Source organism: Dipodomys merriami, unplaced genomic scaffold (genome assembly GCF_024711535.1).
Source record: "Dipodomys merriami isolate MVZ:Mamm:240054 unplaced genomic scaffold, mDipMer1.0.p SCAF_2, whole genome shotgun sequence".
NCBI lineage: Eukaryota > Metazoa > Chordata > Mammalia > Rodentia > Heteromyidae > Dipodomys > Dipodomys merriami.
The window spans coordinates 94,577,007-94,649,095 of NW_027203381.1; the positions used below are offsets into that span (position 1 = coordinate 94,577,007).

The 72,089-nt window shown below is 35.3% G+C and overlaps 2 protein-coding genes and 1 long non-coding RNA gene across 3 annotated transcripts; 1 reads left to right on the forward strand and 2 right to left on the reverse strand.

The window, feature by feature from the left end:
- Nucleotides 1-8,215: 8,215 nt before the first annotated feature.
- On the reverse strand, nucleotides 8,216-23,136 carry LOC138831728 (uncharacterized). Its single transcript, XR_011373436.1, has 3 exons — nucleotides 23,056-23,136; nucleotides 10,069-10,169; nucleotides 8,216-9,077 (listed from the first exon to the last, which is right to left on the reverse strand). It is a non-coding gene; the product is annotated as an uncharacterized lncRNA (long non-coding RNA).
- Nucleotides 15,587-29,945, forward strand: Pou1f1 (POU class 1 homeobox 1). The gene is made up of 6 exons (XM_070028775.1): nucleotides 15,587-15,728; nucleotides 19,289-19,438; nucleotides 24,123-24,347; nucleotides 27,226-27,390; nucleotides 28,500-28,560; nucleotides 29,722-29,945. Exons 1-6 carry the CDS (start codon nucleotides 15,587-15,589, stop codon nucleotides 29,930-29,932), a joined length of 954 nt encoding a protein of 317 aa, XP_069884876.1. The 3' UTR covers nucleotides 29,933-29,945.
- A 4,771-nt stretch (nucleotides 29,946-34,716) lies between these two features.
- Nucleotides 34,717-55,684, reverse strand: Chmp2b (charged multivesicular body protein 2B). The gene is made up of 6 exons (XM_070030445.1): nucleotides 55,420-55,684; nucleotides 43,579-43,670; nucleotides 41,674-41,868; nucleotides 39,955-40,057; nucleotides 35,996-36,102; nucleotides 34,717-35,803 (listed from the first exon to the last, which is right to left on the reverse strand). The coding sequence occupies exons 1-6, from the start codon at nucleotides 55,451-55,453 to the stop codon at nucleotides 35,693-35,695; spliced, it is 642 nt and encodes a 213-aa protein (XP_069886546.1). The 5' UTR covers nucleotides 55,454-55,684; the 3' UTR covers nucleotides 34,717-35,692.
- Between the last annotated feature and the right edge of the window lie 16,405 nt (nucleotides 55,685-72,089).

Consider the following 72,089-nt stretch of genomic DNA (forward strand, 5'->3'; position numbering starts at 1 on the left):
GACCGGACCCCCCCCAAAAAAAAATTTTTTTTAAAGAGATATATAATGTATGTATCTGTATCTAGTATTTCTCTGCCTAGAAGTACACAAAACACATTATGTGTTAGGTCATAGCCCAAGCAGCTAGGTAAAACCTTAATGCAGCACTCTCAGATTTTTACTGAGAATGAGGAAAAGGGAGTTCAAATCCCTGAGATCCAACTAGATATTTCACATGTAGAGACAGTTGTTTTGCATGAGAAGCATGAACAGAAACAAAAACTTTGGACAACTGAGGTCTTCTAAGTTCAATGTTTCTAATGCTAATGTCAAATAAATGCTATGGCCAGTCATGTCATGTCAGAAAAGGTAGATTTTTGTTATCATTCAGTCTAGGAAACACCCAGTAACTTGAACAGGAGACACTACATGTACCGTAGCAAAATAAAAGGGTTAGAAATATCTAAGAAGTGTGGACTGAAACAAACCAGGAAGAAACCAAATTTCAATTCACAGCTGCAAGTATGTTTTTTGGGGGTTTATATCTTGCCCCATGGAATCATTCTTTCTCTTCCCAATTAAACTTTCCAGGAAATCTCTGACATTATAGTTTAATTGGAAAATGTCAATTGTTTTGCAAAACTTAGTCATTGACCAATGACTCAAAATTGATCTAAACAGTTTTGTTGTTGGGTAGAATTTTTTTTATTAATTATACACTTCAATAAATGTCACTTCCAGGAATGTTTGGCACAGCTATCTACTTCCATGCCATTCCTCCAGGAAACACACAAGTAATACATTCTTTGTGCTTCTTTTATGTGACTCAAAATTTTCTGAAGAAGCAATTATCTGCCTTTAACCATGGCCATATAACTAATAAAAATATAGAGAAAATAAACTTTGACTTTTTTATTTACAAGTGCTATTAAAGAAATGAAATAAAACTAGACTTGTTTTGAAAAAAGACAAGTTTACATATCTGCTGCTTTAGGTGTGTGATACTGCCACCTACTGGTGTCTACTACACATGCCAGAAGCATAATTAAAAAGCAAAATATGCATCTTGAAGTCCTTATTTTTTTCGGAAAAATGATCAGTCTGACCAATGTGAATTCCTGGTTAAAGCTTTATATGGCTTATCCTTTTCAAAACTCTACTTAGAACAAAAATGGGTGATACAAGTACAAACATTTTATCTACCAGACATTTTCATGCTAAATTATGAAAAATGTTTAAGATCTGCTGTACCATAAATAGCTTTTTTTTTCTTTTTAATTTAAATTTTATTGTAAAGGTGTTGTATGGAGTGGTTACAGTTACATAAGTCAGGTAGTTAGTACATTTCTTTTTGAACAGTATTATCCCTCCTCATTTTCTCCCACTTTTTTCCTCCATTGCCCCCAAGTTGTAAAGTTCATTTCCAACATAGTGTCTAGTGAGTATCACTGTTGAGTTGATTCACCCTTTGCCACCATTTCTGTGATTCCTCTTCCTGTCCCCAAATCAGATAAACTTATATGTAAGACAAAGGGTACATAAACCAAAAACAGCAACAAAGGGGGAGGAAACAAAGGAAAAAACCACAAACAGTACAGTAAAACACCTCTAGTTTCGATTTCTCGGAGTTCTTTTTGATAAGCATCATTTTATATGGTCATATGCACATAGCAATTGAGTCATTGTTATCCTCTCCTAAGAATATCCTCCTTTGTTCTCACTGGGCAAATGCTTAGAATTCTGTTTAATTAATCATGTCCAAGTATAGTTATTTGTTTTTTACTATCCATTGAATTAACTTGTAGATTTATAGAAATATTTTAGTTATTAAATGAAAGAAACCATGAACCTATGTTTCTTTGGGTCTGGCTTATTCTTTTAATATAATTTTTCCCAAGTCTTTCTGTTTTCTCATGAATGGGGCAATGACTACACATCATTTTTAATGCTTTTGTAGCCCAAATCAGAATTGACCTGTGGGAATTCAACAGAGATGTTTCCAGGACAACACATCAAAGCTGCTGTTTGCATTCACAGCCCAGACCGAAATACACATTTCTAACATTTCTGTAGGACTTGCTGATTTCTGCAGTAAAAATATTTAATACCTCATTATTGCTGAATGTTCTACAAAAAATGTAGTATTATCTGCTTCTAGAAAGAGTTGTCATACTAGTGTATTCTATATTGATTCAAAGCACTAATTTTTTGAGAAGACAAATGTTGTTCTGTGTCGCTTTATCATTAAGTGATGATTAGTGCTGGCCATCTGTTGAATAAGCAACAGGAAATGGACTATTCTATTTGGTGCTAAGCTGTTGAGGATTTGAGTCGGCCTAACATGGAGGAAGTCAACACCTGTTTCTTAAAACGGGTTGTCTCTTTATGAACTTTCTAAGTTTACTTATTTTATATTCAAAGAACTGTTGTTAGAGGTTATTTTGATCTAAATTTTAAAAATATGGACCAAAAGAATCACAATGAACGTTCTTAAGTCTATATTTGAAGATAGCTTATTCCATACATGCTACTCCACAATGCAGAATTTCTTAGTGAATAACTGACTCATGCTTTCAGGATTAGTATCTTTAGACGATGTCAAAATTACCAAATGGTAAGAGAATGAGATTTAACAAAAAATGCAAACTAATTAAGTGAAAAGTATCTCACATAACATGATATTATTTCCTACAAATAAATAACCACACACATTTTTCTGGTGTGTTATTAATACATATTGTGGTCATAGACTAATTTAAAAAAAAACTTATACCTCATTAGATTTAGAAATGTGATCACGTTTGTTGAAAAACCAATAAAATGCATTTTATACATAGATTTATTCTCTGACATCTTCTGCAGCCACAAATTAGACATTTCCTGACTTTCATTTGACATATAGCAATGCTTTGCAATAGTTGCAACCTGAGAGGAAGTGACAAAAAGAAAAACCATTTCAAGCAAACAAAGACAGCTTGAATTCCAGCTTATGAAAGAAGTATTAAGAACCACTTGACTTGAGAATGCTTCATGAAGGTGCTAGATTCAGTGGATCAGGTTTTAGGAATACTATGATTAACATTGCTGGCCTGGTATTTTTACATCAAATCTTTTTTCCACAGTAATCTTTCTGCTTAAGCTTAAGCTTTGGTGCTTATGAGTTTGGAAATTGTTTTATTCATTGTAGTATTGCAGTTCTTCAGATGTAAAGGCTATAGATTACTGTGATAACAATAGAAGTAATTACATATCTTGATTATTTGGCATATATGATAGTCCATGATAATGAATGGATGCTGAAGCCATTTGTGGACAGGTTGTAGACAAGTTTTTATCTTCAATACAATAAAATTTTTGCTTTATTTAATTACTCAGTAAGCTCTGCTTTGTTTACACATCACTGATTTGCTAGTTATTCTTCAAAATCTGCTTTAACCTCTTAAATTTTAAAGTACAAAATAATAGTATACTATGTGGTAAACATTTTCTACTCATTTCTCATCTTTTTGTCTTAGTTCATCTTAATTTCATGTTTTAAATTATTTCAACAGCATTCAGTATATTTTACATGTTTATGAAACAACTCTTGAAAAAAATTAGTGCTTATTCATATTTTTTCAATATTTTTTTCTGAGAACTGATTTTGAAGAAATCACAGGTTATTAAATTAATTGAAAAATATAATCAGAATACCTTTGGGATACATTTTGTAAAAGTGTGTGGTAAAACTAATTATACTCATATGAATATTTTCATAAGAATACACTTTACAAATGAGATTCCTGAATTCATAGGGCATTTATTAACACTGGTTCATTTAAAACTTTTGTTATTATTGTTATTCTTTGAATATGAAATGTTCCCCATAAAAGGTTCAAGTACTAGAGATTGGTCTTCAGCTATTGGTGCTATTTTGGGAACCTTCTGAAAGGTTTAGGAGGTGGGAACCAGCTGGAGGAAGTAACTCATACTTCTACTTCCTGTCTGCCATTAGGTTAAGAGATCTCCTCTGCCAAACATTTCTGCTACCTTGATGCTCTTCCCCAAACGATGACTTGTTTGTCCTGACCATTATTGCAGTGGTTAGTTACAACATCTTTAGAATCTCCATAAACAATAATCAAGTCATCTTTTAACAAGGCATATTTAATAATTATGCATAATTATTTTTATCCTTCTCTCAATTCTGTGTCTATTTCTTTTTTCTTATGTGGTGCTGAGGAATCGAACCCAGGGCCTCATGCGTGCAAGGCAAGTGCTCTACCACTGAGCCACTTTCCCAGCTCAATTCTGTGTCTATTTAAGCCTAAAACTCATGTCTTGACCTGAAAGTTGGACGGATATGGGCTGTTTACTTTGCCTTTTTTGCAGGGCTACTTGTGCCAACTAATAAATCTCTTTCCAACTACCCTTCACCATTATTCACCTCTTTGGCATGTTGGGCTAGTAGTTGGATATTCCGTGTGGGATTCTGACCTTCTACAAGGTTCGATAGATCCCAGGGTGAAGGGAGAGTAGTTTTGGGTACAATTTTCCCATCATCCATGGTCCTTTCCCAGATAGAGTGGAATTTTCTTATAGTGTGTATTATCTGCACATAATGATGTTTCTGGGTTGTTGCTCCTCCAAGACTAAATATTAGAGGTATGGAGAAATAAAACATTAAAAAAATAGTCAAGCTGGTGTCTTGTTCCCTGTCCTTCTCTTTCTCCCTCATTCTCTCTGTCTTCCTTCCTCCCTCTCTCCCTTCTTCCCTCCCTCTCTTCCATCCTCCCTCCCTCTCTCCCTCTCCCCCCTCTCTCTTTCTTCCCCCCTTCCTAAAGGTGCCACTCACCCCTGCTTCCTCAGTCCAAAAGAAATGAGTCCTACCCACCTTAAACTGTAATATGAAACCATAGGCCAAAATACATAATTCTTCCATTTAAATTGTTTTCTCAGACGATTGTCACAGTGACACACATAGTCCAGAACACATTCACAAAAAAAAACGTAACTCCAGTGTCACAGTGTTGTTTATTTTTTTTTAATTGGTCGTGGGTATTGAACTCTGGGCCTGGGCGCTGTCCCTCAGCTCTTCAGCTCTTGAGCCATAGCACCACTTCCGGTTTTCTGGTGGTTAATTGGAGATAAGAGTCTCACGGACTTTCCTGCCTGGGCTGGCCTTGAACTGTGATCCTCAGATCTCAGCGTCCTGAATAGCTAGGATTACAAGCGTGAGCCACCGGCACTTGGCACAGTGTTATTTATTAAAACTTTTAACCTAAATTTAATAACACATAAAAACAAATAAATTAATAAATAAACCTTTAAACGTACTGATTCTAAAAGCACATCCTTCAAAACATGCTCATAATGAAACTTCTACAGGCAGTTTTGAAATTAGTAGTAGAATTTGACAATTTTTGTAAATATGATATACTAAACATTACATTTTTATTTGAAAAACTAATCTTCACTGTAATGTTTTTAGATTAAAATCTAGTTGAACTGTGTGTTACATCTCAGTGTATTATGTGACCTTTAATGGATGCTGGGTATTGATTTGAATATGTTGATGAAATCACTTGGCTTGCAAGATATTTGATAGAAAAATGAAACCTTAAACTTCTAACTGTTTGAACAGATGATGTTTTTCTGCCTAATCTATCAATATTCATTAAATACAGGTATGTTCTCAAAGTTCAGGTATGAATAAAAATGAAATGAATTTTCCGAGTGCTTACATGCTAATCTCCATTTGGTCATCGTTTCTTGACACTATTATGATTGCACTCTGTTCTTTGGTATAAAGAAGTAATTAAAATATTACAAAGTCTCCTTGAACTCTAAAGAACTTTTGTTCTCATTGCTAGTCATGTTTCAACTAGAATTCTGCTGCTGGCTTTACAAACTTGCGTAATTGGCTAATTCTAGGAACCTGTTGTACTCCTATTTTCATTTTCTGTATCTCTTTAATTTTTCTCTTATTTTTTTTCTCTTTAGATTATGGATGTCAAGTATAAATTGAAGAGATGCTAGGAAAATAAGCTGAGAAATTCTTTATAATGTTTTATTTCATTCTTCCATATATTTTTCTTTTATAAAAGTCACAAAAGAAACTCAAACAACATCCACTCCTGTTTTGTCTGTGCAGCTAGGTTTTACCTACAATAGATATTTTAGACTCAAGTTATGTGCTTAATCCTCTCCTGTTTCTCCAGTTCCTTTTCCCTAATCTCCCTTTCCTTACTTCTTATGCTTTCCTCTCAACCTCTTCAATCTCTTCAATCCTGTGAAAGTATATAGAGTCAAAATAAGACAAATAAGGTACATGAAATGTCACTGTTTGATGACTGTCAGTTAATACATGTGCTGATTAAAAGAAAACATTTTATAAAGTAATTCTATACATTTTATATTTTATAAATAATATTCCATCAAAATTTAACTATCAATATTTTAATTATCATTTGAAACCTCCGATTCAAATTGTCATAAAAAAAATAAATGTCTTACCACGTGGCTCATGCCTATAATCCTAGCTGCTTGGGAGGCCAATATCTGGGGATTGCAGTTCAAAGCCAACCCAGGCAGAAAGTAATCTCCAATGAGTTACCAAAAAGTCAGAATTGACTGAGGCTCAATTAATAGAGCATTAGTCTTGAATAAGAAAGCTCAAGAGATAGTACCTACATCCTGAGTTCAAGCCCCACTGGCATGCACGCATACATATGCATATGGACCTATATACACACATGCAGCACACACACACACACACACACACACACTGCAAAACAAAAAGTAAATACATGTCATAATGATATTAGTATAATATACAATGTATTCTAAAATTACTTTACTTCATAAAGTGAAGTAACTAGGTGATTCTGGTTAAATTCAGTTGTACAACTTATTTCTCAACTCCATAAAAATTCACTTCTGGGGGTATGTAGCTAGGATATCCTCATTGATAGAATACTTGCTAGAAATCACTAGAAATAATAATCATAATATTCAATCATCTCTACTATATTAAATATATCAGCATCATTAACATTATTTATGCACTTAATTATATTACTTAAAATTTTTCAGGTCAGCTAATTTTCTTTCTCACATTAACATCCATTTAAAATTAAGAATTTAGCTAACCTAGTTTTAAAACCTTCTTTCAAGGCAGTGTGTTTATACCCTGCATGTTCTCTGAGAACCGTGGGAAGAAGATATTTAGCTCTAGAGATATTTCTTTAAGTGTTCAACACAGTGGTTTTATTTGTAGAATCAATCTAGTACCAGGCAGGTGTCTCAGTGAGAGAAATTCTAATTTTATTTACCTTTCATTGAATCCTTCAAATTTTCTTAATTAAATGTTCAGGCTCTTGACAAAAATAATGTAATTATATGTTTTATTCAGAGCTTTAAAATCTAGAAAGTAATTAATCTCATATACATGAACATACATACACACATACAAATGCATACACATATATCTATATATTCTTTTGCTATTGTTTGGGGCATGATAAAGTACTTTCTTATAAATTGTTTTAGTCTACTGGCTCTATTTTCTTTGTATGTAAACAAATACATCCAACCTGCTAAGCATGGCACTGAATTAAACTTTAGTTAACATCTATCAACTTGTTTCATTACTACACTGAAATAATTCTAATATGTAGACAGATTATGATTTTAAAATTAATTACAAATTATGTTTCTGTGAGAGTAATAATGTATACAAGGAACATCTTATTTTATATACCAAATAAATGAAAACCACAAACATCTTTTAATAATCAGTATATGTAAAAATGTTTTTAAAATACAGGGTAGAGATTATCATGGCACTTGGCAGCCATTATAATTAAATTCAAGATTTATTTATTTTTTTGTCTGTCTGTTCGTTTTGTCTGTCACAGGACTTAACTCAGGGCCGGGGCGCTGTATCTGAGCACTTATGTTTAACGCCAGAACTCTACCACTTTGAAGTGGCCACAGGGCCACTTCCGGTTTTCTGGTAATTAATTGGACAGAAGTCTCTGGGACTTCACTGCTCGGGCCGATTTTGAGCCACAATGCTCAGATCTCAGCCTCCTGGGTAGCTAGAATTACAAGTGTGAGTTACCAGCACCTGGCTATATTTATATTTTAAATAATATATTTCAAAACACTTCACAGAAATGAATCACAAAGTAGACGTTTAATAAACAGTTCATTAGTTAATTGGTTTTTTAGTACACAAGTTCCAGAGGAAAACAACTTAAATGGAACAATGACCTATTTGCCTCATGGTTGAGGAGGAGCGGCGTTCAGTTAAAGTCATTTGGTCCATGCACTCAAGCGGAACATCATGTTGGGGGGAGTGTGGTACAGGAGTTTCTTTACCTCAACTGGACATTAAAAACAACGGTGGGGAGGGAGGGAGGGAGGGAGGGAGGGAGAGAGAGAGAGAGAGAGAGAGAGAGAGAGAGAGAGAGAGAGAGAGAGAGAGAGAGAGAGAGAGAGAGAGAGAGAGAGAGAGGAGAGAGAGAGAGGAGAGAGAGAGCAAGGTGAAATGGCTACATCCCTATTCACATACTTTTTTTTTTTAACCTACTTTCTATTTTTTACCACCTCCTAATAATGCTGTCATATTGTGACTCCACGGAGGGATTAATCCTTTAAGTTGGAACACTCAGGTTTCAGTCACTTCCCAAAGCCCATTGACTAGCTACTGAAGCCATAGGGGATATTTCATATCATACTCAAACCATAACAAATGCAAAATATATCTGATTTTGAGCTCAGAACAAACATCTTATAATAGAAAAAAATAGGCAGTGAAGAGTCCTGCCTACCTACATTTTGCAGACTGCCTTCAGCAATATGTTTTTACAATGTGCCCTTGGGATTTTTCTCAATACATTGAGCTATGCCACCATTGATTTCTACCATTCATCAAAGCAATCTTTTTGTTTTTCTCCTGTTTGAGCTATGGATTTGATTATTACTTAGCAGTGTCTTTTTTCTCATTGTGGTTCTCAAGAATACTAATTCATAAAGTTCAATCTTTTTCAGTTAGGAAACTGACTAGGAAATTACTTATAGATACTTCCTTTTTTCAGGACAATTCCATGTGCCTAGGAAAGAAAGAAAAAGAACGCATTATACTTTTAAACATGACATTAAAAATATTATAAAACACGAACAAACAATGACAAGAAATGTGATTAACTATGTTAGGATAGATAGCCCTTACAGAATATGGTATGAAACTGTCTTTGAAAAGTCTAATTATTCTTTGTGATTTACACTTTTGAGAAGCCTTTCATTTGTATAAATGGTTAACCAAACATTGTATTTTACACATTTTTGAATATCTTTCCCACTTCAACATTGCTGACAATTGCTTACCCACCCCAAAACAACCCAAAGGAGCAATTCCAAATAATCTGTGTATCCTTTGATCTCCGTCAGAGGAAATGAAACACCTTTTTTCCTCCCACTTTGCACCCTGTTTACCTTATCTCCTTTCTTCAACCTCTGTGTTAGATTATCCTGTGTCATGAACTAAGCCCTAGGCAGATGATCATAATTAAATCATCTCAGTGCAGTAACTAGGAAAGCATTCTGCTTCTTTCATCTTTAGAGATACCTAAATGAAAAAAGAGGCACACTCTGCCCAGTACCAATTAATCTGCTGCGTTCTCTTCATTTCTTGTTAAACCATACGATATCCTTGTGTTACCCTGTAAGACTACTAAAGAGCTAATCACTTTTCCTTTCTTTTTTTTTTTTACGTCACCAGTATAAAGAATGAACACCTTAGTTCTCATCCAACCTAAGCATTAAACATATCTCCTTTGAAAGATTTATACACTGTATTACGCACTTGTATGCATCATCAACTAACAACATATAATGAAACAGAACAAAGAGGTTTTCCAATTAAATTAACTTGGGCACAGCAATATATTGTTTGGACAAGACTTGTTCTATTTAAGTGAGTGAGACAAATGATACATCTACCCATGAGCTATGGCACCACAGGGATATGGCCCATATGGGTTAGCATCATTGCTAAGTCAGTGTCTCACCTTGACGTTTATTTTCCCTAAGTTACAAGCTTACCCTTTAGACAGCATTATGAGAACATCCATCTTCAGCGAGATAGCAAGCCTTTGACATTATCTCTTCCTTGGGCAATAAAAAAAACCCCTTCATTTCTGGATCTGAAAGAATGTAAGCAAGAATGAGCCACTGAATGCAAGTGCTTGCTGCTGCTCTTACAATGAATAAATACCCAGACATGACAGGCATGACTGAGAGCTGGCTTCAATAATGTGTGCCTCTAATGTGATCAAGTCCCTTTTTCAGCCATATGGCTGTATAATCTTTCCTTTAAAAAAGTGCTCTGAGTAAAATACATCATGTTTTCAAAAGTTATGAGTTGTGGGAATACCACATTTTATTGCCTCTTAGGCTAACTGAATAAATTATTTTAAATTCATATTCACTTTCTTATCCAAACGAGAGTTCTCTGTCTCAATTCCTTCCTCTTCATAATTTTTTATATCTAAAATGTCCACGACCTGTGATTAGTTCAAAGGGATTTGAATTGCAAGTTGGAGAAGAGAAATTATTAACATTAAGAGATCATATTATTGAACAAGATTGAATTATTCAGAAATAACTGTCCGTTGCCCCATAAGAAATAATATCCATATCATTCAGGCAATAAAACAGGGCCCTAATACAAGATCCCACAAAGAAGCAGGTATTAAGAAGACATAAGAATAAGACAAGGAAGGAAGGAAGTTAGGAGGGAAGGAAAGAAGGAAGGAAGGATGGAAGGAAGGAAGGAAAGAAGGAAGGAAGGAAGGAAGGAAGGAAGGAAGGAAGGAAGGAAGGAAGGAAGGAAGGAAGGAAAGGAGGGAGGGAGGGAAAGAAGGGAGGAAGGAAAGATAAAAACACGAATATAGGGGGGAGTTGGGTGGGGAGGATTGGGTGGGGGATTGGGGGAGGATGGGAAGGGATGGGAAGGGGAAACAAAGGAGGAGGCTACAATGCTTGATAAGAAATGTACTCATTATCTTGCCCATGTAATTGTAACCCCTCTGTACAGTATTTTCACAATAAAAAAAGAAAACACGAATATAATAACTTTTAAAGTGTTTAACTTTATTACCAATAAAGCAATAGATCAGTTCAGTACTGTACCCAACCTCGCCCCCCCCCCAAAATGAAAATTAACATTGTATTTTTGGAACCATGCAGACCTAGGGATGTAGCTAGGTGGAAGAACAGTGCCAAGTATGTGCTAGGCTGAGTGTTTCACCCAGCAAAATAAAAACACACTGATGGATAATAAAGCTATCTAAATGGCATTAAATAAAAGGGCAAAATACAGAAGCAGTGAATTAACAAAATGATAAATGTGAATAGCTAGCATAAATATAAAACAACATTGAAAAAGCAAAGAAAACACACTAAAATACTGGAATACACTGATCGTTTCAGATTAATCAAGCATGATAACTGTGTAGACAAACATTGAAAGTATGTGAAAATCCTCAGCTTTGCACTCATGGTGCTTTCATTGGATGATAAAACAGCACCAATTATATTTGAAGTGCTTCTTCCTAGAGGATGGATGATTGGTTCCTCCTTATCTAGGAATGCCTCCATACCTGCAGGACACACCCACTCATTCATTAGTGCAGGTGATTGGAAGCCATGAGTTTCCTTCTAAACATACAAATAACCATGCAGACTGAAAATCTACAGGTAGTCTTTTTTTATTATATACATATATGCATATATATTTGTACAAATACTGTACAGAGAGTTACGGTTACATAGTAAGGTAATGAGTAGATTTCCTATCCAGCGTTGTTAGCTCCTCCTTTGTTTGTCCCCTATCATCCCTTCCCTCCCCACCTGCCCAACTCCTCTCCCAGTCCTCCAAGTTGTAAAGTTCGATTTCAACTTAGTGTCTTGTACATCTTATTGTTACAATGGGTCAACCTGTATCCTTATTTCGGCATTTTGTTATTTCCTTTCCCCTCTCCAAATTATAAAAATGTATATACAAGAAGCAGGGAACTGGAACCAAATACAGTGAAAACAGAGGTTATACCATGGGGGAAGAACATACAAAAGAAACAAAAAAATCACAAAGTACATTATAATTACATTAAAAACAATATCAAGAAAGAGAAAACCACAGGTGTCCTGCTTGAAAGCATGAAGCCTGATTTAGAGACTAATGAGGTGGCCATTGATGCAGATAAGTAAGTAGACAGCATTGGCAAATGGCTTCCAACTTCCCTCTGTTTTGTCCTATGACCTGATTTCCTTTACCAGTGTGTAGGTTTAATAAACCCCTGTGTGGGGTGAGGGCTGGTGGCTCAAGCCTGTAATACTACTTAGGAGATTGAGGCGTGATGAAAGTCTGGTTTGATGCTAGACTGAGTACACAAATTCAAGGAACATTTTTCTCTAATTAACCAGTAAAAAGCCTTTAGTGGAGGTATGACTCGAATGGTGGAGTGCTAGCTTTGAGTGAAAAAGCTAGATAAAAAGATAGAAAAAGCTTGACAGATAACCCAAGCTCACAAGTTCAAGCCCCAATAGCGGCACCAAGTAACTTAAACAAACAACAATGTGGGGCTGGAAAGGTGGTTCAGTGATAGAGTGCATGTTTTGCATGCATGAGGCCCTGGGTTTGATTCCTCAGCACCACATAAGCAGACAAAGCTGCAAGTGGTGCTGTGGCTCAAGTGGTAGAGCACTAGCTTTGAGCTGAAGGGCTGAGGAACAGCGTCCGGGCCCATGACCGACAAAAAACAAACAGTGATAATAATAAACCCAAACCCTGTATCTCCTGATAATAAGAATTTATTTAAAATTATTTTTTTGTTCAACTTGTTCATACAACTTCTTTTGAAAATAAAACCAGGACAGAAAAAGTTGGTTTTTCCTTAATGATTATTTTTCAAAGTTAAAATTCTTGACTTAAATTCAGTAATCCCATTCTCAGGATGTAGCTTAAATGAAGTCATTCAAAATTTTTTACAGATTTAGCATTAAATGCATTTAAGGATATTTTGCATAAAATAAATTTTAATGACATTATAATCCTCAATGCTTTGGAAACATTAAAATCATTTACAAAATAACAAAATCAGTAAATAAGGAGGTTATACAATTGAGAAGACTATAACAAAAGTATCTCTTAGTTTTATAGCAATTACCAGTTTGGTTTATACTTCACAGAAGAAATATTTTCATTTGTAAGATAACTTTATCAACATGTGTAGAGATGTAATAATAAAATCCACACTCCTGTATAACTTTTATAAGCAAATAAAAAATCAAAAAGTTTATTTTATCAAAGAAATTCTAAGATGATAGTTTTATAATTTTAAATATCATGGTAAATGACTAGTAAGGAATATATTATTTGCTTGATAGCACTTATGGTAGTCTTCTAATATTCAGTTGATATACATTACAAACATTCTTCATTATCACACAACAATAACCATATTATTAAGGATAGTTTCCAATTTTGCTTCTGTAGATATCATTTAGCTTAATCTTGTAAGTAAAATCTTACAAATAAAATTACTAGATTTCCTTAGCATAATACTTAACAGAATATTGAAAGTCCACTTTTAAAAATATGTGTGTGTGGGCTGGGAAGGTGGCTCAGTGGTAGAGCGCTTGCCTTGCATGCATGAGGCCCTGGGTTCGATTCCTCAGCACCACATAAGCAAAAAGAAAAAAGCCGGAAGTGGCATTGTGGCTCAAGTGGTAGAGCGCTAGCCTTGAGCTGAAGAGCTGAGGGACAGCGCCCAGGCCCAGAGTTCAGGCCCCACAACCGGACCCCCCCCCCAAAAAAAAAGTGTGTGTGTGTGTGTGTGTGTGTGTGTGTGTGTGTGTGTGTGTGAAGACTGGTAGTTAGTAGAACTGTATAAAACTGAAGTAAATACTTTTGATTAAATAAAACTTTCATTAAGTGGGACTTCAAATTCATAACAAAGTAAGTGATTTTTAGAGTATGTATGTTTAGGCAGTATCTAATGATTTACACAATTATTATACAAAATTTAGCCAATTGCTTACATAGCTGGTTATGTAGGGTTACTTAGATGGTTCAAGTTTCTTTGGGATGCACTCATGTCAATATTAATAAATACAACACAAAGCAATCAGGTCAAAGTTATCTTGACACATTTCCTAATTTAAATTTTTTTTCAGAACATAATAAAGCATGACCCTCTCAAACTTTGGTAATGTCTGATGTAAATCAGTTTGCTTCTATGTGTTTTGCTATTCTCTATGAGTAATACTGCATTCACTCGTTACTGTTTGAATGTAAGAAGTCCTCCATAGGCTCACTTTGTGTGGCTTTAATATTCAGGTGGAGGTACTATGTATACAGCTTAGTCAGAGGAAACACTGCATGCATCTACAAGATACTTTGTTTTTAACCCTCCTGGTCTGTAGACCTGGCTGCCTGGAAGTAAACAGCCTCCTCCATCCATTCTACCTTCCATAATGGTCTGCCTCAAAGCAATGGGTCCAGATGACCATGGACTAAAAACTGAAACTGAGTTAGTGTGAATGATTCCTTCTTAATGCTGATGTCTATGTTTGAATTAACAGTAGTGTATGTACATTTTGTTCCCATGTAATGTCAATAAATTCAATTTAACAAGGTTGTATCCATTGCTACCATAATTATCCCAGGCTCTCTTGAATTAGTCAAGTCTAGTCTCTGGCACAGTCTCGATTAATGACAGTGGTAGGGTACAATACTCACAGAGGTTTTTCAAGATATACATGACATAAGTGTAGAGAGTTCTATTACCAGAATCTATTAAGCACTTCCTAATGGTTAGTTTTTGATGAGTAAATTGAAATCAAAGGAAAGATGCTATCACTTATATTCATCTTTTTATGTTATCTCATATTAAATATTCTTCCATTTCCATTTATAATATGTTAAAATTGATTTGTTGTCACATAAAATTGTTCTGCTGAGCTCAAAGTAGTAATTAACAATATTCATTTGCATATCTAATTTCACTCTTTTTCAATGCTAAATAAAATATTTTCCTAAAAGTATGTTGTTCCCATTGTGTAGTTTCTCTGATTTTTTGTTATCTTGAAGATTTACTAAGAAGAAAAGACAAGCATCTCATATTTATAACTTTATTATTAGTTTAGCAACCAAAATAAAAGTAAGTTTTTAAATCAATTATTTCTTTGAGACACTTGTTAAAGTTCTTGATGCCTTTCTAAAAGTTTTGATTACCAGAGATGAATAAAGTTTCAAGTTTCTCCTTTCCCCTCAAATCTATCTATATTCCAGAACCAGCTTCCTTTTGGGGTATGGATATGTTCAGGTAAGTAAGGAAGGCAGTTCAGATTGATAAAGCAATACTCCTGGGAAAACACTATTAACATGTATAAAGGGATTTTCTGGCAGTATAAATACTAGCAGGCGCCCTCCTGGAGCCTCAGAGCCTTCTGATGTATATATGCAGGTAGGAGAATTGAATCAGCCCTTTGAGACAGTAATATAATAAAACTGTTTGGGGGACTGCCGTTCTCCTACTTTTTCTACTTTCTTGTGGGAATGAGTTGCCAATCTTTTACTTCAGCTGACAGTTTTATACCTCTGAATTCTGACACTTCTGCAACCTTGCCTCTGATAATGCATCACAGTGCTGCTGAATGTCTACCAGTCTCCAACCATGCCACCAACGTGATGTCCACAGGTACTGATTCTCATGGGAGCTTCCCTATTGCTGGCCTAGAGATTTCAGGATGGATGTTTTGAATCTTGTTAGAGAATAAGCTCTTTGTGTGTTTTATATTTTTCCCCTTCAGCTTAATTTATTTTAGTTACATATTAAGGATATTTAAAAAGCTGAGTTACCTAAGACATCTTTAAAGAAATATTACCTTGGGGAGTCATTTATATTATTATTAGCTTTATTATAATAAAGAAGAGCTATTTTATACATAGTAAATAGTAAGGCTGGATAATTTTAATTTGTAAACTAATAGAAATACTTATGGAAAAGGGGCACAATAAAATAAATATTCTAAAATAATATTTTAAAAGTGCTACTTCTCAATATTAAAGATTTGTTTGGTTTATAGATTTATCTAAAAACAGCCATATGTATTATAATAAATACAACTAAATAATTCTCAATTTCATTTATCTTTTAACAATAAAATAATAAAAAATAATAAAGTTATATTTTAGCATAATATTAAACTTAGAAAAGCTATAAGAAATAAAACATAAACTGAGATAAGTTTTCTGGAAGACTGAGTTCAGTAGCAACTAAGCTCTAAATACATTTTATATTTGTTTCAATCCTAACATTATTAAATAAAAATTAAATTTGTTAATTAAAATATATGGTCCCAAAACAACTAAATCATTTTTCTACTGCATTTGCTTTTTGTGCAAAAGCAAAGTGTTTCACAATTGACTTACAAAAAACAAAGTCTTGAATTTACTAAGTCCCTTCCATTGGGTAACAATATATTATTTATTTTCCATTAAAGAATTTAATATACCTCAAAGTTAGAAATTTAAAAAGGCAATACATGCAGAAATCAAAATTTGAGTTGACACATTTATATTATAGTTTATAAATTTAAGTTTATTTTTCCTTAAATGAAGAAGTTTCCAAACATATACACAAATTTGAAAGGCTGGGAGGTGTGGCTCAAGTGCTAGAACACATGTCAAACATATACACAAAGTCGATAAAAATTTTCCATTAAATTTTAAAGAATCCAGAGATTAGATATTTAGAATTTAGTAAGGTAATTCATTAAAGAAATTTGTTATTATATAGTAATAATAAGCAATTTAGAAAGATAATTTTGTTTGATACTAGAACATCTTTTAAAAATATAAAGTATTTTAGCTCAAATAAATAAAAGTTGAATATAAAATTATAACCTAAGCATATGTTTAAGTGATAGATTATTTTCTATGTTACAGATGAGGAAAATTACATGTTATTTCTTTAATCTATACATATGAAAACATGTAGCCAGCAAAAAAAACCAGAAAATATAAATTAAGTTTATGATCTAGCAAAATGATATGATTCTGATCTCAAAATTCAGATTATTTATTTTAAAAATGCATTGATTAAATTAGCCTATCATTTATTAACCTCCTAAAATTGAAGAAACAAAAATAATTTAAATCTTGGAAGTTAGAAAATTTATATCAAGTAAAAGTTCTCATAACACCTAAAAACTGATTTATAACTTTTCTATTCACTTATAATTACATACACCTAACCTTTAAGTAAAGAACTAGAAATACTAGTTTTAACAAAAACATTTAAGCACACTAAAATGTGCTGCAGGTTCACTTTTTTAAGGTTAAGGTTTTTAGTGCATTGTAAGATTTTTATGGATAATCATTATATTGAAAAATGACTAGATCTTTCTCAACTATTGGTTATAAAGTAGGAATTTATGCAGATAATTTAAAATTAGAGAGTGCTTTATATACCAACAATGTTTTGCTTTGCTTCCTGTCTTTATTTATGAGATTAAATTTCAATATTTTCAAGAATCCCAATTTAATACTATATGTCAAATCTATTCAAGAAGGTATGCTTATGTTCATGAAAATCCACCAAAACATTCAGCTTTAGAGAAAGTTTAAAAAATAATATATGTGAGAAAATAATGACAGGAAGTTTATTGTCAGTAGTCTTTGTGACTAGTGTGGCAATTTGCATTTGAACCCATAAAAATTCCATGAAGCATCTAACTATGAGTTTATATCTATACAACACATTTCTATGCATATGGTCTTTCAATAAATGATGAACTTTAAAAAATGATCCAGTTGGGCTGGGAAGGTCGCTCAGTGGTAAAGCGCTTGCCTTGCATGTTTGAGGCCCTGGGTTCGCTTCCTCAGGACCACATAAACAGAAAAAAAAAAAAAAAAAGCAGGAAGTTGCGCTGAGGCTCAAGTAGTTGAGTGCTAGCCTTGAGCTGAAGAGCTGAGGGACAGCGCCCAGGCCCAGAGTTCAGGCCCACGACCGGACACCCCCCCAAAAAAAAATGATCCAACTCCTTTAAACAATTAACTGAAAATGAATACCTAGAAACTGATATATTCATATTGTTTATTTATATTTGATATATATCAAATATATAATTTGGTTTGATGGTGGTAGGGATTAAAGCAGACAAATGGAGAGAGGAAGGTGGATGAATAGTTACAATATTCAATGTACATATGTAAAAATGGGACCATGTAAACTAAGAGGAGGGATGGGTTTAGGATAAATCAGGAGGAGAATGATGGAAGGGATGACACTGATCAAGTTGCACTGTACTCATAAACTGACATGTTGAATTAAAACCTCCTTGTACAACTACTTAAAGATAATTAAAAAACACAGAAATGTACGGGAAAAGGTAAATAAATAGAGCAAGGGTACTCAATGGACACTATGTTGAAAGTGAACTGTATAACTTGTGGGTGGGATGGGAGGAAAATACTCAGAGATTGAGGAACTGGGTGACACAATCTGAAAGGAAATGTACTCTTTGTCTGACTTATGTCAGACCCCTCTGGGTTTTTTTTTTTTGTAACATTTTCAAATAAAAAAAAAGAAATCCCTTTATTATTAGAATTTTTGAATCAATCCTGTGCATGCAAAGAATCCTGCAAACCTCCTGGTTTCAAAGTCAACATAAACCTATTGGTCAGAGACCCAAGGTTTTTTTTTTTTTGTTTTTTTGTTTTGTTTTTTTTTCAATGCTCTGAATACAGTAGGATTGTTATGAGTGCAAATAACAAGAGAATAGGGGCTCTCTCATTTTCTTTTCAGTGAAGAGAATTTCTGGGGGAAATAAGCAAAAGTACTCTATTCACAAGTCCATTTTGGTGTACAATTTTCCAGAGGAAACTTTATATAAAATGATGTTGCACAATGAGAGTTTTACTGTATAGTCAATTTATTGCAATATCTCTAGCAGATGGAATCTACAAGAATTTTGCATCTCTCAAAGAGCCAAGATTAAAACTAATTATTCACCTATTTCAGGAAGGGTACGCCCTACCACAAGACACAATATAGTTAATAAAGGTGACAGTCTATTTTGTGGACTTGTGATTTTGTTGAGACAAACCTTGGTCCCTCCCAAGATTTATCTATACATTAGAAATCTTCTCCAAATGAGAAAAAAAAGAATTGGAATCTAATGTTAACAAATACATGAATGTGTACTTTTAAAATGAGTTGAATGTGTCTTGAATCCTCATACATTTTCTTACCAGTCCCATCTATTTTGTCTTTGATCCAAACTCCTAAATATCTGTACACGTATTTCTCGGTGACAATGATGGGAAATGCAGCGACGGGACTTCATTATTCTGTTCCTTCCTGTCATTATGGAAACCAACCATCAACTTACGGTGTGATGGCAGGTAAGAAACATCATCTATATACACAATATGGATTTTTCCTAGGTTTGCTAGAGTGATGACCAGGATAACATGAAATTCTGATCTTTCATTCTTGGAAACTGTAGCCTAGGTAACAGGTACCACTTAATGTGATATTCTCTGATGTGTGATGCCCTCAGATACCAGAGAGCTTGTACCTTATTGCCCTAGTTTATACACCCTTGAAATGTGTGTTTCTTTACAATGGTGCTTATCTAATATTACTTTTATATGAATTTCTTACTTTAAGCTACTGGAGGCCACTAGATGGTATAGTGGGCTTGAATAATGATGGAATAGCTACTAGACTTATATAGATATTTAAAGTTAAGTAGCTAAAATGAAATAAGTTTTAGCTATATACTAACTGCTCAACATTTCCGTGTGTCCAGTAGCTACCATATTAGATGTCAGAGATGTAGAAGGCATTCCTTTCTCACAGTGCCTCTTTAGGATTCTTGGTCCATGAAGACAAATTTAAGACACTGACTAAAAGCTAAGTGGTTTTCAGGGACTTTTAGATAGCTATTCTAAGAATTGGCAGCCCCTTTTAATTACTTCTGAGTCTAGACTAAGATTTAAATAAATGAAATTATATACTTTTATGGATTGTAAAGCATGATTATTTCAAGTATAACTACCAATTTTCTGATAGTGATTTGAATGTATTGATGGTAGAATATTTAAGGAATGAAAATTTCTGACCTGCAATACCACAGTGAGAAAAATGCATTACTTCATTTGAGGGCTTGGCCACATAAAAGATTTTAATGTTTTAATAAAGTATACAATTAGTTTTACAGGAACCTCTTACTTCTTAATTTGTTTTAAAGAAGTACTTTGATCTTATCAATTACTATAGCAGAAAGAGATTTGTTATTAGAAATATTAAACTAAGACTGTATGCAAATGTGTGTACATGTGGATAATGAAAACTAGCTGATAAAGGAATTATATTAGCAAAATCTTTTCTAATTCATATTACAGTGGTATGTAGATAAGAAATGAAACCAAGAACAGCAATCTGCCTATAATTTTAAGATAACATGGAATGAATCATTTAATTCACTAGCCTTGCTTTTTAAAAAATTTCTTAGTTTGGGTCATTAAAACATTAACATAAAAGGCTTCAGGAAAATAATCACTTCTATATTTTTCCAAGCAGCCTTTTGAATAAACTAGCATCCTCACTTTTATAGGAAAATGGAGACTGATATTCCTATTGGCTATGTGTATGTTAATCACTATTTTTACTTTTAGCTATTAAGAAATAAAGAAAAACAAAGATATTTTTATCTTGATCCTCACTTATTATCTATCTACTTGAGAACAGTCCACCTCAGTGAAGAATTACATTCATTATAAGATAGTAAAATATATTGATTTAGCTACCGGAGATGATTTCCTTAACTTTTACAGCATGTTGACTTTGTAGTTAAGAAATGACAAGTACATGGCCAGTTGGTTCTCTTTCATGGAAAAAAACAAAACAAAACAAAAAACAAAAAACAATCTTCACTCATGGTAACTCCAAGAAACCCAAGAATACCTTTAGCTTCTCTCTAACCCACCATGGAAGACGTCCTTACTACTGATTGAGGCAATGTAAAGATAAAACCAGTCACAGATAGGCAACAAATAATCTCTTGCCCTGTTATATTCAGATGGTGTTTGCTACTACTTCCTTTCTTACCAAATCAGAGGCCTACTACCTTAATGAGCAAGCATCTAGCCTCAAGATTCAACCATCCATCTTGCCCCAGGACTAGAACCAACAAGCCATGCTTACACTGAGAGTCAACAGGCAGCTCAGGCTTTCCTGGTATAAGGTTTTGAAAGCAGACATTCAATAAACCCTTTCTCATTAAAAAATAAAGTAAAATAAAAAAGGCTAGACACCTATAATCCTAGCTCCTCAGGAAGTTGATATATGAGGATGAGGGTTTGAAGTTAGCCCTGGCAGACAAATCCTCCAGGTTCTTATTTCCAATTAACCAGAAAAAATCTAGAGGTAGAGAAATGGTTCAAGAGGCAGAGTTCCAGTTATGAGTGGAAAAGCTGAGCAAGAACATAAGATCCTAAGTTTAAAAGTTCTGGAGTACGGGGGGCGGGGGGGAGTTCTGGTGTGTGGGGGGAACAGGCTTGTGATAAAGTCTTTGGACAGACTTCAAAGGCTAGCTTAGTGGTATCATGATCAAGATAGTTAATAGAAATTTGCAGGTATTCTTGTAGTCATAAAATTAAATATGTTTTGTCACTGGAAGAAAAACTGTGCAAGCATAGAGATTTTATTTGAATATTTCTAAGAGAGATATCATTAAAATGTGATATGGTTTATCATTTGTCAGAATGTCTATATTTTAGATATATCCAGCATTAGCATTTGCTTTACAGCAGATTAAATCTTAGAGAATCTGAATTTTCTTCCCTTCATCCCCAGAGAGACTATACAAATTGAGTTATAAAATAGAGGAATTTGGAACTGAGAGTGAAAAGGAATAAAATACACAATGGGAACCTGGTTATGCCATTTAAATTTTTCAGAGAAGTCTCAAGACGTTAATCAAATCAGCCACTTCCATATAATCCACAGAAGCATTTTATCAGCAGTGAAGACAGGTTTAGTGTCACGTACTTTATACAAAAGCAAAGCTACAGAACAATATTTCAAAGCCTGTGAAATTACTATTTTAATATAGGTTTTTTTATTACCCACATTCTCATGCTTTCATTTGAACCTTTCATTAAATTAACTCACAGGAAAAGAAGTGTGGGAGATCCTATTTTGTCATGTTGGTTGGGGGAATTTTAATCATCAAATGAATTTACTATGCCTTATGAACTAGGTACCAGCAGAATAAGAGAATGACTAATTGGGAGTAATGAATTAGTCCTGCTGTGAACTAATCACTAACCTTGTTCAAGTTGCTTAGCACCTCTGTGTTTCAGTCTTCCATCTTAAGTTTTGGTGGCTGCTACAATTCTACCAGATTTAAGTTACAGGGACTCTGTGCCAAGTCATCCTGATTTCTCTTTAGACCTTCACTTTGGAGAGACTTGTGACTAGATTCCTTCTTCTGTCCCTCCACTCTTGAGAATTTACATAATCTAGAACTATAGGACAAACATCAGGAAACGGAATTACAAGTGCTCTTCAAATTCTGTTACATGTGCGTAAGACAAAAGAAACTATCAACAAAAATCCTCACCATTCTGAGTTGGGGCTAAGTGAAATTTCCCATGTCAAAAGCAGGATGACATTTTGGTGACAGGTTGAGTGGGTTTGCACTGTTTCTTCACTTTGCAGGGGCTTATAAGCATGTTGGCCTCACAGGAAGCCTGTTGGCCTCCATGTCAAATTTGGCATGGATTCAGAATGGCCAAAAGCAGAAGTAGAGTCAGAGTCCTTCGTATTATTACAATGGCAGTGTAAGATGAAAGATGGAGTTAAAAAAATGGAATTAATGGGAATTAACCAAGAGGATGGAAGTTAATTCTTTTGGATGAGAAGCAGACAGGAGGAAGAATTATTTGAAAGCCCATTTCTTCACGCTTTAACTTTTTGCTCTTCATTTCTTTTGTCTGACTTTCTTACTTACCTTCATTTGGAAGAAAAGGACTTTGAGTAAGTAGTGGCAGGAAGTACTTTTCTTTGTAGATGCAATGGCAGCCTTTCCCTCTAAAGAGGCAAGCAGTAAATATTATAAACTTTCCAAGTTTCTGTGGCAATTTTTTTCACTTTGTCTTTGTCACAGAGCACCCCCAAGGATGTATGTTAAGACATGGGCCAGGAAAAAAAAAACAAAGTGAAAAGACAAACTTGACATTTACTTTAAATGATCATCTGTGGGGAATAAAGTAGGACTAATTGAAATATGCAAATACATGTGCCTATGTAAATCTGTAATAAATACTAGTGTCCCACAATTTCTTGTACAGTATCAAGTTCTTATCCTGAAATATTCTCAACCAGCCCCATACAATGATATATTGTGTCAGCCTCTTGCCAGGAAAGCTCTAATTCTGACCCTGATGCCTGGCTTTAAAAGACTATTTTGCCAGATGCTGGTGGCTCACCTAGCCACTCAGTAGGCTGAGAGCTGAGGATCATGGTTCAAAGCCAGCTCAGGAAGAAAAGTACCTGTGTGACTCTTACTTTCAATTCGCCTCTCAAAAACTGGAAGTGGTGCTGCTGTGGCCCAAAGTGGTAAAGCACTAGCCTTGATCAAAAGAGCTCAGGGACAGTGCCTAGGTCCTGAGTTCAAGCCCCATGACTGACAAAAATAAAAATAATAAAGATTATCCTGTAGAGGGGTGGCACATGTCTACATGTCTGTAATCCCAGCTATTAAGGAGCAGAAATAGGATTGTGGCCCAAGGGGTCAGGACAAACTCAAGACCCTATCTGAAGGCAAACTAAAAGCAGAGGGTCTTGCTCATGGTTTAAGTGGTAGAGGCACTTGTCTAGGAAGCATGAGACTTTGAGTTCAATACCTAATATGTCAAAATAATACATCTATCTATCTGTCTGTCTGTCTGTCTGTCTATCTACCTATCTATAAGTATATGTGAGTATACACACATATGATTTACAAGCAAAGCTTTCCTCTCACAGAAATCAAGGATATTAACAACTAGCCCTTTTCCTCTTTCTGTTTACTTACAGGCAGTTTAGCTCCCTGTCTTTACAAGTTTCCTGACCATACCCTGAGTCATGGCTTTCCACCCCTGCACCAGCCTCTCCTGTCAGAGGACCCCACAAGCACGGAATTCAAGCAGGAACTCAGGAGGAAAAGTAAACTGGTTGAAGAGCCAATAGACATGGATTCTCCAGAAATTCGAGAACTTGAAAAGTTTGCCAATGAATTTAAAGTGAGAAGAATTAAGTTAGGTATGCATTTGTTCAGAGTAATGGGTCAAACTCCTTAGCTTTCCTGTCCTTATTCTATCAACTGTGAAATCCTTTATATTGTTCTGAAGTCCAAGTCTCTGCTCATTCTGCATTTCTACTGTGACTTTAAATCAGTCAAATGAAAAAAACCCTACAAAATCCTGATTTCTTTGTAAATCTCTCTCTCTCTCTCTCTCTCTCTCTCTCTATATATATATATATATATATATATTATTGTAAAGATACTGTGCAAAGGTGTTACAGTTACATGAGTAAGATAATGAGTACATTTCCTATACAGCATTGTTACCTCCTCCTTTGTTTTTCCCTTAAAGTCCAAGTCTCTGCTCATTCTGCATTTCTACAGTGGCTTTAAATCGGTCAAATGAAAAAAATTTACACAATCCTGACTTCTTAGTAAATTCTTAATAGGCTAAAACCTAGATTTTTTTAAATCACTGATACTTGAAAAATACATCTACATTAAGATTACTTCAGGAGTGTCCTTTTATATTTATCTGAACTTTTGAGTAGATAGTCCATTCATAGTACTCAAAAATATTGAAGGATATAAATGGTATCTCATCTGCTTATCTTTCCTGATTAAGAATACTGTTCAGTTCCTTGCATTTTTCCAGATATTTTATGCAAATATAAGCAAATGCAGAATTCGTTTCTACAGATACATATGTGGAGACTTTTCAGATTACCTAGAGCTCCTTTTCTTTTTATTTTGTGCTGGTTGAGGGGCTTCAATTCAGGGCCTGGGCATTGTCCTGGAACTTTTGTGTTCAAGGCTAGCCCTCTACCATAGCTCCACTTCCCATTTTTTCTTTTTTTCTTAGTGTTTAATTGGAGGAAAAAGTCTCACAGATATTCCTGCCTGTACTGGATTCATACCATCATCCTCAAATCTTAATCTCCTTAGTAGCTCCGATTGCAGACAGAAGACAGTGGTGCTTGGTTTAGAGTTTTTTTTCTTTTCGTTTTCTTTCTTTTTTCCTTCCTTCCTTCCTTCCTTCCTTCCTTCCTTCCTTCCTTCCTTCCTTCCTTCCTTCCTTCCTTCCTTCCCTCCTTCCTTCCTTTTTCTTTTTTCTGTTTGTGTGGTACTGAGGAATCAAACCCAGGGCTTTATTCATGTTAGACAAGCACTCTACCACTAGGCCACATTCCCTTTCTTATATGGACCTTTTAACTTCCACTTTATGAGTATAACTTATTTAACCTGTTTTCTGGTGTGGTTTCTACTCTTTTAGTGATAAAAATTCCATAATAATTAACCTTAAAATTATCATTTTGTACTTAAATGAACATGTACAAGAAAAATGTTAGAAGAAAAATTGTTAATCTAAGATTGCATTGCTGTCAAATTAGTCTCTGTCAAAATCATCCCAGCTTTTACTCCACTACATTGTCTCTATTGCTACTCTCAAAATAGGGTTTTTGTTTTGTTTTTACAGTCTTGGGCTTGAACTCTGGGGACTGGGCACTGTCCCTGAGTTCTTTAGTTCAAGGCTAGTGCCACTTCTGGTTTTCTGGTGGTTTATTGGAGATAAGAGTCTCATGGACTTTCCTGCCCAGGCTGGCTATGAACTGTGATCCTCAGATCTCAGCCTTCTGAGTAGCTAGGATTACAGGCGTGAGCCACCAGAGTCCAGCTACAATATGGTTTTATGTTATCAATTTCTTCTTGTCTCCTAAAGGTCTGTCTCTAGCATTTTGAGAAGTGATTGGTATAAACAGTGTTTGAAAGAAAAAAAATGCTATTTATCTTTTGGAGCTTTTAAGTCAGAGAAATCAAGTGACCACCATATAGTTTTATTTAAAATTACATTTTTGTTTTAAATTATTTTGAGTGAGGAGGCCCCTTTTATATGTTCAGAGACTATTTGAATCTTCTTTTCTGTTATTTTACATTCATTTCTCATTTCTCATTTACATTCATTTCTCTATTGAAAATATTCTTAATATAAATAGAACAATTAACTGTTTTTAAAATTCACATAATAATATATTTGAAAGAATGGATTGGTTGAAATGATAATTCAAACTTGTGAATTTGTGGAATGAACTATAGGTAATTTTATTGTATTTATTGATGGGTATCATATATAATCAATTTATTCATACAGGTATATAGCCCTAGGCCTTATAATGATTTGCAGTTTCTATTTGTAAGAAGCACAGAAAACAGTCATCATAATAACATTCATATTGAGTTTTCTATTTATATTGGTGTAAATGTTTCAAATGATATGTTGATAGTTTATTTCTGTTTTTTCTCTAGAAAGGTTTGAGGTAATCAATAACATTTTGCCTAAAGATCAAAGCATTACCTAATAATATAGCAAATTTGTTTGGAGGTATGCATAAAATGTGTGCTCATAGGCTCACATATAAAACATGATTTTAGGGAATGTAGGTGTGATTCCTAGTTTTATTTGATATCTTTCAAATATAGGGTTGAAATGTTCACTCTTACAGTTGAAGTATAAATATCTCTGATATCTCACAATGTATTTTGTGCATTGTGCTTGAAGTAATAAATATTCGGAGCATATATTGTCAGATATTTAATAATTATGATAAAAGCCTTAAATTTCTCATATAATACATCCATCCAACTTGATAGTATATGATTATTTTCCCATCTGAATTCTTTTGACTTCTAGAAAAAAATAATTTATTAATAAGCAGGAATGTTTTCAATGTACTTCACAATATTATTCTGAATATCACCAACTGCAAACTACTAACAGTAAAGCTTTTTAAAAAGTAATCACTGACAGGGAACGATATATAGATTGTTGTGATAATGGATCAAAACCTGTTGCTTTGTAAAAAGCCAGAGCCAAGGACCCTTCTCGGCCCTTCACAGGATACACCCAAACCAACGTTGGCGAAGCATTGGCAGCAGTGCATGGCTCTGAGTTCAGTCAAACCACCATCTGCCGATTTGAAAACCTGCAGCTCAGCTTTAAAAATGCCTGCAAACTAAAAGCAATATTATCCAAGTGGCTGGAGGAAGCAGAACAAGTAGGAGGTAACAAAGCAAGTCACTGCCATGATCTAGCCTACAGATAATTAACTTGATTGCTAGAATTCAAGCTAAAGCGAGAGGTTTGAGGCTTTTCCTATTTTTACTTCTGAGATAAAAAAGAAATATATTGTCTGAGCATTCTAAACTAAGAAGACAACCAATGAAAAGCTGGTGTACAAATAAGTTTACTGAGGACAGACTAACCTCTGTAGGAAAAGTTTTCTAGATAATACAGCTTCAGCATATGCTTGAACTCTGGACCTTTGCTCTTCCTTGGCTTTCTCTCAAGTCCGCCACTCTGCCAGTTAAACTATACTTCCACGCCAAGCATCTTGCTGGTTAATTGAAGATAAGAGCTCTTAGATTTGTTTACTTGGGCTGGCTTTGTACCTCAATTGTTAGAGAGTAACCTCTTTAATAGATATAAATACAGGCGTGAGCTACTGATGCCTGGCTGTATAATTAAAGTGTTTTGTGGGGTGTGTGTGTGTGTGTGTGTGTGTGTGTGTGTGTGTGTGTGTGTGTGTGTGTGTGTGTGTGTGTGTGTGTGTGTGTGTGTGTGTGTGTGTGTGTGTGTGTGTGTGTGTGTGTGTGTGTGTGTGTGCGCGCGCGTGCGCGCATGCTCGCATATATACGTTGGGTATTAAACCCAGGACCAAAGGCACATAAGTTAAGCACTCTACCACTGAACCCACATTTATTTTCCTCTGTGTTTTTCTCCATTAATTGTACCTAAATCACTTTTCCAATCTAGTATCAGAATACAAACTGAACACCAGACTTCTAAATAAATACATAAATAACATAAGGAATTGCTACGTGAGAAATTTAATAGACTAAAAGTATCCACCTACAAGGATGTCTAGGTTGGATAAGTAAAGAGCATAGTTTGAGAGCATTTACCACAAGTATTTTAACCAAAGTGTAATCAGGAGGTTTAGTGGAAAATTATCTTTGAAAGTTAATGTTTAGTTTTATGGTTAGTATTATTAAATGTTCTAGACTAAAAAAAAACTAAGAAATATGTAATAATTTATTTTGCCTTTTTCAATACAGGAAATTTGAAATAAAACATGATAGTTTAAAATATATATTCTCTTTCATATTTACAGCTTTGTACAATGAAAAAGTAGGAGCAAATGAAAGAAAAAGAAAACGGAGAACAACAATAAGGTATTTAGTGCTGTGTCCTTCAACTTGCTAGAGAAAGAAGGAGATATTTTACAAACAGAATCAGCATTTGCATATAAATATAACATACCATGCATGTAAGGTGAAAGAGTGAACTGAAGAATCTTAATTTAAGCAAGATGTGGTGGTTGCAGATCTGTAATTTCAGCACTTGGAAGTTGAAAGTGGGAGGATAATGACTTTGACAGTCCAGCAAGAACCTGTTTTCAAACAAACAAACAAAAGCATAATTCTAAAACTCAATAGTGAGAAACAAAGAACTAGTCATGAAAATTATGTATTGTTTGATTCAAAAGCATTCTTTCTGGTTCCGGAAGTTTTAGATAAAAGCATACACTACCTCTTAACTTATCCCTCAGCCCTTCTGCGTTGGTCATTTTACAGATAGGGTCTCATGTTTCTTGGCATCCTTGCACCAACATTCTCCTAACCTGTGCCTTCTGAATAGCTGAAATTTTACAGGCTTACATCACCACATCCACCTTGTTCTTTGAGACAGGGTCTTACTCACTTTCTGGTGATAGGTGATGTGGGCCAGCTGGCCTCAAACCATGATCTTCCTCTGCCTCCAAAGAACCTGGGATTACAAACATGGGACACTCTGCTAAAAGTTATTATCCCTGATATTTTGATGTTAAGATCTTACTCAGGAAATATAACACTTAACTAAAAATGACAAAATGATTCAACTATTCAGTCTCTTAAAGTCCAGCCAAACTCTGACGTTTAAACACATTGCTGATCTTTGTGTATTTTCAGTATGTGCTCATGAGAAATGCTACCAGGTAAGTTTTGTTTTGGTTAGCTGTTCCTTAAACATTCTCTCTAAGGAGTTGGGGGACTGGAAGGTCCCAGCCAATTGGTGGGTGGTAGGCTGTTTAGAAAGGCCTAGAAATGCATTCATTTCCTTTATTAAGAACTTGGTGCCCTCTTGTGGCACAAGAGGAAATACACATAGAAAACCTTGGTCTCTGGGATAAGGTAAACAAAGATCTATCTGTGTAACAAATTGTGTATTTGTCTTTTGCAAGTGTTCTTCATAATTCTTAAGTTAGGTTTTCATGCCAATATTTAATAAATAAAACCATTTTGTTTTTCAAACAACATCAAAATTTCACCCCATCTTCACCCATCCCCCACCAGTATTGCAGCTAAAGATGCCCTGGAGAGACATTTTGGAGAACAGAATAAACCTTCTTCTCAAGAGATCATGCGGATGGCTGAAGAACTGAATCTGGAGAAAGAAGTAGTAAGAGTTTGGTTTTGCAATCGAAGGCAGAGAGAGAAACGAGTGAAAACAAGTTTGAACCAAGGTCTCTTTTCCATATCAAAGGAACATCTTGACTGCAGATAAGATTTTTTTTTCTAGTTGTCTTTTTCTTTCTTTCCTCTTTTGCAACAAAAAGCAGAAATGTTACTGGTTTCTTAAAAAATTATTTTAAAACAATATTTTCTACAATTTGTTTCTCCTTTTAAAAAATCCAATAACAAAGTGGCGCTGTAGCTCAAGTGGTAGAGCGCTAGCCTTGAGCTGAAGAGCTGAGGGACAGAGCTCAGGCCCAGAGTTCAAGTCCCATGACCAACAAAAAAAAAATCCAGTAACAGTGCTGGGAAGGTGGCTCAGTGGTAGAGCGCTTTCCTTGCATGCATGAGGCCCTGGGTTTGATTCCTCAGCACCACATAAGCAAAAAAAGCCAGAAGTGCCTCAGTGGCTCAAGTGATAGAGTGTGCTAGCTTTGAGCTGAAGAGCTGAGGGACAGCACCCATGCCCAGAGTTCAAGCCCCCGTACGGGGAGAAAAAAATCCAGTAATATAGATTAATTTTATCTATCTATCTATCTGTCTGTCTGGCTGGCTGGCTGGCTGGCTTGGGGATCCTTCAGTCCTTTAGTGTGTATACAGCAACAACGAAATGATCTGATTAGTTTTCTGTTATTTCTTTAGAGCCTAGAAATGTATTTGGTCATAGTAGGTATGGAAATCCTTGTAAATTAAATGGAAAAGAATATTGCTAACAATAAAGGGTGCTGTCTTATTTAAAAACAGCATCTATTTTGGAAATCTTATTTAGAAGACTAAAAACCTTATTAGTGTAAAAAAACTTTTTAGTGTACTCAGGAGGCTGAGATCTGAGGATCACGGTTCAAAACCAGCCCGTGAGACTCCTATCTCCAATAAACCACCAGAAAACCGGAAGTGGCGCTGTAGCTCAAGTGGTAGAGCGCTCGCCTTGACTAAAGAGCTCAGGGACAGCGCCCAGGCCCAGAGTTCAAGCCCCACGACCGACAAAAAAAAAACAAAAAAACTTTTTAGTGTAATTGGTCAGAATTTGATTTATTAATAATAAAGTAAGATATACTGAGCTTTCAATCCTGGGAATTATATCCAAAAGAAGAAAATTAATTTAGAAGAGTGAGCTCTAAAACTTTCAAGTAGAAGGAAACTGAGATAAAACAAATACTTTTTTTTTTTCATTTTTGAATGTAAGTCTGATGGCAGTTAAACTTATTTTAAACCTCAGTGAAATTTTATTAAGAATGCCTATTAAATATACTCTGTAGAATTTTATTTTAATATTATTTGGCACTTAAGCCTATCGCATGTCATAATCTATTTAGATAGCTATGTATGTGCACACATAATCACCATCAACTTTGACCTTTTACTAATATAGATGTCATCAACAAGATAGCCTGAAGAAAAACTGAAGCACATTTTGCATCTAAGAAGAGTATTTTTCTTTGTTAAAAAGCCCTAGTCCTGGGGCTCTAACTAAGGGCCTGGGCGCCGTCCCAGAGCTTCTTTTGCTTAAAGGCTAGTGCTCTACTGCTTGAGCCACAGCTTCATGTCTGGCATTTTGGGTAGTTTAGTGGAGATAAAAATGTTACAGACTTTCTGCCTAGGCTGGCTTCAAACCATGATCCTCAGATCTCAGCCTCCTGAGTAGCTAGGATTGCAGGCATGAGACACCAGTACCCGGCTTAGAAGTACTTTTATTTAAAAGTAAAGTCCAAACTATTCTGCTATACATGTTTAAGTATACTTTTTATGTAACTCAGTATTTCTTTATCCGATTAAAACATACTAAAGGATTCTTTAGTTTCCAAAAGCAGGATCAATATACACATAATATGTATATATTTATCTGTATATATGTGCATGCACATATGTGTTATATACACATAAATATACAAAATTGCATGTATGTGGGTCAAAAACCTCTACATAAGAGCTACTATTAAAATTTAGATCAATGGCAGGCTCCAGTGACTAATGCCCGTAATTCTAGCTTCTCAGGAGGCTGAGAGATCTGTGGATCACAGTTCAAAGGCAGGAAAGTTGTAAGACTCTTATCTCAAATTAACTACCAAAAAGCCAGAAGTAGAAGTATGGCTTGGTGATAGTGTGCCAGCCTTGAGCAAAACAACTCAGAACAACCAGGCTCTAAATTCAAGCTGCAGTAACACACACACACACAACTAGGCTCTAAATTCAAGCTGGAGTAACACACACACACACACACACACACACTGCTCTTCTGCTATCATGATTTATGCAAAAAAACCCATATACTTAGATAACCATAAAAATATTTAGATCATAATCATAATTTCATCTACAGGTTACTCTTATTACCAGACTTTGGAACCATTTTTTCTCTTTAAAAGGACTTACCTTCAATGAGTACTTAATACTGAAAGAGCATTTAATTGTTCCTAAGTTAGTGACAGATGCATTAGTTTTTGCTATTAGCTCATTTGTATTAGCAAGTTTTAAGAAAAATTTCAAACTATATTAAAAAAGTATTTTATTAGCTGTTCACCCTTTAAAACAATAGAGAAGGGTTTATGTTATTTAGAATCCTAAGCTAAGGAGTCCTGTAGCTAAGGAAATGACAAATGTAAATTATTGTTGTAACATCTGTGTATTGTACATGTGGAATAAACATCAAAGGTTGCTTTTATCCGATTTGTGCATTTATCCTATGAGCTCTTCAAGGGGTCTTTCAAAATTTGTAGTGTCCTCCATTAGAATGGAAAGATTATTAATCACTTAGAAGTTACCGACAAACTCATTTCTTTTTTTTTTCAACAAACTCATTTCTATAATTTACCTTTCCACTTTTAATGAACAGGTGTGTTTAGTCAAAGAAACATTTTCAATATTAGGGGATGGGTGTGTGTTCAAGTCCAGGGTATGTGTTGGGTAATTCAAATCAAGACTTCACAATTGTAGTCTTTTGTTCCTTTTAAAGAAAACAACTTATTTTAAAATTAAGGTTAGAAAAATCATTTTTATGTCTCCTTATAGAATCAATTTCTACAAGACAAATTGGGAAATTATCTTTCTTCAGCTGAGAAACAGTTTTGTGCAAAGTAATCAAAGAGCATCAATGGAGAAAGCCATTAGAGGTCTTTGAGATTGGGAAGACTTTTTTCAGCTTGGATTTGTACAGTTATTTTGGAGACATAGTCTCACAAACTTTTCTTCCCAGGCTGGCTTTGCAATACTCAGGATTTGAGCCTCCTGAATAACAAGGATTATAGGAAACTATAATCCAACATTGATCCAGGCACAAATCTTGTTTTAATGTAAGAGTATGTTAACATAACAGTAACATGTTTAAAGTAGACCCTTTGAGGTCAGGCAAGAGAAATGTGCTGGCTGGTAGAGAACATACATTTGCCCATAGCAAGGCATAAATTCCTAGAATGCTCAAGGCAAGTAAGAACATATTAATTATTGTGCAAGTCAAATTACATAATGCCCATACAGTGCCAGCTTCCTCCCTCTGATCTATCAGGTCTTATTTATGGTCCCAAAGGAACTCTTAAACTTTTAGTGATGGACCGAGTAGCATTATAAACTTACAATGATCATAAATCTGCCAGACAAAGCATTTTTTGAATATAGCCAAATCAAAGGACTCTACTCTCTTTGGGATCCAAAAGTATCCACACATAACTGAAATAACCATTAAAACTAAAACCTGAAAATGTTCAGTCTTTGGAAACTCAGGAAAGGAATTATCAGATCAATTCAATGTGATTAGATTAGTCACAATTCAATGTGACTAGTTACTAGACTAAATCAATTCACAATCATCGCTCCTCTATTGATTTTTAACTCACAACAATACTTTTTCTTGTTAAAATAAAAGCAGTTCTCTATTTTCTCCTCTAGAATAATAACAAAAGAATTCTTTAAAAAATTACCAAATAAAATGAGGTATGGTTAGCCACTAGGGAGTCTCATGGCTATAGGTCACCATAGTGAAAGCATGGCGACTCATACCTGTCATTCCAGCTACAGAGGTGTAAGAGAACCATGGTTTAGACTGGCCTGGGAATAAATGTTATTTAGTTATCCCAAAAATAACTAAAAGTAGAAAGGGCTAATGTGGTACACTGCCTGCCTAGCAAAGTACCAGGCTCTGAATTCAAAGCCCTTACCAAAAAACGAAGTAAAAAGTCAGGTATAAATCTTGCAATTTTTAGAAGGCAAAATCAGAATAAAAGAGATTAAAAAAAAAAAAGAAAGGGGACAGCCATAATAAAATTTTATTGAATTTTTTAACAAAATATTTCTTTGGAAGTATTTGTTTTTTAACAAAGCCCCTTTATGTATAAAGAAAGGTAAGACTGTAAGAATGTAAGAAATGTAAATAAATAAGGTAAGATGGCATTTTTTCTAGGCATCCAAGATAAAACCATGTCCTGGAACAACATCCTGTATTAAAGTGTTTTCACTTATCCCTGTAGAGGGAATGTATACTTAAGACTATCAATAACGGTAACTAGTTTTTGAACACAAATTCTAAACTAGATGCCTTGGCTCACTCCAACCTTCCGTGTCACACATATTTCAGTCCTAAAATGTATGATTTTTCCAACGTAAGTACAAAAATGTTCAAATTAACCACAACACTTGTGATCCTCCAGAATTCTCTTGGTGAGATGAGTCAGGATTTATATGTTGCAACATAGTTTTCAAAACTAACATAATTCTGAAGTTTATTTCTAACTTTTCTGGTATCTTTTATTTTATTCTCCCTATTCATAACATACCATAGCAACTTCACCTTCAAAAATGTTGCTAATACAGTAATATACATTTAAGCAGTAATTTCTGACAAAGTTGTAGTTTATTTAGCAAAAAAAAGGTGTTTATTTAAAAATTTCCATCAAGTATTGTCATAGTAGTAGTAATTAAGAATAATGGTGCAATTTAAAGAGAATAAGATGTACATTAATACAACTCAAAATTACACAGATATTGTTATTATCTCTCATATGGAAAAAAAATCTCAGTTCTTGGAAGAAAGACCAAAAATACAGTTTCATTTCAGTAAATTATTACCAATGCAGGGATTTTGTCTTTGTTTTTTTGGTTTGTTTTTACTAATCGTGTTCAACACATTTTATAAGCTTTACAAGAAAGCCTAGATAATTTAAGAAGCTTCAATTTTAGCTTATAAGGTATTTCTTTTCTGCCCGTTAAAATAATTTAAAGATGTGCACAATATGTTTGTATTATTTAAGGCAGGTGCCAAGCACATTTTGAAAGGTAATAAACTTACCAACTAGAATGTTCTCCCAAAGGAAAAAGAAACAAAAGAAAAGAAAATCTCTGACAGTTTTTAAGACAGATGTTTATATAGCACTCTTCTTTTAGATCATTTAAAAATAATTTGGCAGCTGAACCGCCTATTGTCATAACACATAATCATTTACAAAGGACAAGCAACAGATACAGAATTAATGATATACTTCGAATATTTTTACGAGTCTCTTTAAATTGGCGCCTATGAATTTTGTATTCAATGTAAAAAAAGATTTAGAACATAAACTGACACTAAGTAATGAATATGATTACTCTATGCCATGCAGGGAAGAGTCAACTTTTTACACATCATCACTCCTAAATAGTTCTAATTAAATCCAAACTGTTCCCATTTTTGCATCATTGTCATTCTTTGGCAAAAGACTCAAAATAGCCATGGGTGAGGAACCAACTGTTCACTCCTGGTCTCCATTTTTACAAAATAATGCGAATCAACACTCTGTTTTTCCTTTACACTAAATAAGTAAGTGAAAATATTATGGCTTTTTGACTAATCTACACCTAAAGCTTTAAGTTGCCTTTCGATTTCTTCATCAGAGATTGTAGATTTTGAAGTGGAGGCAGATGGTAAGCTTCGGGCAGCTGATGGAGCTTTGGCCATCTATTGTGAAGCAAAAAGTGAGAGAATGTGCATTAGCAACCAGTTAGACTAGGATACAAAGAGTGGACTATAAAGTAATTTACTTGTGAAACAAGGATAAAGCCATGAAAAGAACATGAAAGGACAAATTAAAAGCAATTGTGACAAAAATGGTACAAACTATTTTCATCTAAGCAAAGTGGTTACTCATACCTTTCCAGAAATTTCAATTCCAATTTCATCAAGAACTTGATTCACAATATCCTGGCTTTCTTCTTCATCATCAGAGCCATCAAAAATATCATCAAGCGTGTCATTTACTTGGAGGAAAGAAAGAAATAAAGCAATGCGTTACTTTTAAATAGATTTCAGGTTAGACTTACAGTTCAAAAGGCAGTCAAATTATGCACATATTTTAACCATTATAGAAGACAAATTTACATGAGTGAATAAACTATAAAAGTAACTTCCTACATCAGTGAAGCATACTGGAAAATATATTTCTTAGTCACTAAATTTGGAATGATTTCATCACAACACGAGCTATAACACAACAGAATAAATCTACTCTGATTTCCTTTTAAAAAATGCTACTTGTAATGCTGAAGGGAAAGAACGGTAAGTGAAAAGTCAGAATTTCATCTCAGAACCAAAATAAAATAAAATAATTTTTAAAAATCACATCACATAACACGTATGTGCTATTCAAGACTATAGGCTTCAAGTTTTAAAATATCAGTTCTATAACTATCCATTCAGCTAGTAGTTAAGAAAACTAATAGGAAAAAATATGCAAAAATCAAATATTCCTTTAATATTTGGGAGAAAATTTATACTTTGTATGTCCACAATCCTATCTTCTTGCTTCTTAAATTTATACTCAACAGATAGGAAGCATAATGCTTGTTCAATATCCTATTAAATATTTTTTTAAAAATTGTCCCCCAAATGAAAGAATAGCTGGAGAAAAATGAAGTCATTGGGTGGTTTATTCTTGAGAAGAAAATGGGAAAATAACACATTTTGGGAAGTAAGAAAATAAATTTGTTTGCAGGCCAGGTGCTGGTGGCTCATGCCTATAATCCTAGCTTCTCAGGAGGCTGAGATCTGAGGATCATGGTTCAAAGACAGCCTGGGCAGGAAAGTCCATGAGACTCTTATCTCCAATTAACCACCAGAAAACCAGAAGTGGTGCTGTGGCTCAAGTGGTAGAGCACATGCCTTGAGCTGAAGAGCACAGGGACAGCGCCCAAGCCCAGAGTTCAAGCCCCACAACTGACAAAAAATTAAAAATTAAAAAATATATATATGTTTGCAGTGTTTCAGAGGTAAGCTGTTTTATCCAGCTGGAAGGACCACATGAGAGTACTACAAGATCTAACTTCATCAGGTATATATAGGGAGAGAGACTGGCAAGGCAAAAAGGACACACACAGGAAGAGTATGTCATTCCACTTGGTTTTTATACAAGGTGTGTCAATGGGAAATAGCTAGAAAGGAAAAAAAAAAAGGAAAAGAAAAGCAGATGGCTTACAATAGTAGTTCCTCTGAATGAATTTCATAGAAAATGATAGAAGATGCAGGGCATGTAGCCAGTCTGATCTCGTGTCCATGATGGTATTTGGGCTCCTAGTAAAAGGCCAAAACATTCTCTTTCTATGGGATGTTCCTGGTTTGGTACTGCAATAGTTAACTAACAATCTGTGGGCTTATGAGCCATGACTCTCTGGAAAATGCACATAAGGTAGGTGACCATCTGGGGAATGAATGCTCTGCAAACAGTTCATAATCCAATTCATGTTCCAGTCATCTCTCTGCTTTGTCTATGCACCTTTGACATTAGTTACAAAGTTTGATATTGGTTATAGTATCTGGTTTGTATGAGCATGATTTAAAAATTGATTTTGTTACTTTAGTAGAATAAACTAGGTACGAAAATGGCTAAAAAGCTTTTGGATAAGAAATAGGGCAAATAATTACTTCATTTAGTGTCTATGCAACTTTGGAGGAAAAAGACATTTGTCATTTTACCACTCTGGTATTTGTATTGTCAATGGTAAAATAAAAAGGCTTGACCAAAAAACTTTTTGATGTATGGTTATGGTATGTGACTCTATGATCAGCAGGAAATCACTGAGGGCATCTGATGAGCATACTCCAGAGGTAAGCATTAGAAAGTGAATTCAAGAGTATGTGATCTAGATGCAATAAAGTCATGAGAGAGGTCAGAGCTTGTAAAGATGAATGAAGATGAAAGATGGAGACAGATGAGGACAACCACACAGATGCAATCAGGAATTAGAAGAGGAGAATGCTTTCAGGACAAGTTTAACCGATCTAACCAAAGACATAATAAACATTTTCCAAAGATCCTGTTTCCAAAACATGAATGTGAGCCATTTTTTGAACAGTATTGCTAGAAAAAATATAGTCATTTAAGTTTAAAATTTATCTTTAGGTGCAAGTTTTGAAAAAGTAAATAAAAATAATTATTCTTTCAGAATGGGTTACAAATTGCTAAAATGCAAATTGGAACAACTGTGAAAAATATGAAAGCCATATGATTAAGGGCTGACGGATACTTTTCATTACAGCTTAATGGAAAATCAATTCTGTCAATATGTGTTCACATTTGTGCCATTCAGTGGAAACCACATGAACATGGTAGATACTCTAATCATTATATAAACAACAAAACAAATCTCTCAATCATTAAAATTTTTCAGAGTTTCAAGAGTCTTGAAAAAAACATATTTTTTCAAAATAAAGACATATAGAAACTATACAGATTCTGGAATTCCCAAAGATAGTGTATATATTATCACTACATTTTTAGAAGAAAAAAAGATACTCTGAAATAAAATGCTAGAAATTATTCTAGTCTTTTCATTAGTCACAATAACGACTATGGCAACCCTAACATTTTAAATATTTATTATTCTTATACCCCAAATGCTAGAAATGATAGCTGATAAGCAGAAGTAAACTGGCATATTCCTACATTTTTACAAAGCAATGAGAGAGATACCTTTTCAAAACAATAATATAATGATATTAATTAGGATCCTATGAAGGGTTCATTCATTCATTATTTACAAAGTATGTATTCGTGTGATCTTTATGGGGAGAGTTTGGTAGTAATAAGCCAAAAGTCTTATAAAGCTGTTAATATTCTAAGGAGATTTATGAAGCCAGACAATGTAATAAATAAATAAATATATTTTTAAATCATTATAGAATAAGGGCAGGTGTGGCCACACATGCTGCAATTCCATCTATGTGAGAGATGGAGGTAGGAGGATAATGGGTCTGAAGTGCACTCTAGAAAAAAAAGGACAGAAGAGCTTAACTGAAAAACAACTAATGCAAAAAGTGCTAGGGACATGACTCAAGTGGTACTGTCTATCTAGTAAGTTCAAGGGCCTGAGTTCAAACACAGTATTGCAAAAACTTTTTTTTTTCTTTCTAGGTAATATATGTAGTAATATATGTGCCTTCATAGTGTTTAGTTTGATAGTTCATTCCTTGAGTTTTGAAAATATGTTTTTCCCTTACGGCTCTTTATAATGACTAAAAAAGTTATCATTTACATAATGTTGAAATAAGAATGGCTCAGAACATTTATTGTTAATATGCAATGTCATGAGCTTATGCTGTATGTTTTTGAAAAGTTAACATAAGATTATGATTGTACATGTAACATGGAGTCACTTTTATAAATAAGAAAAAATGTAGTAAATGTAGTAAAGAAATATATAACATTAAGAGTTGCAAGATCTAGGTGGTGTACAGATAAATTCTAGGTGCTATTTCATTTTATTCACTATTTTTCAACCACAACATGTAGGTAGTATAAATGCAGAAAGAAGAAAACTAACTATAAATGTTATTCTGAGAGAAAAAAGCAAAAGAAAGAGCTCTATTCACCCTACTTCCAATACCAATAAATTTTCTATAGTTTGTAAGAGTCAACAAGACTCTGAAACTGCTTACAATTATACAAGCAAGAGCTATTTTATGCACAAGTTATTTTGCATGTATAATCAATAACTGTTCCATTATTTCTCATTTCATCTCTGCCTTCAGGATAAGAATAAAAAAATCACTAGTAAATGAAGTTGGTTAATTCAAAGATGAGTAAACTACATTTTATTACAACTTCTTAAACTTACTCATTTCTTCAGTCATTTCCATTTTCATGTTTTCCTTCTGGAAATTCTGCATTGTCTGCAGTGTCTTCTGTGGATCCATCTTCTTGTTCACTGCCTGCATTGTCTTTAAATATATGAAAAAATATTCAGGTAGTTACATAATTATGAAAATTTTGCTATGAAATAAGTCTAGAGGGAATACATCAAATACAGATAGGCTTTAAAAAGATATGCATCTTGTCATAAGAAAACACAGAGTGTTAAATACTCTAGAAAAACATGAAATATTCATTTAAAAACCATCGGCTCAACATCTACAAAATCAAGTCCAGTGTGGGAAAACGCTTCAGAACAGTAGACAAAAAACCTGTGCAGTAAACACCATTTATGAACATAAAACTCATTGCTATTCAAATGGGAAAAATAAATTTACTTATTAATATTGCAAGTAGATAATGTCTAAGCTAAGAAGAATTTTAAATTTAACTATTGTCATCTAATGTTTAGATGAAAACGGATTACAGGACATACCAACACACATATATAGGACTATTAGTATACTTAAAACTATAGTGAATAGCAATAAAAATTGTTTTGCAGAAATATATGTAGAGTCTTTAAATGTTTACACTACTTTTGTCTACTATGGCCAGTGTGAGATATTACACACACATACACACATAGGTATTATGTAGATAATTTGGTATATAAAAAGCATAATGATTTCAAATAAACTCCCCAGTGTCTCTCTAGAGTTAATAGCCAAATTCTATAATTTGCCTGACAGCCACTGGAACCTTCCAAATTAGACAATCTAATTTGTTACCACTGCCCTTTAGGCTCACTGATCTTTTTCTTTTTTAATTTTGTTAAATGTGTTGTTCTAGTTCCTGCTTCAGGGCCTTTACATAAACTAGTCCCTAATCTAGAGTGCTCCTTATCACCAGCTTTCACTAGTAACACTTCAGCTTTCAGTTTATATACCAGTTTCTTAAGGGAGTAGTCCCTAGCACATCTGATTAGAACAAATTAGAACATATAGCTTGTAAATTTAGTTATTGATTTAAATTTGATTACTTAAATTGCAACTTATTTTATTGTTGTAAATAATACCAGTAACAATATTGATGAGGGTAACAGAATAGCTATGGCTATACATTTATATTATAAGCAAGGCCTTGCTCTAAGCCTTTTACATATGGAAAATGAAGGCAGAGAAAAGCTCAATACTTGGTTCAAGGTCCTACAGATGCTGAGTGAAATAAGATCTGAACCAAAGCCAAGTTCCTAATGTAACACCACACACTGCTTCTTACATGGGCTTCCCATAAATGGACGGTAAGCTACAGGAAGGCTGAAACCTAGTCTAGTCTTCCTCTTTATTGTATTACTGTTAGTCATTATAGTTTCTCTAAGAGGATCTAAAGAAATATTTAGGCCGATTTACCACATTTATAACAATTTAACTAGGAATTCCAATTCAGATACTATATCCTCTAAATAGCAGGAGTGTATCAGATATCTTTGCTTAACCTATTAGTAAATATATGAGTAATCTCTCCTTCAAGTCTAGTTACCCAACCATCAGAAGGTGTTTTAATACCAGATTTAACTATCAGTACTAATTTCTCTTCATATAAATCATATAAATTCACCTAAATCTTTTGCCTTTTTAAAATACTAATACTTAAATCACTTTAATAAACTAAAAAATGTGTGAATATACAGGATTCAATGTACCTTTGCTGTGGTAGACATTGCTCCAGCCATCTTCATCTGGGAGTTCATTACTTTTGTTTGTGTGGACATAGAAGTCACTTTGGAACTTACAGCAAAAGTTCTAGTTTTCTGTTTCCGTAGATGTACAAGCTGCTTGGCTAGAACCCTGCAAGCTTCTTTATTACCAATCTTGGCCATCTTCTTAATTTCTAATTCCTAAAAGGGGAAACAAAACAAGTGAGTAACATGAAGAGGAAGTCCTCATAGACTGGAGGCATGCTGCCAGTGGTAGAGTTGGCATTCCATAAGGAAGAAAGTCAAGTATGAGCACAAGGCCCTGAGTTCAAGGCTCAAAACTAGCATGCTCACATATGCATGCATACATGCGTGCACACACACACACATACACACACACATACACACACACAAACAAAACTGAGGTAGTCTTCAATGATCATTTCAGGAGAACAGATCCAACAGGCACAAAATTCCCTGTTTCTTTAAGAGGAAAGATGCTTTCATAAAGCCACAGAGGGAATGAATAACTGAAGGTGATGATTAACACATTTTTGGAAGGACAAGAACTGGTACACTCACCCATGAATACAAAGCAAGTCTACAAAGGAGTATACACACAGAACCCAGAAGAAAATACTAAAAGGAAAATCCAGACATAAACAGGGAAAACAAAGAAAATAGAGAGGTAGCATATTTAAAGCTAATAATACAGGTAATTACATTAATCTAAATGGTGTATGACAGACCTCAATTAACAAAACAAAGTGCTTGTGTAGACAAAATGGCAAACTCAATTAGACATTATTTCAAAAAACCAATTTTCAAAGAAAGATATTCTTAGGAGAGGATCACAATGGCTCAATAGCTGTGTGCATATGATCATATAAAATAATGTTTATTGAAATGAACTCCAAGAAATGGAAAGAGGTTTTTTTGCTATTGTTTTTTTCCTTTGTCAATGGTTTTGTTTTCTATACCTTTCGTTTTCTATGTAAGTTTATCTGTTTGGAGGAGTGTAAGGGAAGAGGATAGAAACAATGGGGCAAAGGGTGAACAAATATAGCAGTGATATTCACTAGACATTATGTTGAAAGTCAACTATACAACTTGACGGGGGAAGGTCAGGAGGGAAAATCTGGGAGAAAGTGAGGAAAAGGCTGACACTGTTCAAAAAGAAATGGATGTAACTGCAACCCTTCTGTACATCACCTTTGCAATAACAATAACAAAAAATACTAAGATAACAAAAAGATAACAATGTCTGTTCATACTATTTCTAGCCAATATTGTATGGTTCTAGCTTGTATTAGAAAAAAGAAGATAAAAATTGGTTTAAAAATTGAAAAAAAATTCATAAAGCTTTATTCATTCACAATACAGATTATCTATGTAGAAACTAAGAGTCTGAAGCAAAGTAAATACACAGCAAATTTGCTATGTGTTGTATGACCAATTTAAATTCATTGCATAAAGAATATATAAAGATGAATTAAGTCAGCCTATTAAAGTAATATTGTCATAGTCACTATCTTTAAAATATAAAAAAGTCACCTAGGAGTTAATGTAAATTTTTTATAACCCTCTCTTGCTTTCCATAAGAATTTTATTTTTGTGGCCATCCAAAAAGAAAATAGTTCTGTTTTGAAAATTATTTCTTCCTAGAAAGTCATAGCTTTGTGAATTTCAGGAATAACTTGGTTCTACATCAACAGAATATTCAGAATTCTTGGAAAAGGAAGCAGGATAACACAACAAGGTAAAAAAAAAAAAAGGCAGGAAAGAATTAAATGCCATTTCTAGTCAAGTAAGTCACTTACCACCTGCCATGTGCCTTTTTCCTAGTTAGCTAATTATTCCAACACTCAAATTTATTTGAAAAGTTAAAATGAAATTTAATGTTCTACTTACCAGCTGTTTTTCTTGTTTCTCTAAAGCTGCTCGATCTCTGACTATAGCCCTCTGTGTACCTCGTAACTCTCGATTTTGTTCCTTTATTACATCTAAGAGAACAAAAGAAATGTAAATTTATGGCTGAAAAATTTTCTTCAATACCATATAATATACTAGATTATGAAACTACAACAAAAATGAAACATTGATTTATATTCTAATAGTCTAATTTATATTCTAATAGTCAAATACTAAAACATGGATTATAAGTGCAAATATTATAGTTAAATCTTAACTACCAGTTTATGTTGTATCACAATAAAATATTCTCTTAGAGAATTATTATACAGTTTATATATATTTTATATATAGTATGTATAACACACATATACATAGAAATGCTTCTTACTCCAGTAGCATATGAATTTCAGAAGCACATGTCTATTTGAAAAAAATCTTTTTTTTTTTTGCCTGCTGTAGTAAGTCATAGCAGAGTAAAACAACAGATCTTCCAAATGAAGCAGATGTGGATTTTATTACACTCTGCCACTTGATTACTATATAATTTTATCTTCGAAAAGTTAGGTAATACTCTAAGCCTAATGTTTCCTATTCAGAAAATAGTTTGTTTTAAGGAGTAATAACATTCAAAATGCTTTGATATATTCTAATTGTCAACTCATTCTTAACGTGTCTTGATTTTGTGTAATTCATTTGGAATCTTTATAATCCTTATTGAAAACTTGATTGCTCAAGGCTTGATAGACTATAACAGACATTAGTAATTACTAAATAATGTAGTAATTACTAAGTAAATATGCAAATTTTAACTTTTGTTATTAGTCTCTTATTGGAAAGATTTTAAGTGCTCTACATATAATATACATGTGATACAATGGAATTGAATATTTTTTTATTTTATATATAACAAAATTGAGCATTGGGAAAGTTAACACCAAAGGAAATGAAACCAGTATATCCAAGAGACATCTTACTACCATGTTCAATGTAAGCTGTTCACAACAACCGAGAAATAGAAACCATCTGTATCAATTGATAGGTAAAGAGAATGCAGTTTATATACACAATGGAATGCTCTTCAGCCACATAAAAGAATAAAATCCTGTCATTTATGACCACATGAATGGACCAGAGGTCAACAAGTGAAATAAACCAGACACAGAAAGACAAGTATTCATGATATGACTTGCATATAGAATCTAAAAAAGTTGTTTTCATAACAATTGAAAGTAATATATTTACCAGAGCTGAGGAAATATAGGAGAAAAGTAGAAAGGTCTGATCATATTACTAAATTAGTTAAATAGTAGCAAAAAGTTCAGTATTTCTTTCCCGCAGTAAGATGACTACACATATATTTCAAAAAGTTTTTTTTTAAAAGAGGATTCTGAAAGTCTACACCATGAAGAAATAAAATATATTTGAGAAGTCAGGCAAATTTAAACTCATTTTAACATTACACAATGCATACATATATCAAAATGTGATATAGTACTCTATTATTCCACGTAGTTTTTAATTAAAAGGTTGTACAAAAAGGTTATAGTTCCATCAGATTAAAAATAAAATGCACCTAATCAATGCCACCCTTTCCATAGTTCTCCCCCGTTTTCCCCCTCACATCTGTACCCTTAAATTATGTACTTCAATTATTAATTACATGTAAATTTTATGTTTATGTATCAGTTAAAAATAAATTTATAGCCAGATGCTAGTGGCTTATGCCTATATCCTAATGACTCAGGAGGCTGAAATCTGACAATCAAGGTTCAGATTCTACCTAAAAAGCCTGTCTGTGAGAGATTTTTATCCCTAAATAACTAGCAAAAAGCTAGGAGGCATGCCTCAAGTGTGAATGTGCCACCAGTGAACAGAAAAAGCTAAGAGCCCAAGGCTCTGTGTTCAAGTCCAAGTACCCACAACAAAAAACAAGTAAACATAGAAAATAAAGAAAAAGAATTGTAACATGCACTCTAATATTTCTACTACTCGTGCTTAAGGATGGAGCTGGACAACAAAATGTCCAAATATTTAATCCTCAGCCTACTCCATTCTCAGAAATTAGATGTAGGGGATTCTAGACATTGGGTTAGAAAAGCTCCTCAGGAAAGAAATTCAGAGCTTCCCAACTGGTGACTACATTCATGTGCTGGGAACAGTGTGCACTCACATAGGGCGTGGAAACTGTGTGCCACCTCCTCCACCTAAGTATCTCTTCCATTCACTGTCCTTGTGTGATATACTTCACAATAAACCAGCAATTAAAGGAGGACAGGGGAAGCACTATCCTGAGTTCTGAGAGCTTTCCCAATAAACTGTCTGTAAGGTCTCCTTACCTCGTGGCTAAGTTTCCACCCAGTATCTGTGTTACCAAGGTAATTGGCACACCTGGAAACAATCATCTCCCCCTCCAGCTAGATCACATCCTGGGCCACCTCTGGTAGTGCCTCCCATCTGACCATAGGAGAGTCCAAGGCCCTGAGATCACATCCAGATCCAGTGGGGCCACACCTTTCCCACACTTGACTACACCTCTTCCTGTCCCAGGCCTAGATAAGTCCTGGTAGGAGGGGAGGGGGGATTGTCTCCTTGGCCATACTTCTCCACCATGTATGGTGTGGACAGTTCTGTAAATAAACTTCTTTTCCTGCCTGAATATTGTGTGGTGTCCTCTTCATCGGCTACGTAATGAAACCTACCTATTTAATATATGTTACAGTGCCCACCTTCAAAAATGAGCTTAGGAACACCTGGTTAGAAAGACGCATGTGTGTCAAGCTAGGACATATGACTGGCATCTGAAGTGAGAAAATCCATGAGGCTGAGCGAAATGTCTACTCGAGCGCTGTATAATTAGTTTCATAATTAAGATATATTTTGGGACACCCAGTTGGTATCTAAGAATCAGTCTAGACTAAAAAAACCCATGTTTATTAAAAATATAGATGATAGCCAAATCAAACATAAAATTTAATCAAAAACATTTTTATTTCATTTTCTTAATTGTATGTTATTATGTGTACATTAACTGTCCTGTATAACAAAGGAGGAAAAATAAAGAAAATTAATTACTGCATATTCCACAGCCTCATAGTTGTTAATGGACCTATTAATATTTAAACAGCTCTAAGCTATAAACTCTGAGCATGTAATGTTACATACTAAAACATAATCATAACACTTTAAAACATATTATGGTAAGTAGGAAATGACAGTAAAACAGCTTTTCACATAAACAATAGAAATAGCAATAAAACTCACAAATTACAGTTTAATTTTTCTTAAGCAATCCCTATGATAAACCCACATTTAATTCAAAAAAAAATACACAAAACGATTGAACACTTTCAAGGAAGTTTATTTTCCATTTCATTTACTTTTTAGTAGATCTGTTTTCCTTCTGTTCTAAAGCGAGGAATACATATAATAAAAAATATATGATTGAGCACCAGTAGCTCATACTATAATCCTTGCTACTCAGAAGGCTGAGATCCAGGGGATTTGGATTTGGAATCAGCCAGGAAAGAAAATTCTAGAGACTGCATTTTCAAAATAACTAGTAGAAAGCTATGTTGGAGATGTGTCTGGAGTTAGAGAACATGTGAGATGGCACGCTACTGACAGCATGAAAAGCAGAGCTGTGAGACCCAAAAGGACTGGGAGTCTGGAAGGCTGTGTTTGGAGTAAAGACTCACAGACTGCTGAGAATTTCCTGGAAAGGTAAATCAGTTCTGGCTTCAGGAATTCAGATTTCTAACCTAGGTATGAGTTAATTTGACTTTAAACTTCCTGGGAGCCTGGGGGTAGACTAAGGATGTATGCAAATTGCAATCTGTTTACTGTTTAGCTCTAGTTTCTAAGATGAGGATGTCATCTACCACTTGTATACAAAAATATTCTCACATGTTGATGCTTATACCTTACTCTCTACACATACTGTTCTATATGAAACCAATAAAAAACCCTGGTGAATGGAACCTTGGGATCTAAAGCTGACAAAAGGTCCCCCGGTACCCCAAACCTCAATTCCATGGTCCAGTCTCCATTACTGCCTTGTCCCCATTAGCAGCGAGTTGCAGCACACCATGAAATAAAACAAAACAACAACAACAGAAAGCAACAAGAAAGCTTTCAAAATTGTAAAACTCTCAAATGTGGATGGATGTGACTATTTGGTGAGTTAAAAAAGATGGTCTTTGGCTGGGAAGGTGGCTCAGTGGTAGAGCGCTTGCCTTGCATGCTCGAGGCCCTGGGTTCGCTTCCTCAGCACCACATAAGCAGAAAAACAAAAACAAAAACAAAAAAAGCTGGAAGTGGTGCTGTGGCTCAAGTGGTAGAGCGCTAGCCTTGAGCTGAAGAGCTGAGGGACAGTGCCCAGGCCCAGAGTTCAGGCCCCACGACTGGACCCCCCCCCAAAAAAAAAAGGGTCTGGTGGTCTTGCTAACCCATCACCAACACTTGCAGAAGGCCCCCAGGCCAGCTCACCGTGAGGCATTAAAATGCCTCTTTAAATTGTTCAGGCTCTTTTCATGAATGAAATACAGGCCAGCTTAGGCTTTGGTCCTCAAAAGATATAGCCTTCCTTAACTTATTGGGGGAATGGGGTATGTCAAAACAAACAAACTAAAACAATAACAACTAAACAAAAAAGGTCTCTCAGGTGGTCTAGCCCAGCTCCCTAGACAGCTCTACAGGAATTAGTGGGCCGAGTCCCAAATTGAATTGTGGTTTGCTTCCCTAAATCCTCTAAATTTGCATATAATTTGCAAATTTAAGGATGAAAGTAAAAAGGAATTATCAACTGCAAATATGAATATCTGATGATTTCTGAGGAATACAACTTGAAGCACCTTTTTCCAGGAAGTCGGTGGTCTGCTTAAAATGACAGATCAGGCACACTCAGGAGACACTTCACACCACAGCTTCCTCTCTTCATGTACTGCATTCTGCAACTGGCTATCAGGTCATGAGGGATTTCTTCATCTAACAAAACATCTTTTCTAGTTTTAAGTGCATTTCTGTGGAAAAAATAATTTTATCTATACAATTTCATTGCTCCCAGTTATCGTACTCTATCACATGTAAGCAGAAACAAAATGTTCCTCCACCTTGCAAACTGCAGTAGCTGCTATCAGTAGGAATACTGAATACATTAGCACTGGTATCAGCATTAAACCAACCTTTTTTTTGGGGGGGGGGGGCTTTATTTTTCCTGGTCCTGGGGTTTGAACTCAGGGCCTGGGCACTGTCCCTGAGTCTCTTTTGCTCAAGACTAGTGTTCTACCACTTGGAACACACCACTTCCAGCTCTTTCTGAGTAGTTTATTGGAGTTAAGAGTCTCAGGGACTTTCTTGTTTGGGTTGGCTTCAAACCGCCATTTTCAGATCTCAGCCTCCTGAGTAGGTAGGATTACAGGTATGAGTCAACCACCAGAACCCAGTAACCAACTTTAATTATAACTATGGACAGAAGAAAGCCATGAGAGTTTGACTTCAGCTAATTAGAGATGATGGAACTTACCAAGGGACAATAAAGTAGAAAGCTATCCTGGTTATGTGGGAACCTACCTACTTCTTGGGTAGACTGCAGTTAGAACTGAACAAAAATGCTGTAAACTCATGTTTTAAAACTTAGAGCCTAAGAGACATTAAAGGGTAGTACTGAAAACAAGCAGGCTGTACAAATCTAATTTACTCAAAAAGTGAGTGTAAGAGAGTGAGACAGAATGGAAATTTGGTATATAAACCAATTTATTGGATTGTAGAAATGGAATAAAGAAAACTCAGAGGACAGTATTTAAATAATACTTGGTAAATAAAAAAACAACAAAAACATTTAGGGGAAACTGGACAGTAAAAGATCATGCCAATAGCTTTACACATGGCCAAGGAACTCAAAAACTTATGAAGGAGCTTGGGAGGAGATAAGCTAGGATCGTGAAGGACAATGAACATGATCAATATACATATTATGTCTGTATGAAAATGTTACAACAAAACCTAGTACTTTACTAACGAAAAAAGCAGAAAAACTGAGCTTGAACAAGGGCAGGCCTTACCTATAAAACAGAAATGGGATGTTAAAGAGAAAATGGGAGAGTCAAGACTGTGGTAGCAGAAAAGGAAAAAAAAAAAATTTCCTTCTCTCATAGATCTCAAAAGTTATTTAAGCTCTGAGGAATTCTAATCAATTGGTATTAAAATAGTGTTTTTGGAAGAGCTGAAGAAAGGTTATGAGATGGGAATACGTCACAAATCTTTGGTCTCAGCTAGTGTTGGGTATCATGAGGAGGATGGAGAAATATACAGGAAAGAAACAGTCCCATAGACATCTCTCTTCTAAAAGTATGGAAAATTTTGCCACACACACACACAAAAAAATGCTCTCAGGAGTACACTATGTTCCAGAATCCACATTACATTACTTTTCTTTGGTGTGTCAAGAATGTAGAAGCAAACAGGTATTAAAACAGGAATTTAAAATATTTAGATAATAAGCACTAAAGACACACACAATATTCTGGGGAAGATCTGTATACTATAGATCTGCCTCCAAGAACATGTTCTATTTATTCTGGCAAAAGGAGAAATGTTTGTGAAGAGGATTATTTATATAAATGATACTTTTATTTCCTCTTAACATATCAGAAACATGGCACCACTGATAACATCTTGACCAGAAATGTAATCCAATTTAGTTATACTGCTTAGCACTCTGAATCCTGACAACTAGCATATATAGATATCATCCTAATGAGGCAAAAACCAAAGAAGCCTTCTTTCTTTCCTGTTCAAGGTCCTCAAATTATCTCTAAACTTTTATGAAGGCTCTCAGTGGGTGGCAATCAGTGGAACAGTATAGATTTTAGTAAGTCCTAGATACTGAAAAACAACTATTTTGGGATAGTAAATGCTATTACTTTATGGCTATGGTTTCCAAATTGGTAACTACCAAATTTTCATATGGACTCTGAACTCAATACAGAATGTATAAGTGAGTAGAATTAGCATAAGCCAACTTTCTAATTACTTATGAATTTCCTGTGATTCCAGTTAATGCAAGTTAGAAAGCAGATGCTAAATAACAGCAATACTTAATACAATTTAGTTGGCATCAAATACTTCCTTGAGAAGGAAAAAGTACTATAAAGTTCAGGTTAGCTAGAGGAAGTTAAAAAGAAGTGAATTCTAGTCAGAAGGCATTATAAGCAAATATGTCAGGATGAGAAAAGGTATGACACACAGTATATTGATGAATAGTGGAACATCACTGCAGAACAATAAAATGTCCAGACATAGCTAGACAAAGAGGCAACAATCAAAGGAGAACCATGCACGACAAGAGACTCAATAAAGAGGTTTACATTGAGGAGCAAGCAGTAGAATTAGATTTCATTTCAGATTATACTGACTGCATTATGTCTAGAAGAAGGATTTGCCATTTTGAAGCTACAGGAAAAGAAAAGAAGGCAATAGAGCAGTCAATGTGAAGTAAGATCTGAATTAGAGCAAAGAGTTAAAAGTACATACAGTATCATATGTGACAAATATTTAAGAGACAAAGAAAGGAAGGATTTGGTAATAACTGCCTTAGTAACTAATTGAAGGTAGTGGGGAAGACTCAAGTACCATCAACACTTGAAGAATAAAACACTGAAAAATAAATAATTTTTAAAAAGATAATGCATTTTGTTTTGGATCTCAAATTTGAGATACTGGATATATAGGACATATAACACTACCAAAAATACCAGTAGAGATACAAATCTGACATATATTAGCACTTCAATTATAACTGAAGAAAGAGAGATACTAGATCATTTAGGAAAATAACATAACAGTTAAAACAGTGATATCCCAAGATGAACAACCCCCCCCCAAAAAAACCCCACGAACTTTGTCTATAAAAACAAGAGAAGAAAAAAAAGTTGAAAAGGAGTGGCCAGGAGAGAATTTTTTGTTGTTGTTGTTGTAGGGCTTGAACAGCCTAGGCGCTGTCCCTGAGCTCTTCAGCTCAAGGTGAGTGCTCAACCACTTGAGCCACAGTGCCACTTCTGGTTTTCTGGTGGTTAACTGGAAATAAGAGTTTCATGGATTTTCCTGCACGTACTGGCTTTGAACTGGGATCCTCAGATCTAAGCCTCCTGAATAGCTAGGATGGCACCCTGCTAGAAAGGAGATCTATTTGTAAAAAATTTTTTTTGGCGGGGGGAGTCCGGTCGTGGGGCCTGAACTCTGGGCCTGGGCGCTGTCCCTCAGCTCTTCAGCTCAAGGCTAGTGCTCTACTACTTGAGCCACAGCACCACTTCCAGCCCTTTTTTTTTTTTTTGCTTATGTGGTGCTGAGGAATCGAACCCAGGGCCTCATGCATGCAAGGCAAGCGCTCTACCACTGAGCCACCTTCCCAGCCCCTTTTTTTAATTTTTTTTTTTTTTACCATAAGGATCAAATTCAAAACATCGGCCAGAGAGGCAATCATTAAAAATGGCCATTTGATATGATGATTTAGAATTCAGTTATTATATAACATCTCATCATATGACATGAAAGCAAACTGCTTAAGAATTGGAGGAAAAGGATAACGAGGTAGTAAGAAGGAGAATATATATTTCTAGTTCTTCAAGAGGTTTAGATGAAGATCAGAAAGGAATTAGACCATGGAAAAGACCAGGGTCCAGGAAGGTCAGAAAAATGAGGTAATTTCCACTATGGAAATTAAAGTTCTACTACTAATTCCAAGAGAAACATGTCTAATCTATAGATACAAGTCAAACAATGCATTGAGAGTTTCATGAATTTATAAAGATTATCACACTAAACTGGGTTAGAAAAGAATGATAACACTTAAAAACATGAGGTCCTCGCTCTGCGCCTTGTGATCTTGGGAAACTTGCTTACTACCTTTCCTTCGTTTCCTCATCTCTAAGATGGGGACAATAATACTGCTTAGCTCATAGGCTTATTTGGAAATGATACAGCAGTAAAAATTCTTTGCACAGTACCAGAAGTTTTGTCTTTATTGAGGACACAAATAAAAAAATTATACAGTGTTTGAAGTCTTCACTTTTACCCAGGCATAGGTAACACATCTGCAATCCCAAATGCCTCCAGTAGACATGCTAGGCAGTTCATACCCAACCCCTGAACTTCACTGTTTGAAAGTCTGGATAGCTGCCCATTTATGACAAGTCTTAATGATATGCTGATTTACAGGTTCATAATTAACCTCTATAAATAGGTCACTATTTGCATACCAGGAGAAAAAGAATACTGTAGATAAACAGGATGTACCACACACACACATCAGTAAAAAGAAAAGGGCATACTCAATTTTAATTTCAAATTGCAAAAAATTCTTCTCTTCAATGGCATTGAGATACACCTCTCATTAATTTCTGTAACAAAGTATACAATGAGGAGACTTGAATCATATTTGTGTCTAAAATGAATTAAACATAACTCTGAATAGTAATAAGTACTATAACGTCATCTTTCTTTTTAATTTACATATGTAGTAGTCTTTAGTGATACAGTATATAATTCTTCCAGCCAATCCAGAGACAAAAAGATTCAATTGTTCCCCAGATCCATAAGCAGCTACATGTTTTCTTTATGTATCAGAATTTCATTATTTGTTCCCTTAAAAAAGAAGTCAACACATAGTAAAAGATCTTATGATCAATAATCAATGTGCCCAAAGATAGAAGAGAAACATATAAAACTTCATTAAATTTCATGATATATAGCCTCATTATTGCTAGGAATAGTATTGTCATTTTTTAAAACAAAACAAGAAAAAAACCTTCCTTTTCATAAAACAAAGCATAAAAACTTCAGCAAGGCTCTATTAATATGATGAAAATATAGGTCTACAATTAAGAAATGAGTAAATTATTTGAAGTGACATGGTAATTTAAGGAAACATCAAATATATAGCTTGGTAGTTGTCAAGGAGTATACTGGTCCAATTTACATTCAGAAATTTCACAGTGAATCTTTAATTAGTGGCAAAATCCCTAGCAAAAATCCTTTGGACCTTCTCCTCCCCCCCAAAAAAAAAAAGTCTACTAAAAACATTATGTCTTATTAGGCCTAAACTCACCCTCATTACCCAGCATCATTGCCTATTTTCCTCTCCTCAACACTACAATACAATAGTCACGAGTGCCAAAAGCACCAGGAAGCACAGAACTGAGACACAGGTTTGAAAACAGGTGACAGTTACTAAACAATTAAAATCAGGAATGTTTGGGTTTTACTGTTAAAAGTTAACTTGGAACATCAAACTAAGAGAGATGGAATGGCTTTTCTACTGTATAGTAAAGTCACTAAAACTAATCAAGAAAGATTTTTTTTTTGTGGAAAGACCTTAGAAAATCATTCCTCTGTCTAGAATTTTGTATCCTTTGAAATTTATCTTTTCATCCCTATTATGCCTGTTCCCTAGTTGCTCAATCCCCAGCCACTTTAGATTTTACTTTTTTACATGCCACATACAAGTGAATTTGTTGTTGCTGTACTTGGTTTAAATTTCACTACACAAAACTCGAGCAATAAGTAAATAAATCTTTTCTTCCCTCTGGTGCAATAACTAGAAATCACTATACTGGTACAGAAAGCATTGAAAAAAAACCTGACTAAACATCATTCTCATGATTAACATATATGAAATCCATGTCACATAATCATATCACATATTAAGTAGTTATGCTAAGTATTGTAAATGGTACATCTCATTTAATAAGAAGTCAAAAGAAACTGAAAACAATTTTTTTTCAATTAATGTAAAGAAGCAAAAAATATGCTTTGTTTGTAAGTCAGGGGTAATATAGCACTGTGTGTTGAGATGAAGGACAGAGAGGCTGGTAGATGATGTCTTTGTTATCTTCCCCCAAATAATTTTGCTGGCCTTGGAACAATCCACACAAAGGATGGAAGGAGTTATCCCCAAGTCAGGACTCAGTAGTGTTTGTACCAATCACTGTCTAGCTCTAGTACTCTTTATGCAGCAGGGTTGGACACTTACAAAGAATTGATTCTTTGATTGATCCAGCAACAACCTAGACTCAACATGTAATGTGACAGTTTTTTTTTAAATAATAACTTGAATGAATTTATTACCTGACAGCACTCATGTCTAAATATGTCCATGCACTGCATATGAGTACTTCCAAACTTATACATGCCAGTATATTTACTGTCTCTCTCTCACAAAATGACATTGAGCTCAAAGTCTGAAACAGTGCAAAGGTCTTTAAAATGTAAACCTCCAATGTCACTAGTACATACATCCCTTACATTGCCAAAGACCATCATAAGAAAGAAAATAACCATAACGAAAGCTAACCCTAGGCACATCTTGGGAATTCTTATAATTTCATACTGGAGTCAATCAAGAAACGTGCTTCACAGGTGTACTGATGGAGCGTTTTTAAAGGGACAGGAGCCTATACTCAAGTTCTCGTCCTAAGGTCTCTGGCGATGGCTGGGAGTGGAGCCTCTCTCCACACACGGGAAATCCAGTAAAGCCATTCATCCATCTCCAAGTCTTAAAGACACTCAAGGGCCTCCTCCAGACGCCTCGGATCCCGGTCGTAAAGAGGGGGTGGGGAATGAGGGTGAGGGTAGTGCTGTCAGAGGGGAGCAGCCAGACCTGTGCAGGTGAGGCTGCGGTGGGGCGGGGCGGGGAGGCCGGGGACGCGGAGTGACGCAGCCCGGCGGTCACCTGTGGGGCCTCTCACCCGGCCCCGCCCCGCGCCCCCCCGGGCCGCAGTCAGAACCGCAGCCGGAGCCCCCGGCACACTCCTCGGGGAGGGGGGAAGTCGGCCTGGAACTCACCGTCCACCGTTTTCTTCTTGAAGAGGGACGCCATGGTCAGGGACCGCGCCTGCAGGGCCCGGCTCGGCCCGAGACTGGGACGGGACCGGAGGGAAAGGACAGGCCCGCTGGGAGGCTGGGGCGGGAGGCGCGGACGCGCAGGAGGAAGGGGACGCCGTCGCCGCCGAGCAGGAAACCCACGGAGGGCGCTGATTATCCGCAGCCGCGTCGCCGCCCTCCCCCGAGCTCAGGTGACTGCGAACTAAGACACTTTTTGGAGAAGTCACTTCTGGGCGGCGCCTGCGCAGTGCGGCGCGCGCGCCTGCGCACTGCGCTTCCTGAAGCCACCGGCGCTGCCCTCACGTCAACGGCTGCCCGACCTTCCTATCTCCGGGGAGGGGTCACTGTGGTGGGAGGGAGACCTGGGCTAGACCGCGCCGGGGACGAAGCAGACACCCGGGCTTCTCTGCTTGGGCTGATGCTGACATAGAGGTGGCCTTGCTGAGTGCGAGAGCTTTGTGAGAAGTTAGAAATAGGGCTCCCCAGGGTCTCCGGGAAAAAAGTGTGTGTCCTCCAGGAACCACCTGAGCCCCCTGTCGAGGGGATTGAGGCCGGCTTGCTGGCCGCACTGGTGCCTTCCCACGCCAACACATGCAAGATCGGGGGGTGTCAGAGCTGAGGGGTCGCGCCCTTCACCGCGCGGACGTGTGGCTGGGCCATTTCTCCGCACAGCCTGGAGTGACACCGCTCCCACCCCCCCACGCCGCGCCTCGGGGTCGGGGCTGGGGGTGGGGGGGGGGGGAAATGGGGGTCGGGATCCTGCGGATCTGGGGTCCAGATCTGCTGGCTGAGCACAGCAAAGACAGGAAAGTTTCTCATTGCAGCACATTTTTCTTTAATGATCTTGGCTGGCATCGTGAATAAAACCCCACACTTATTTGTCTACCTGCTCGTTTAAATGTCTCCGGCTTAGTTCTGAATTTCTTGTGATCGTTCAAGGAAGATTCATGGCTCTGCCACGGACCGATTAGAATGCTACACAACTGTATGTTGGTGTTTGATAAGGAAAAATATAGATGTTAAAGGGAAAGTACAATGAATTATTTAAGAAATCCTTGGATGTGTAAAATGACTGGAAAAATGCAACCTTGTGTGCCCATGTTTGTACATACACAATTCATATATCATTTCACCACTTAGAATCTTAATTTTCCTTTGCAAATACATTTCTCCCAGTCTATTGTTTGGCTACATTGCCTTCCACGGAACTATAATAAAAGATTTTGGGGGGGAGGGGAAGAGTGGGAGGTGTAGCTTATTTAGTGGTAGGGAGCACTTATATGGCAGACCCAGCACTAAATCATAGTAATAATCGTATGTTTCACAGATATAACTTCTGATGTGGTAGACACTGCAATAACGTTAACATTAGCATTCACTTTTGGATTTATGGATCATGTCTCAAGATCATGACTCAGACTTGCATTCCATGTTTTCTTCCTCCTTATTCCTCTTTATGAGATCTCAAAGCGTGAAATCCACCAGGGTTCCTGCTGCTGCTGCTGCTGCTGCTCCTGCTGCTGTTGATGGTGGTGGTACAGTTTAGCAAAGAGCTTGTTGAACTAAACTTTCTCAGAATGTCAATAATACACAGGGTAAAAAAATGTCCCTTCTGGAGTTTTTTTTGGACATGACGATGAGGTGAAGTCAGGAGATATTAGGGGGAAATGTAACAGAAGAGACAATGTTTTCATCCAAGCCTTGCTTTTCTTGGAATAAACTCTATGTCAAAAAAAAAAAAAAGGCATCTTGCCCTGGCCGCCCGTTGTAATGAATGGCATAGAGCTGTGCTCGAGTGCATGAGAGGCAATAAGCTGTTATGTGTGCAGGAATTGCACTCCTCCCTGCCGCATTCACCCTTATTTTTATTGCTTCTACTGCATCCCCCCCACTGACCCAATTGTAACAGTTGGGAAAATGCCAAAATACTTAACAGCAACCATATGGAAGACCCTCCAAAAGTGCACAGCAGGAGCTAAAGAGGGGCCTGTTCATGACAATAAAGATAAAATAGAAATATGTACCAATGAAACTCAGTACTCTAAGAGTGCATTGCACATACTTTGAAGCAGGCTGATATTCAGTTGATATGCACTAGTCTGACTGGTATTCAAATTAGTTGCTGGTAAAACTTAGCCCATACATATTAGAGGTTATCATTCCTTAGATGAAGAGCATGATAGGTAGCTAAGATTTGGGTCCGCCAAGCAACCTAAACTGATGTGCAGGATGAATGCTGTGTAAAATAGGAAATGCCTCATCATGGGAAGAATTGAAGAAGTCTGTTACAAACAGGATTCCTTTAAAGAAAGTCGATTACACTATTTGTAAAGTTTCTTTAAAATTTGAAATTGTGTTGTGAATAAATTATAGCTCAGGTTAAATCCCTTTTGTGTGGTGTTTCAAATTGTCTTGATAGTATCACCAAATATTGTGTTTACCTTAAAATGTAGTGAAGCCGCAATTTGGTATTTCACTGCTTTACTTAATTGGCAATTTATTTTGCCTGTAAAATTAGTTCATATTTGTTCATCTTGCACTTTACCACTTTAGCCACACCGCCCTTCCAGCAGTCCTCTGGTTATTTTGGAGGTAGAGTCTCATAGATTTTTCTGTCTGAGTTTCTGTCAAACCTTTATTCTCTGGATGATCCTTCTGAATAGCTAGGGGTATCCCCCATTTTACAGTATCCTCATTCAAGTAACTATCATTTTTGTTCTGCTTCTTTATGTCTTTTGTTTCTTTGCTTCCATACTTCTCCACTTTTTGTTTCATCTTAACAGAGTAATCATCATAATATATTAATTAGTTCATAATATTGTTGTTTTTCAAAAGAAACCTATTCTCATTCTGTCAGTCTGTAACACACACCCCGATACCTGTTCTAATAAACTTCAGAGATCATTAAATGTCAAAATGTTTACCATCTAGGTTGTCCTGGTTTATATTTGTCACTGAGATGGAACACAAGCTTTTTAATCTGATTTTCAAGACCATGAAATCTATTAGCTCCTCTGTTTTCTACATTGTCTTTTTACAGCACTCTCTGGGATTGAAAATATTGTTCTTTAAGTCACTTAAAATTTAGTTAAGTAAACTCTTTACCACTTTCATAAGCATAAATTCCTACTCATTCTTTCCCATTCTATACATTATTGATGTATGATTTTAATTCAAATACAGAACTTTGCATGCATTACTAGAGATATCCATTTGTTTTTAACTGATTAACTTATAATCACTTTTGAGGCAACCTATCTATATATGAATCTACTCAAATCATTTTCACTTAAGACTAAAAATTTCTGTAATTTTTAATACTACATAAAGAGCTACTGCTATCAAGAATCAACATAATTATGGTACATTCATGCTATTTCAGTTAAAGTAACCATAAAGAAAAAAACTCATAATTCATTTGTGAGAAAACAATACTAGACATGGACATGGTCAACATTTTCTTTTCCAAGTGTTTTTTTTTTTATTTTTATTTTTTTATTGTGAAAATACTGTACAGAGGGGTTACAATTACATGGGCAAGATAATGAGTACATTTCTTTTTTTTTGGTCGGTCATGGGGCTTGAACTCTGGGCCTGGGCACTGTCCCTCAGCTCTTCAGCTCAAGGCGAGTGCTCTACCACATGAGCTACAGCGACACTTCCGGTTTTCTGGTGGTTTATTTGAGATAGGAGTCTCACGGTATCTCTTGCCCGGGCTGGCTTTGAACCGTGATCCTCAGATCTCAGCCTCCTGAGTAGCTAGGATTACAGGCGTGAGCCACCAGCGCCCTGCTATGAGTACATTTCTTATCAAGCATTGTAGCCTCCTCCTTTGTTTCCCCGTCCCATCCCTTCCCATCCTCCCCCACACACACTTAATCCTCCCCCCCCTCCACCAAAGTTGTAAAGTTCATTTTCGACATAATGACTTGTACTTCTCATTGTTGCAATGGGTCCACCTGTATCCCTATTTAAACGACTTGTTTTTAATGAAATAATTCAGCATTGTTTAACATAGTTTCCTTCTCTTTAGAAACTAGAACATTTGCCATATTTTGGTATCTTGAATTACAATTTGAATTAATACCCTCTTTTGTTCTGGACAGGCAGGCCAAGTTCTATGGAGAGTGCTGATTGCGACATGTACTACTGGATAGAGCCAACTCTGAAACCCACTAGCTGGGCAATTCCCTGTTGTCTCCACGTGTGTTTTAACACATTTGTGATAGGAAACATGTTAGTATTACTTTCATAAAGCTGTTGCAAGGACAAAGTGAACTAATATATGTAAAATACTCAAAGTTGTGTCAAGTGTATATCTTACTTTCTGTTGCTTTAACAACAGACCACAGACTATGTATGTAGTGGTAGAGAATGTAGCATCTAAGATGAAGGCACTTGACATATTCCACTTTTCCCAAGGGCTTCTCATGTCTTCCAAGGGGTTCCTAGCTGCTGCAGCGTCTGGAAGAAAGAACGGCTTTGTCCTCATATATAGGAAGGGGAAAGAGGGAAGAGAAAAGACCATTCCCTCAAATTTCTTTTACAAAGGCACTCATCCTAACAGGGAGGACTCTGAAGGCTTCCCTTTTAAGATTAGCACATTGATGATCAAGTTTCAGTGTTTGGAATTTGGGTGAAAATTTAAGACTATAACATGAGTAATTAGCTCTCTGTGTTATTGCTGCCAATGCCTTTACTTTTTATGCTTTTTCAAGTCATCTTTTTACTCTGAAATTTACTCACAATAAAGGAAGCTGAAGATTTCTCCTTTCTGATTTTGATCCTGATTATCTTCATTCCACCAATTGTTTCCTACCCAAATTAGCTCATTTATTTCCCTTTAAATGTATCCTATTGTAAATGAATCTATTACTGTTATTGAATTTGACTAGTTTTGGAACAAGTATGTAACTTTGATGTTTATTATAGCCTAGGATTCATTGTTCTCTATTGGAATATAGACATATTTAGCTTTTGAATTTATTCAGTTGCAATATTTAATGTCAAAGTGGTGTGTAAGTTAACCTATCTGCACTGATTTGGCATGTTTATTTTCAAGGCTCCATAAACTGGTAAGTCAACCAACATTATATGTTAGCATTATATACTGTTTATATATAAACAATCTATATTAGAAATCTTGATTCAAAAATCATCAATTCTATCTTAGTTCTAGGTAAGGATTTACTGTGGGCATTCCTTATTTTTAGTTTCACTGAGGTTCAAATTTGGACATAGTAAAAATCTTGTTATTTAACAGTGCTATAGTACAAGATACAATTGTTCATAAATTACATTAATAATCCCACATCAACTTTTTTAAAAATGAACAGTTTTTATTTTTATTTATTTATTTATTTATTTTATGCCGGTCGTGGACCTGAACTCTGGGCCTAGGCGCTGTCCCTCAGCTCTTCAGCTCATGGCGAGCGCTCAACCACTTGAGCCACAGCGCCATTTCCGGCTTTTTCTGTTTATGTGGTGCTGAGGAATCGAACCCAGGCCTCAGGCATGCAAGGCAAGCACTCTACCACTGAGCCACCTTCCCAGCCCCCACATCAACTTATATAATGTTTAAAAGTACTTTTAGAAATGTGGAAGCTTATCCCCTATGACCCAGCAATCCCTCTTTTGGACGTGTGTGTGTGTGTGTGTGTGTGTGTGTGTGTGTGTGTGTGTGTGTGTGTGTGTGTGTGTGTGTGTGTGTGTGTGTGTGTGTACCAGTCCTGGGCTTGAATCAGGGCTGGGCACTATCTCTGAATATTTTGCTTAAGGGTAGTGCTTGAGAAGTAGATCCACTTCCAGTTTTTCTTTTTTTGGTAGTTAATTAGAGATGCAAGTCTCACAGGCTTTTCCTGTCCAGGCTGGTTTTGAACCTTGATCCTTAGATCTTAGCCTCTTGAGTAGCTATGATTACAGGCATGAGCTACTGACACTGGCTTGTATATTTTTATAAACAAATTAATTAAATATATTAATAATTAAATTAATTAAATTAATATATGGTACATGTCTCCATGTTTCAATAACTCTCTTAAATTTTGTAATTTTTCCATAATTCTGCATTCATATTTTAACAACTCCAAAATTTCACCTTTTGTTTCTTTTTTCTCCAGAAATTTACTTCTTTCCTTCCTTTAAAGATATTTGCCATACAGAATGAGTCAGACTATGGAGGCACTTAGTGAATGAAAAGCTAAATGAGTGCTCTAAATGTGTGTGGCTGCACATCATTGATTTTATAGTCTAAAAGACTTCATGTGTTACTGGGTATATGTAACAACATGATCCTTCTCGAAAAATAAACTAAACTTTGCCCTGAATTCCTCTCAGTGTTAATAGGAGTTGCACATGAGTAAATCAAAACGGAATTTGTGCCCCCTGGCACAGCAGAGCATATGTATATATTTGCTCTTCAATTCAGTAAGGACTCTAGAATGCAGAATTACTACCATACAAAATAGAAATGAACTTAAACACGGGGGTAATGGGCTTGATTCTTTGGTAAAATAGCAATGTAATAGTTATTTCACTTTATATTTAAATGAAATCAGAGAGGCTTTGAATGTTAGATCTTGGTAAATTAGTAAGTATGAATAATTTACTAAACAAAGACACTGAATTTTCTATACAAAAAAATAATGGTATCCATTTCAAGCTACTATTATGAGGACTTCTTTTCATTATTTTATTCAGTCATATGGCAAATCCTCATAGAGAAACTACTACCTTAAGTATGCAGTGCTATTTAGGTCCTCTGAGAGACTGGGACATAGAGTTGACAGATAATCTTTCCAAAAGTTAGAAGTCCAGTAAAATAATTGGAGGTGCATCAAGAATGAAAAGGTTTGACATATAGCTATATTATTTTGGGTTATTAACAAAATTAGGTACTCTTTTGAATTTATGTTTGTTTATATTGTGTTTGGAAATCTTTCTAAAACTGGCTGTAAAGCTGGGCGCTGGTGGCTCACATCTGTCATTCTAACTACTCAGAAGGCTGAGATCTGAGGATTGCGGTTCAAAGCTCAGGTGGAAAAGCCTGTGAGACTCTTTTTTATTATTATTATTATTGTGAGAATACCGTAAGGAGGAGTTACAATTACATGGACAAGATAACGAGTACATTTATTATCAAGCCTTGTTGCCTTCTCTTTGTTTCCCCTTCGCATCCCTTCCCATACTCCCCCCTCTCCCCACCCGATCCTCCCCCGACCCTCCACCAAAGTTGTAAAGTTCGTTTTTTGACATAACGTCTTGTACATCTCATTGTTGCAATGGGTCCACCTGTATCCCTATTTAAACAATTTGTTTTTGCCTTCCCCTCCACAAATTATACCAACATCAAATAGAGTCAAAACAGGGTTATACCATCAGGGAGGGACATAGATAGCAACAAAGAAATAATCTTATAAATATGTTAGAAACAATTGCATGAAAGAAAAAAAAAACATTTGAATACTTATCTTGGGGTTCATTCTCCTAACATCAACTTATCTGACCTTTTCTGCTTGACTCAGACATATACTAGCTATTGCAAATAAGGGAAACCATGGGATCTATGTTTCTTTGGGCCTGGCTTACTTCACTTAATATAATTTTTTCCAAGTCTTTCCATTTCCTAACAAATGGGGCAATATCATTCTTTCTGATGGAGGCATAGAATTCCATTGTGTATATATACCACATTTTCTTAATCCATTCATCTACTGAGGGGCATCTGGGTTGGTTCCATATCTTAGCTATGGTAAATAATGCTGCAATAAACATAGTTGTGCTGGTAGCACCCTGAATAGCAAAAATGATGCTTAACAGAAAGAACAGTGCTGGAGGAATATCAATACCAAATTTCAAACTGTACTACAAAGCCATAGTAATCAAAACAGCTTGGTACTGGCACAAGAACAGACCCCAGGACAAATGGAATAGGATTGAGAACCCAGAAATGAACCTAAAGACCTATAGCCATCTAATCTTCGATAAGGGAACTAAAAAAAAATAGAATGGAAGAAAGACAGCCTCTTCAGTAAATGGTGCTGGCAAAATTGGTTAACTACTTGTAGAAAACTAAAGCTAGATCCTTATATATCACCCTGCACCAGAATCAACTCCAAATGGATCAAAGACCTCAGAGTCAAAGCAGACACTCTGAAAACATTACAGGCTGGAATAGGAGAAGCCCTATTAATTGGTTTTATGAAACTAAAAGTCTTGAAGTTCTACATACAATATTCTAAGGAAATTAAGAAGTAATAAATGATTCCTATGAACAATTCATGATATACATGTTTATCAAGATTATCACCCAATTTTTAATCTCTTAAAAACAGTTCTAAATTGCCACCATTACCTAAAACTCAATATGATGTTATCGTGTTTGGAGTAAAAATTTGAAGAAAGTACTACTGTTTCTGCTGGACGTATTCTTCATTACAGAAGAAAAGCATAAAAGTAGGCATTTAAATATAATTAAAATTATGTATTCATATTATGATTTTTAAATGATAAATAAATGACTATGTTTTATTTCAAAAGAATGATTTAATGACGAGGAAGACTTTTCCAACATAGGATGAGAACAGTTGGTAAGATACGAAGTTAGAAAAATACAGTTAATCTTAATCATGTGGTAATATCTGTTGTTCTAAGGGGAAATATGTTCTTTAACAATGTTTTTCACATAACCCTTTGTGTAGAAAGTAGCTTTCAGTCCATGGTTGGATTGCATTACCAAGGGAGGTTGGGAACTTTTTCCTTGGGGGACATAAATAGAGTTTCCATCTGCCTGAGACTGTTGAGGTAAAAGATGCCTGAAGTCAGGGACTGGATCAGATGATCTCTGGGGGTCTCTTCCAGCCTATTGAGTCTTTGAGAGAAATTTCTAATCAGCATGTTAATGGGTACTTTAAGTTTCTATTCTGGTTTCCTTGAAGATAATTATCAGAAAGGCTAAGTGGAGAATAGCATTTCTACATGCCTGCTTAAAAGTACAAGAAGAAAGAGGGAGAAGCAGATGCTGCCTTGAAAAGAAAAAAAGGAGGTAATAAATTGTGACTCACTTTATAAGAGAAGGCAATTACCTGTGAAGGTAATGTCTGGAAAAGTCCAAGGTCTCTGGTTCTGTTCCTTGTTTTTGCAATGTCTTGCTGTGTGACCCAGGGCAAGTCACTTGACCTTACAAAGGCCCTGAGTTGTGCTTGATTACCTGGCTGGTATCAAGCTATAAGAGTTGAATGAAGAATACAGATTCATTTTTGGCTTCATCACAGTTCCAACATTGACAGATGAGAATCATATGAATTTGGTTAGCCTGTGTGCTTCATTAACTGAGAAAAAATGCATCAGAGTGTCATGCTGTTAAACTAAACTTTAAAAAAAAACCCTTTGGAAATCTTAATTTTGCATATTCTACAGGTAATAAATGTAGCAAAGGTTTATTTTAATTTTGTTTTATATAAAATCAATTGTGATATTGTCAATCCTATGTGTTCAATATATCTAGCAAATAGAATTGGGGGAAAATGAATAAAAAAATGTATACTTGGTTTTGTCCTTAGTTTTTTTTAAGGGGAAAACATTTTTATTACTAGTGAAATATACGTATATATACATATATATATATATATATACTCTGTTATAAATATGAACAAGAGTGTACCAGTTCATATTAGCTTCTCCTTCTAACCATTTTTTCTTTACTATTTATAAAACATTTAGTATGAGTTGTCGTGTGTTTTTTATTGTGAGTGTGTAAGCTGATGATTTTCTAAAACCTGGAATATAAGGTTACATGCTTAATTCTATACTACTTTCAACAATTGTTATTTTCTTTCAAAGATCATTGTTTGTTTTAATAACCATGCCTTAAACGAGAAGTCAAACAAGGTAGGGATTTATTTAACTTATGTATAACACAAAATAAAATATATTCTAAAATCAGCTAAAATGTTTCTAGTATATCCAAAGTCCAAAAACAAATTTTAAAAACCTAATACTAATGAAAATGAATTGACATTGTATCTTGGCTAAGCTTAGAAACCTGAAACATCTCTACAGGATGGAACCTGAGTATTAGTAATAACCATTAGTTTTTCCTCTATAAAACTATATAAATAAAGGTGGCAGACCTAAACCCTTTCTGGAATGGTAGTTGGCATTTTGATTTGGGATTGAAATTATATGCGGCCTTTTGTTCACAAACATTAAAGAGAAGGCAGGCATATCAGAAAATACTGTTCCATGTGAGGTTTGGGGATTCATAAATTCTCGATTTAATCTTGCTATTCAGCTTTTAGATGGCATTCTACCTTAGTCTCGCCATCTGTACAGTATGAATAATCATATTTTACTAACTCACAAATGTGTTGTAAAGAATGGGGAATAAAAACTAACTCAGAAAGTACAAATATTCAGAGCAAGTCAATAGGTAAAACAAATGGTTAATAGATATAACACAAATGGGTTGATTTTTAATAAAACTTAAACTGAAAACAGAAACTTTTTCTAACACTATATACTGACTTGATTTTTTATATCACTTAATTTTAACCACATTTTGAAATTTATGAGGGACAGCAAAGGAAAAAAACTTATCTCGACTTTCTAGTGTATTTTGGCGTCTCTTACATAAAGGACTAACAGATGATAGACTCTCACTGTTAGCTTACGCACTTAATTTGGAGCAAGAACTTTAGTTAATTATCTGAAAAGTAGCTGCTATGGCAACTTATAAGCACTTAATGAATTCTTCTTTGTCTTCTAGTATTGACATTTATTAACATGCATAGGTAAAAGATCCAGCACAAGCTTTTATGTGTTTCTCTTATAAATTTCAAATTTAAAGGATACCAAAAATGTATGTCTATGTCACATAACTGTGGATATTCATTTTACTTAGAGTGAGAGGTTCAGAGTACCTGAAGTTACGAAGAATTCACTTTTCTTTATTCACAAGTCATTCCCAGATAGGAAAATAATTATTATTAACTAAGGAACCTCAGTTGGTGATTTCCAAAAGATGTTATTGAACATTAGTAATTCTTCAGTATAATGAAGGGAGATTACAATAAAAGAGATTGCTCTCTTCTCTTTGTCCTTGAGAGAAAATTACCTATCATCTACTGTTCGATAAATAACATTTTTCTTTAATGCTTTTCCCTTGATGAAGAAAACCAGTTTGAAATGCAAACACAGAAAATTAAGTGTTTACAAATATCTTTGTATGACTTTCTGGAACGTTTCCTCTCAATATCATCATTTTCTTTTGCCAACCTCCTTTATCTTTTGTTTTTGTTTTTTGAGCAAGTGTGTGTGTGTGTGTGTGTGTGTGTGCGCGCACACATATACACACACATGCATACATGCACATGAAATTTGACCTTCTTGTAAGAAAAATAAAATAAGCAACACAAATGAACAGTTTGAACTCTAAACAGGTTTAGAGTTAAGAAAGTCAGAAAAACAATTTCAAGGATGGGTAGTAAAAACTGTTAAAAAATCATGCACAATGTGTGGAAAGTAGCAAATAGAGACAAGGCCATTTTATTGCATGATTATCATTTGTGACATTCAGAAATGCAGTTTCATTTTTGTAAGGGCAGCAGGTCAAAATTCACTGAGTTAAAGAGCAAGTGATAGTGACACACACAAGATGTAGAGGCAGCAAGTAGAGAAACTCTTCGAAATTTCAGGCTGTAGATTGTTTCTAAGACACTTGAAATAAATCCTCTCCTCTTTAGGTTGTGTGTATAGCACCACTCTTTAAATCACTGTATCAAAACCTACCTATAGCTTATGGAGAAAGATTAGGAATCTTGTTAGGTATTGTTCAGAATTCCCTTTAGACAATGCTCTGGAAATACCTTTTTAAATTCATTGTTTCTTTCTCTCTCCCTCCCTCCTTCCCTGACTCTCTTCCCTTCTTTCCTTTCTTTCTCTCTCCATCTTTCCTCCCATTTTTTCTCCCTCCCTCCCTCCCTCCCTTCCTTCCTCCCTCCCTCCCTACCTCTCTCCCTCCCTCCCTCCCTCCCTTCCTTCCTTCCTCCTTCCTTCCTTCCTTCCTCACTCTCTTCCCCAATTCTTCTTCCTTCTTGCCTTTCCTCCTTTCTTCCAAGTTTGCTTCTCTCCCTCCTTTTTTCCTTTCCAGATCATGGTATTCTGAAGGTTGAATGATATAAGCACACTCTACTATTTAAGATCCATACTCCCAGATCTTTTAAAAAAGATTAATACTCATTGTCCTCATCCTTAAAGAATCAAGGTTAGTTTATACATTGCAGTCAAAGAAACTAGTATTGTGTATTTAAGGTTATATCCTCTCAATTTGGAAGAGAACTTCTGGATTCTTTTGTATGTAATATTTAAAAGATAAGCATCACTCCATTAATATTGACTACTTTAAAGAAAGTGAACACAGAAACAGGAACTGTATGTTTTTTGATGAATATTTATACCAACATGAAAGCTCTCAGTAATGAAACAGCAGTGAAAGATGGTGGCACTATCTTGGCTTACCATCCTCATCATTTTCTGAGGTGCATATCTAGATACATATATCTTTGAGGCAAAGAGTAAACTGTTTATTCTTGGATAGAAAAAGGAATGGCTTTGCTTACAGGATATAAGCAAGAGAAAATAATCCATCTATAATATTCTCTACAAAAAAGGCACATAATCACTTACATTATTTACCTTTAATTTTCTAAGTTACACAAGAACTAGAATCATTCAGCCAGAAAAAAGTAAGCAGGTAGAATTATGAGCTAGGAAAAAATAGAGAAAGTTTTAGAATGGACATTGTACTTATTTCCCCAGGAATCAACAGTGCTTTGCCATCTATATCACATTTTTTCTAACATTTTAATAGCTGCTGGTACTTTACAATCACTGCTTGCTAAATCTTGAAGTAATTGCTAGTTGCTGTACATATGGGAAGTCTATCATGTGTGTTCACATTGTCACTTAAGTTGACTTATGTGCATTGCTGAAAATGTCATCAAAAGGATTACTCTGTGATTCAGAATTGAAACAGTAAGTTATTTTGTACACAGAATGGCATGGAAACAAAGCAGTGGGATATGAATTTGCTATTAATGAAGCAAATATTTATCAGAGGAGGAATGAAATTAAGATTCCATAATTTCCTGCAAAGAACAAACAAAGCTCTAATGAGATCCACACATATAAGATTCTTGTGTGTTTATTGCTGAACTGTTTGTAAAAATACTGGCTATCATAGACCAAGAGATACAACGGTAGACAAAGGATATTAATTATCTACCTCAGATTACATTCATGAACTTCCAAAGCAACAACAAGCTGGCATGAATAATTTAACTATAGATTACACTATTATCTTTGAGATGTTTTACAGTTACAGTACTAGTAGCATTTTTACTTGCACTAGCATACAATAGGATAAGTCTATGAATCTTGGAATTATTTGACATACCTAATTACCTTGTCAACACTAAAAAGATAATGAATGTGAACATGAATGGAGAAAGATAGTGAAAACTACTGTTATTGTGCAGCTGTGCCTAATTGCCAATAGCTAAACGTTTCTTTGTTTCCCTTTTTGTGAGTGTTTGTGTGTGTACTGGTCCTGAGATTGACTGTATGACCTGGGTGCTGTCTCTGAGCTTTCTTGCTCAAGGCTAGCCCTCTACCACTTGAACCATAGCTCCACTTCCAGCTTTTTGGTGGTTAATTGGAGATAAGATTCTCATGGACTTTCCTGCCTAGGCTAGCTTTGAGCTGCGATCCTCAGATCTTAGCCTCCTAGGTAGTAGGATCACTAGCATCTGGCTAAAATTTTTCTTGTGCTGAATTTGAATCTCAAAATACCCCTGAAGACTACTTCCTCACATATATATCACCTGAAATAACACTGAAAACCACTTCTTTTGTGGTAGTATTTTACATTTTTATTTCAACTAGTAGATTTACATTATCTGTTTATACTTACAAAAACTGCATTTTGTTATTTTATTGGAAATAATTTGTTCTAGTTTTAGTAAAATATACATGGCATGAAAAATTTCATTTGTAAATGTACAGTTTAGTGGTATTAAGAACAGTTTCATGTTATGCCAGATTGTTTAAAGTATTGAGAAGATAATTTTAATTTTTGTGTCAGATAAATTGAGGCTGCAAGATTAATAGGTAAAAGATGAATTGTATATTTTGGTTGAGTTATGATAGGTCACAAGTAGAATAGGAGACCATATAACTAGAGATAATTAGGAGAGGCTTGTAGAATGAGGATTATTTTGGGGGAATACAAATGAGCTCCACTGTAGATTTGTTATCTTGAATATGTATATGAGACACCTGTGTGAAGCCCACCCATCCCCCAGTACAATATTAAAAGAGAGTTTAGAGCTCAGGGAAGTTGTGGAACTAGAGTCATTAACTTTGCTGAAGGGAACTATCTTAAGAAACAGGCAAACTAGCACAGAAAATGGAAAGAAGAATAGAACTTTAATGAGACCCAGCACTTAAAAGTTCACTAATAATAAGGAGTTAACAGACACAATTGAGTAAGAGGCAAAAAGAAGTGCTAGAAGAGACAGCTCTAACATCAATGAGAAGAATGCTAAGTGGGAAGACCAACTCATACTATCCAATAATAATATTAAAACAGGATGAAAACTTGATATGCAATTCATTGAGTTTCACAGGAGGCCATTGTTAACTTTAGTGATTGCAGGGATTGAAGTGTTGAGCAAAAAGTATTATAGTAGCTTGAATAAGAATAGCAAATAGGAGTATGAATATGACAGAATAATGGTAGATAATATTTATAGGACATTTATAATATGTCAGGAATTGTGTCAAGTGTTTTGTCATATTAGATGGTTTAATTCTACCGATTGATTTGCACAGTTGTAATAAAAATTTATAGAATAGGACATTTAAACTTATAAAAGGTGTATCACACATATAGGGCACACATTCTTGTATGCTTTGTGCTCAAACAGATTTCTAATTTTATACATAGTATTAACAAAGAGTAAATGAAAATTAAGAATGAGTTAAGGTAAGTATAATGTATTCTTCCATGAAGTTTATAACACAGAGGAAGGGAAGGAAAGGAAACTAGTCCATTACAAGGGGACATAGTAATTTTTAGGTAAGGTTTTGGGCTGTTACCATCATGTGTATGGAAAGGGCAGTTGTTTTAGATTGAGAACAACTTGAATTTTTCTTAGAGACTAAAACAGACTTCTGTATGTACAAAAGAAAACTGGATAAATAGTGGGGTGAGATTATAGAGGATGAAAAAGAATAATATATTTCCAGTTCACAGATCAAAGATTTATCCTCTGAGAATAGGAAAAATCTGATCTTGGGGACAGGAGAAAAGAATAAAGATATGTGGCATGATATACAGATTGCCCAAAAGTTATAGGATTTTTGACTGATGTATAACTTTTCTAATCACATAGGATATGGTTGAGGATTTAGAATAAACATTGAGAGCCAATGTTTCAAGGAATCAGGAAAGAAACAAGCTCTTTAATTGTACTCTTTAGAGAAGATACCATAACTTTGAGTGAATGCCGCAGGACATTTTAATGTGAGTAATCTTTCTCAGTGTGTGAGATATTGACAATAAAAAAAGATTGAAGGTAGTGCTTGTATGGATCTAATACTAACAATTGGTTCTGACCGTGTAGTAGAGGGATAAGAAAGGGAGAGAATTCAGGAAAGCCATTATGGTGAATTCAATATAGGACTGCTAAAGGAGAGTAAAGTATTGAATCTTTAGCTGATGTCAAAGGAACTGTAGTATTGATAAAGAGACTGAGAAGTTACAGGTGATTGTATAATATCAGAATTCCAAGCAAGGTGCTGGTGGCTCACACCTGTAATCTAACTAACTCAGGAGGCTGAGACGTGAGCATCACAGTTCAAAGCCCAGGCAAGAAAGTCTGTGAGATTCATCTCCAATTAACCACCAGAAAACCAGAAGTGGAGCTGTGGCTTGAAGTGGTAGAGCACTAACCTAGAGCAGAAGAGCTCAGGGACAGGCTCCAAGCCCTGAATTCAAGCCCCAGGAATGAAAAATAAAAAATAAAAATTCCAGAGTCACAGTTTTCAGGGGCCTCCCGAGTTGTGTTGTGAAAAAGAAGGAATGAGAAATCCCTGAATTAAAATCATACTGCTAAACTAAATAGGGCTTTATGATATCTTGAAATTTTATTCCTGGTTGAATAACTTTGACACAGAAACATGATTTGTATGTGAATGTGTGTGTGTGTGTGTGTGTGTGTGTGTGTGTGTGTGTGTGTGTGTGTGTGTGTGTGTGTGTGTTGGTCTTGGGGCTTGAATTCTGGGCTTGGGCACTGTCCCTGCACTCTTCAGCTCAAGGCGAGTGCTCTACCACTTGAGCCACAGCGTCACTCCAGGTTTCTAGTGGTTTATTGGAGAGAAGAGTTTCCTGAACTTTCCTGCTGGGGCTGGCTTTGAACCATGATCCTCTCAGATCTTAGCTTCCTGAGTAGCTAGTATTACAGGTGTGAGCCACCGACTTCCAGCTAGAAACATGATTCTTAAGAACAAAGTTATACACACACACACACACACACACACACACACACACACACACACACACACACACACAC

Excerpts from the sequence above, each read along its gene's own strand:
- Pou1f1 (XM_070028775.1), top strand. The coding sequence starts at position 15,587 with ATGAGTTGCCAATCTTTTACTTCAGCTGACAGTTTTATACCTCTGAAT. Across the intron at positions 15,729-19,288 it reads CACCAACGTGATGTCCACAG|TCCCATCTATTTTGTCTTTG; the intron begins GTACTGATTCTC and ends TTTTCTTACCAG. Across the intron at positions 19,439-24,122 it reads AACTTACGGTGTGATGGCAG|GCAGTTTAGCTCCCTGTCTT; the intron begins GTAAGAAACATC and ends GTTTACTTACAG.
- Chmp2b (XM_070030445.1), bottom strand. The coding sequence starts at position 55,453 with ATGGCGTCCCTCTTCAAGAAGAAAACGGTGGACG. Across the intron at positions 43,671-55,419 it reads CAAGAAGAAAACGGTGGACG|ATGTAATAAAGGAACAAAAT; the intron begins GTGAGTTCCAGG and ends TTGTTCTCTTAG. Across the intron at positions 35,804-35,995 it reads GAATTGAAATTTCTGGAAAG|ATGGCCAAAGCTCCATCAGC; the intron begins GTATGAGTAACC and ends GCTTCACAATAG.